This window comes from Salvelinus fontinalis, chromosome 40 (genome assembly GCF_029448725.1).
Source record: "Salvelinus fontinalis isolate EN_2023a chromosome 40, ASM2944872v1, whole genome shotgun sequence".
NCBI classification, from domain to species: Eukaryota; Metazoa; Chordata; class Actinopteri; order Salmoniformes; family Salmonidae; genus Salvelinus; species Salvelinus fontinalis.
Window position 1 is genome coordinate 841,084 of NC_074704.1, and position 68,060 is coordinate 909,143.

General features: G+C 42.4%; 3 protein-coding genes across 3 annotated transcripts in view; all 3 read right to left on the reverse strand.

The window, feature by feature from the left end:
- Positions 1–32,594: 32,594 nt before the first annotated feature.
- Positions 32,595–40,087, reverse strand: LOC129839534 (piggyBac transposable element-derived protein 4-like). Its single transcript, XM_055907049.1, has 4 exons — positions 39,423–40,087; positions 38,728–38,766; positions 37,885–37,999; positions 32,595–37,002 (listed from the first exon to the last, which is right to left on the reverse strand). Exons 1-4 carry the CDS (start codon positions 39,850–39,852, stop codon positions 35,205–35,207), a joined length of 2,382 nt encoding a protein of 793 aa, XP_055763024.1. The 5' UTR covers positions 39,853–40,087; the 3' UTR covers positions 32,595–35,204.
- A 7,368-nt stretch (positions 40,088–47,455) lies between these two features.
- On the reverse strand, positions 47,456–58,787 carry LOC129839542 (zinc finger protein 568-like). Its single transcript, XM_055907058.1, has 2 exons — positions 58,091–58,787; positions 47,456–49,391 (listed from the first exon to the last, which is right to left on the reverse strand). The coding sequence occupies exons 1-2, from the start codon at positions 58,566–58,568 to the stop codon at positions 48,385–48,387; spliced, it is 1,485 nt and encodes a 494-aa protein (XP_055763033.1). The 5' UTR covers positions 58,569–58,787; the 3' UTR covers positions 47,456–48,384.
- Positions 58,788–65,821: 7,034 nt separating this feature from the next.
- Positions 65,822–68,060, reverse strand: part of LOC129839536 (zinc finger protein 883-like) — a 35,566-nt gene continuing 33,327 nt past the window's right edge. Inside the window, exon 2 of the mRNA XM_055907052.1 lies at positions 65,822–68,060. This exon is cut by the window's right edge and continues 1,986 nt beyond it. The gene's annotated coding sequence lies outside the window, so the exon portion shown is untranslated.

Genomic DNA, 68,060 nt, shown 5'->3' on the forward strand with positions numbered 1-68,060 from the left:
GGTTAAGGTTAGGGTTAGGCATTAGGGTTAGCAGTATGGTTAAGGTTAGGGTTAGGCATTAGGGTTAGTAGTATGGTTAAGGTTAGGGTTAGGCATTAGGGTTAGCAGTATGGTTAAGGTAAGGGTTAGGCATTAGGGTTAGCAGTATGGTTAAGGTTAGGGTTAGCATTAGGGTTAGCAGTATGGTTAAGGTTAGGCATTAGGGTTAGCAGTATGGTTAAGGTTAGGGTTAGGCATTAGGGTTAGCAGTATGATTAAGGTTAGGGTTAGCATTAGGGTTAGCAGTATGGTTAAGGTTAGGCATCAGGGTTAACAGTATGGTTAAGGTTAGGGTTAGGCATTAGGGTTAGCAGTATGGTTAAGGTTAGGGTTAGGTATTAGGGTTAGTAGTATGGTTAAGGTTAGGGTTAGGCATTAGGGTTAGCAGTATGGTTAAGGTTAGGGTTAGGCATTAGGGTTAGCAGTATGGTTAAGGTTATGGTTATTCATTGGCCACTCTCTGGATTAAGTGACGGTGTCATCATGGTGGCATGTCCTGCATAGCCAAAAAGAGTGAGAGAATGAGGGAGGAGGCAGGAGTAGGGAAGAAGGTAAGGGAAGTTGGAGGGAGATGGGGAGAGAGAGCGGAGGGATAGCAGTATGGTTAAGGTTAGGGTTAGGCATTAGGGTTAGCAGTATGGTTAAGGTTAGGGTTAGGCATTAGGGTTAGCAGTATGGTTAAGGTAAGGGTTAGGCATTAGTGTTAGCAATATGGTTAAGGTTAGGGTTAGGCATTAGGGTCAGTATGGTTAAGGTAAGGGTTAGGCATTAGGGTTAGCAGTATGGTTAAGGTAAGGGTTAGGTATTAGGGTTAGCAGTATGGTTAAGGTAAGGGTTAGGCATTATGGTTAGGGTTAGGCATTAGGGTTAGCAGTATGGTTAAGGTTAGGGTTAGGCATTAGAGTTAGCAGTATGGTTAAGGTAAGGGTTAGGCATTAGGGTTAGCAGTATGGTTAAGGTTAGGGTTAGGCATTAGGGTTAGCAGTATGGTTAAGGTTAGGGTTGGGCATTAGGGTTAGTAGTATGGTTAAGGTTAGGGTTAGGCATTAGGGTTAGCAGTATGGTTAAGGTAAGGGTTAGGCATTAGGGTTAGCAGTGTGGTAAGGGTTAGGGTTAGGCATTAGGGTTAGTAGTATGGTTAAGGTAGGGGTTAGGCATTAGGGTTAGCAGTATGGTTAAGGTTAGGGTTAGACATTAGGGTTAGCAGTATGGTTATGGTTAGGGTTAGGCAATAGGGTTAGCAGTATGGTTAAGGTTAGGGTTAGGCATTAGGATTAGCAGTATGGTTAAGGTTATGGTTAGGCATTAGGGTTAGCAGTATGGTTAGGGTTAGGCATTAGGGTTAGCAGTATGGTTAAGGTTAGGGTTAGGCATTAGGGTTAGTAGTATGGTTAAGGTTAGGGTTAGCATTAGGGTTAGCAGTGTGGTTAAGGTAAGGGTTAGGCATTAGGGTTAGCAGTGTGGTTAATGCTAGGGTTAGGCATTAGGGTTAGTATTGTGGTTAAAGTAAGGGTTAGCAGTGTAGTTAAGGTTAGGGTTAGGCATTAGGGTTAGCAGTGTGGTTAAATTAAGGGTTAGCAGTATGGTTAAGGTTAGGGTTAGGCATTAGGGTTAGCAGTATGGTTAAGGTTAGGGTTAGGCATTAGGGTTAGCAGTGTGGTTAAGGTTAGGGTTAGGCATTAGGGTAAGCAGTATGGTTAAGGTTAGGGTTAGGCATTAGGGTTAGCAGTGTGGTTAAAGTAAGGGTTAGGCATTAGGGTTAGCAGTATGGTTAAGGTTAGGGTTAGGCATTAGGGTTAGCAGTATGGTTAAGGTTAGGGTTAGGCATTAGGATTAGCAGTGTAGTTAAAGTAAGGGTTAGGCAATTGGGTTAGCAGTATGGTTAAGGTTAGGGTTAGGCATTAGGATTAGCAGTGTAGTTAAAGTAAGGGTTAGGCAATTGGGTTAGCAGTATGGTTAAGGTTAGGGTTAGGCATTAGGGTTAAGGTTAGGGTTAGGCATTAGGGTTAGCAGTATGGTTATGGTTAGGGTTAGGCATTAGGGTTAGCAGTATGATTAAGGTAAGGGTTAGGCATTAGGATTAGCAGTATGGTTAAGGTTAGGGTTAGGCATTAGGGTTAGCAGTATGGTTAAGGTTAGGCATTAGGGTTAGCAGTATGGTTAAGGTTAGGGTTAGGCATTTGGGTTAGTAGTATGGTTAAGGTTAGGGTTAGCATTAGGGTTAGCAGTATGGTTAAGGTTAGGGTTAGGTATTAGGGTTAGTAGTATGGTTAAGGTTAGGGTTAGGCATTAGGGTTAGCAGTATGGTTAAGGTTAGGGTTAGGCATTAGGGTTAGCAGTATGGTTAAGGTTAGGGTTAGGCATTAGGGTTAGCAGTATGGTTAAGGTAAGGGTTAGGCATTAGGGTTAGCAGTATGGTTAAGGTTATGGTTATTCATTGGCCACTCTCTGGATTAAGTGACGGTGTCATCATGGTGGCATGTCCTGCATAGCCAAAAAGAGTGAGAGAATGAGGGAGGAAGCAGGAGTAGGGAAGAAGGTAGGGAAAGTTGGAGGGAGATGGGAGCGAGAGCGGAGGGATAGCAGTATGGTTAAGGTTAGGGTTAGGCATCAGGGTTAGCAGTATGGTTAAGGTTAGGGTTAGGCATTAGGGTTAGCAGTATGGTTAAGGTTAGGGTTAGGCATTAGGGTTAGCAGTATGGTTAAGGTAAGGGTTAGGCATTATTAGGGTTAGCAGTATGGTTAAGGTTAGGGTTAGGCATTAGGGTTAGCAGTATGGTTAATGTTAGGGTTTTTAAGGTTAGGGTTAGTATTAGGGTTAGCAGTGTGGTTAAGGTAAGGGTTAGGCATTAGGGTTAGCAGTATGGTTAAGGTTAGGGTTAGGCATTAGGGTTAGCACTATGGTTAATGTTAGGGTTTTTAAGGTTAGGGTTAGTATTAGGGTTAGCAGTGTGGTTAAGGTAAGGGTTAGGCATTAGGGTTAGCAGTGTGGTTAAGGTAAGGGTTAGGCATTAGGGTTAGCAGTATGGTTAAGGTTACGGTTAGGCATTAGGGTTAGTAGTGTGTTTAAGGTAAGGGTTAGGCATTAGGGTTAGCAGTATGGTTCATTTTAGGGTTAGGCATTAGGGTTAGCAGTATGGTTAAGGTTAGGGTTAGGCATTAGGGTTAGCAGTATGGTTAAGGTAAGGGTTAGGCATTAGGGTTAGCAGTATGGTTAAGGTTAGGGTTAGGCATTAGGGTTAGTAGCATGGTTTGGGTTAGGCATTAGGGTTAGCAGTATGGTTAAGGTTAGGGTTAGGCATTAGGGTCAGTATGGTTAAGGTAAGGGTTAGGCATTAGGGTTAGCAGTATGGTTAAGGTTAGGGTTAGGCATTAGGGTTAGTAGTATGGTTTGGGTTAGGCATTAGGGTTAGCAGTATGGTTAAGGTTAGGGTTAGGCATTAGGGTCAGTATGGTTAAGGTAAGGGTTAGGCATTAGGGTTAGCAGTATGGTTAAGGTAAGGGTTAGGCATTAGGGTTAGCAGTATGGTTATTAGGGTTAGCAGTATGGTTAAGGTAAGGGTTAGGCATTAGGGTTAGCAGTATGGTTAGGGTTAGGCATTAGGGTTAGCAGTATGGTTAAGGTTAGGGTTAGGCATTAGGGTTAGCAGTATGGTTAAGGTTAGGGTTAGGCATTAGGGTTAGCAGTATGGTTAAGGTAAGGGTTAGGCATTAGGGTTAGCAGTATGGTTATGGTTAGGGTTAGGCATTAGGGTTAGCAGTATGGTTAAGGTTAGGGTTAGGCATTAGGATTAGCAGTGTAGTTAAAGTAAGGGTTAGGCAATTGGGTTAGCAGTATGGTTAAGGTTAGGGTTAGGCATTAGGATTAGCAGTGTAGTTAAAGTAAGGGTTAGGCAATTGGGTTAGCAGTATGGTTAAGGTTAGGGTTAGGCATTAGGGTTAAGGTTAGGGTTAGGCATTAGGGTTAGCAGTATGGTTATGGTTAGGGTTAGGCATTAGGGTTAGCAGTATGATTAAGGTAAGGGTTAGGCATTAGGATTAGCAGTATGGTTAAGGTTAGGGTTAGGCATTAGGGTTAGCAGTATGGTTAAGGTTAGGCATTAGGGTTAGCAGTATGGTTAAGGTTAGGGTTAGGCATTTGGGTTAGTAGTATGGTTAAGGTTAGGGTTAGCATTAGGGTTAGCAGTATGGTTAAGGTTAGGGTTAGGTATTAGGGTTAGTAGTATGGTTAAGGTTAGGGTTAGGCATTAGGGTTAGCAGTATGGTTAAGGTTAGGGTTAGGCATTAGGGTTAGCAGTATGGTTAAGGTTAGGGTTAGGCATTAGGGTTAGCAGTATGGTTAAGGTAAGGGTTAGGCATTAGGGTTAGCAGTATGGTTAAGGTTATGGTTATTTATTGGCCACTCTCTGGATTAAGTGACGGTGTCATCATGGTGGCATGTCCTGCATAGCCAAAAAGAGTGAGAGAATGAGGGAGGAGGCAGGAGTAGGGAAGAAGGTAGGGAAAGTTGGAGGGAGATGGGAGCGAGAGCGGAGGGATAGCAGTATGGTTAAGGTTAGGGTTAGGCATCAGGGTTAGCAGTATGGTTAAGGTTAGGGTTAGGCATTAGGGTTAGCAGTATGGTTAAGGTTAGGGTTAGGCATTAGGGTTAGCAGTATGGTTAAGGTAAGGGTTAGGCATTATTAGGGTTAGCAGTATGGTTAAGGTTAGGGTTAGGCATTAGGGTTAGCAGTATGGTTAATGTTAGGGTTTTTAAGGTTAGGGTTAGTATTAGGGTTAGCAGTGTGGTTAAGGTAAGGGTTAGGCATTAGGGTTAGCAGTATGGTTAAGGTTAGGGTTAGGCATTAGGGTTAGCACTATGGTTAATGTTAGGGTTTTTAAGGTTAGGGTTAGTATTAGGGTTAGCAGTGTGGTTAAGGTAAGGGTTAGGCATTAGGGTTAGCAGTGTGGTTAAGGTAAGGGTTAGGCATTAGGGTTAGCAGTATGGTTAAGGTTACGGTTAGGCATTAGGGTTAGTAGTGTGTTTAAGGTAAGGGTTAGGCATTAGGGTTAGCAGTATGGTTCATTTTAGGGTTAGGCATTAGGGTTAGCAGTATGGTTAAGGTTAGGATTAGGCATTAGGGTTAGCAGTATGGTTAAGGTAAGGGTTAGGCATTAGGGTTAGCAGTATGGTTAAGGTTAGGGTTAGGCATTAGGGTTAGTAGCATGGTTTGGGTTAGGCATTAGGGTTAGCAGTATGGTTAAGGTTAGGGTTAGGCATTAGGGTCAGTATGGTTAAGGTAAGGGTTAGGCATTAGGGTTAGCAGTATGGTTAAGGTTAGGGTTAGGCATTAGGGTTAGTAGTATGGTTTGGGTTAGGCATTAGGGTTAGCAGTATGGTTAAGGTTAGGGTTAGGCATTAGGGTCAGTATGGTTAATGTAAGTGTTAGGCATTAGGGTTAGCAGTATGGTTAAGGTAAGGGTTAGGCATTAGGGTTAGCAGTATGGTTATTAGGGTTAGCAGTATGGTTAAGGTAAGGGTTAGGCATTAGGGTTAGCAGTATGGTTAGGGTTAGGCATTAGGGTTAGCAGTATGGTTAAGGTTAGGGTTAGGCATTAGGGTTAGCAGTATGGTTAAGGTTAGGGTTAGGCATTAGGGTTAGCAGTATGGTTAAGGTAAGGGTTAGGCATTAGGGTTAGCAGTATGGTTATGGTTAGGGTTAGGCATTAGGGTTAGCAGTATGATTAAGGTTAGGGTTAGGCATTAGGATTAGCAGTATGGTTAAGGTTAGGGTTAGGCATTAGGGTTAGCAGTATGATTAAGGTTAGGGTTAGGCATTAGGGTTAGCAGTATGGTTAAGGTTAGGGTTAGGCATTAGGGTTAGCAGTATGGTTATGGTTAGGGTTAGGCATTAGGGTTAGCAGTATGATTAAGGTTAGGGTTAGGCATTAGGATTAGCAGTATGGTTAAGGTTAGGGTTAGGCATTAGGGTTAGCAGTATGGTTAAGGTTAGGGTTAGGCATTAGGGTTAGCAGTATGGTTAAGGTAAGGGTTAGGCATTAGGGTTAGTAGTATGGTTAAGGTTAGGGTTAGGCATTAGGGTTAGCAGTATGGTTAAGGTAAGGGTTAGGCATTAGGGTTAGCAGTATGGTTAAGGTTAGGGTTAGGCATTAGGGTTAGTAGCATGGTTTGGGTTAGGCATTAGGGTTAGCAGTATGGTTAAGGTTAGGGTTAGGCATTAGGGTCAGTATGGTTAAGGTAAGGGTTAGGCATTAGGGTTAGCAGTATGGTTAAGGTTAGGGTTAGGCATTAGGGTTAGTAGTATGGTTTGGGTTAGGCATTAGGGTTAGCAGTATGGTTAAGGTTAGGGTTAGGCATTAGGGTCAGTATGGTTAAGGTAAGGGTTAGGCATTAGGGTTAGCAGTATGGTTAAGGTAAGGGTTAGGCATTAGGGTTAGCAGTATGGTTATTAGGGTTAGCAGTATGGTTAAGGTAAGGGTTAGGCATTAGGGTTAGCAGTATGGTTAGGGGTAGGCATTAGGGTTAGCAGTATGGTTAAGGTAAGGGTTAGGCATTAGGGTTAGCAGTATGGTTATGGTTAGGGTTAGGCATTAGGGTTAGCAGTATGATTAAGGTTAGGGTTAGGCATTAGGATTAGCAGTATGGTTAAGGTTAGGGTTAGGCATTAGGGTTAGCAGTATGATTAAGGTTAGGGTTAGGCATTAGGGTTAGCAGTATGGTTAAGGTTAGGGTTAGGCATTAGGGTTAGCAGTATGGTTATGGTTAGGGTTAGGCATTAGGGTTAGCAGTATGATTAAGGTTAGGGTTAGGCATTAGGATTAGCAGTATGGTTAAGGTTAGGGTTAGGCATTAGGGTTAGCAGTATGGTTAAGGTTAGGGTTAGGCATTAGGGTTAGCAGTATGGTTAAGGTAAGGGTTAGGCATTAGGGTTAGCAGTATGGTTAAGGTTAGGGTTAGCATTAGGGTTAGCAGTATGGTTAAGGTTAGGCATTAGGGTTAGCAGTATGGTTAAGGTTAGGGTTAGGCATTAGGGTTAGCAGTATGGTTAAGGTTAGGGTTAGCATTAGGGTTAGCAGTATGGTTAAGGTTAGGCATTAGGGTTAACAGTATGGTTAAGGTTAGGGTTAGGCATTAGGGTTAGCAGTATGGTTAAGGTTAGGGTTAGGTATTAGGGTTAGTAGTATGGTTAAGGTTAGGGTTAGGCATTAGGGTTAGCAGTATGGTTAAGGTTAGGGTTAGGCATTAGGGTTAGCAGTATGGTTAAGGTTATGGTTATTCATTGGCCACTCTCTGGATTAAGTGACGGTGTCATCATGGTGGCATGTCCTGCATAGCCAAAAAGAGTGAGAGAATGAGGGAGGAGGCAGGAGTAGGGAAGAAGTTGGTGGAAGTTGGAGGGAGATGGGAGCGAGAGCGGAGGGATAGCAGTATGGTTAAGGTTAGGGTTAGGCATTAGGGTTAGCAGTATGGTTAAGGTTAGGGTTAGGCATTAGGGTTAGCAGTATGGTTAAGGTAAGGGTTAGGCATTAGTGTTAGCAATATGGTTAAGGTTAGGGTTAGGCATTAGGGTCAGTATGGTTAAGGTAAGGGTTAGGCATTAGGGTTAGCAGTATGGTTAAGGTAAGGGTTAGGTATTAGGGTTAGCAGTATGGTTAAGGTAAGGGTTAGGCATTATGGTTAGGGTTAGGCATTAGGGTTAGCAGTATGGTTAAGGTTAGGGTTAGGCATTAGAGTTAGCAGTATGGTTAAGGTAAGGGTTAGGCATTAGGGTTAGCAGTATGGTTAAGGTTAGGGTTAGGCATTAGGGTTAGCAGTATGGTTAAGGTTAGGGTTGGGCATTAGGGTTAGTAGTATGGTTAAGGTTAGGGTTAGGCATTAGGGTTAGCAGTATGGTTAAGGTAAGGGTTAGGCATTAGGGTTAGCAGTGTGGTAAGGGTTAGGGTTAGGCATTAGGGTTAGTAGTATGGTTAAGGTAAGGGTTAGGCATTAGGGTTAGCAGTATGGTTAAGGTTAGGGTTAGGCATTAGGGTTAGCAGTATGGTTATGGTTAGGGTTAGGCAATAGGGTTAGCAGTATGGTTAAGGTTAGGGTTAGGCATTAGGATTAGCAGTATGGTTAAGGTTATGGTTAGGCATTAGGGTTAGCAGTATGGTTAGGGTTAGGCATTAGGGTTAGCAGTATGGTTAAGGTTAGGGTTAGGCATTAGGGTTAGTAGTATGGTTAAGGTTAGGGTTAGCATTAGGGTTAGCAGTGTGGTTAAGGTAAGGGTTAGGCATTAGGGTTAGCAGTATGGTTAAGGTTAGGGTTACGCAATAGGGTTAGCCGTATGGTTAAGGTTAGGGTTAGGCATTAGGGTTAGCAGTGTGGTTAAGGCTAGGGTTAGGCATTAGGGTTAGTATTGTGGTTAAAGTAAGGGTTAGCAGTGTAGTTAAGGTTAGGGTTAGGCATTAGGGTTAGCATTGTGGTTAAATTAAGGGTTAGCAGTATGGTTAAGGTTAGGTTTAGGCATTAGGGTTAGTAGTGTGGTTAAAGTATGGTCAAATTTTATGACTGTGGTACTAACCTTTGCCTCTTAAGGGGAAAGTAATCTAAAAGTAACTGAAAGTAATCAAATTACATAGCAGAGTTTGGGGGATCCAACAGTTACGTTACTGATGACACTTTTAGACAGGTAACTAGTAACTAACAGATTACATTTAGAAAGTAACCTACCCTGGATACAGTATAAAGGTCTCTCCATGGGTGGGAGATGGACATTTAAGATGATCAACTTTCTCTTTATATTACTGACTTGTTGACTGATTGATCCATTCATCCTTCCATCCCTCCTCAGCCTTCCTCTCCTCTGAAGACCCAGTGAGGGTGGAGCTCAGTCCGAGAGCTGTTGAGGGACTGGTTAGGAAGAACACTTCTACAGCCAGAGAGGTGAGAGAGGTCACACATGGTTTAGATGGTTCATTTTTATGTCCCCTTAGCGGTTCATCACGTCAGCAAAAGGGAATATGTTCCATCATCCATGTTTATTTACATTAGTGCAAATGGTCCACTGATATTGGTGTAATTTCTCACCCCTTTTGTCTGTATGTAAGTTAATTTCCCCTCAGACACACGTTTCTTCTTTGCTTTGAAGGTCATTTGTCTATACTGAACCAAAATATAAATGCAACAATTTCAAAGATTTTACTGAGTTAAAGTTCAAATCAGGAAATCAGTCAATTGAAATAAATAAATTAGGTCCTAATCTATGGATTTCACATGACTGGGAATACAGATATGCATCTGTTGATCATGCTGTTTAATCAGCTTCTTGATATGCCACACATGTCAGGTGGATGGATTATCTTGGTAAGGGAGAAATGCTCACTAACAGGGATGTAAACAAATTTGTGCATGAAATGTGAGGGAAATAAGGTTTTTGTGCGTATGGAACATTTCTGGTATCTTTTATTTCAGCTCATGAAACATGGGACAAACACTTTAAATGTTACGTTTATATTTTTGTTCAGTGTAGAATGTACTTTCCCCACTCATTCACCCAGTCTCTTTACATTTCTTATGCATATTCGGTGGCCTGATTGCATCCAGACTGTCAAATTCCGAACACAATGCCCATCCCGGCAAATCTAAATCTAATGCGAGCACATTGTGACTTTTGTGCATCCAGACCAGCTTGATCCAATGACGGAAGTCACATTTGCTGTCCCCAGTCCACCTGGCCGTGCTGCTGCTCCAGTTTCAACTGTTCTGCCTGCGGCTATGGAACCATGACGTGTTCACCGGACGTCCTACCTGTCCCAGACCTGCTGTTTTCAACTCTCTAGAGACCGCAGGAGCGGTAGAGATACTCTTAATGATCGGCTATGAAAAGCCAACTGACATTTACTCCTGAGGTGCTGACTTGCTGCACCCTCGACGACTACTGTGATTATTATTATTTGACCATGCTGGTCATTTATGAACATTTGAACATCTTGGCCATGTTCTGTTATAATCTCCACCCGGCACAGCCAGAAGAGGACTGGCCACCCCTCATAGCCTGGTTCCTCTCTAGGTTTCTTCCTAGGTTTTGGCCTTTCTAGGGAGTTTTTCCTAGCCACCGTGCATTGCTTGCTGTTTGGGGTTTTAGGCTGGGTTTCTGTACAGCACTTTGAGATATCAACTGATGTAAGAAGGGCTATATAAATACATTTGATTTGATTTAGGTGCCAGGTGTAACTGAGGCCGTAGATGCTCCATATCCATTACTTTGAGTGTTTTATATAATGTGACTAAATGTGTTTCTTTCTGTGTTGCAGGGGCAGTCAAGAAATGGAACAGCATGGCCACAGAATATGACATAAGCAGAGCTGTGGGAGACCACCACAAGCCCCTGGTAGAGCCGGGGGTGGTGTTTACCACTCCACCAGCAGAGCTGTGGGAGACCACCTCAAGCCCATGGTAGAGCCGGGGGTGGTGTTTACCACTCCACCAGCAGAGCTGTGGGAGACCACCACGAGCCCCCGGTAGAGCCGGGGGTGGTGTTTACCACTCCACCAGCAGAGCTGTGGGAGACCACCTCGAGCCCCCGGTAGAGCCGGGGGTGGTGTTTACCACTCCACCATCAGAGCTGTGGGAGACCACCTCGAGCCCCCGGTAGAGCCGGGGGTGGTGTTTACCACTCCACCATCAGAGCTGTGGGAGACCACCTCGAGCCCCCGGTAGAGCCGGGGGTGGTGTTTACCACTCCACCATCAGAGCTGTGGGAGACCACCTCAAGCCCCCGGTAGAGCCGGGGGTGGTGTTTACCACTCCACCACGCCTTCAGCAGGCTGGAAAAGTGGGATTGATCTGTTTGATCCATTTGTTTGTTTCAGTTTTCAGTAGTTGAATCCTTTGACGTATTTTATATATGTTTTTAAATCTTTTTCGACAAAAAATGTACTGGATTGGTTGAAAAAAGATACTAAACTTACATACAATGTACTATTTAGACACAGTGGAAGATATACTGAATATATACTGAGACGGACCAAGATTTGTGTTGCTTTTGCACATATTTCATCATTGGTTTTGATAGAGTCTGTTGATTGGTCGGTCATTGGGTTCATTTGTTTTACAATATGTTCAAATCAAATCAAGCTTTATTTATACAGAACATTTCAGACATGGACGAATAAAAGCAATAACAATAAAACAAATATTTACTACACAACAATCATAATGATAAAAAATAAATAATAACAATAAAACTGTAATATTTATTACACAACAATCATAATGATAAAAACTAAAGAATAACAATAAAACTGTAATATTTATTACACAACAATCATAATGATAAAAACTAAAGAATAACAATAAAACTGTAATATTTATTACACAACAATCATAATGATAAAAAACAAAAGAATAACAATAAAACTAATATTTATTACACAACAATCATAATGATAAAAACTAAAGAATAACAATAAAACTGTAATATTTATTACACAACAATCATAATGATAAAAACTAAAGAATAACAATAAAACTGTAATATTTACTACACAACAATCATAATGATAAAAAACTAAAGAATAACAATAAAACTGTAATATTTACTACACAACAATCATAATGATAAAAACTAAAGAATAACAATAAAACTGAAAAACTACTAGGCATTCTAAGGAAAAGCTTGTTTTATTCCATTCTTTGTAAACAATATAATTTGAACCTCCAAAAAATTGTCCGTTGGTTGCATATATAATTAAGATGACTAAATGTTACATAAAATGCAAATATGATGAAAAATCAAAACAGAATGTTAATATGTATTGGCAATAATTCACTTAATTAATGGTGAGGATTGGAATTATTAAACATTTCTATTTTTTCAGGCTGAATGTTTGAAATATAAATCATATTTATATTATATATTATATTAATAAAATATAGTAGGTGATTTGAGTCATACTTCTTCAGTGCAAAGAAGTCAACTAGAACCTGAATGTTGTAAAGAAATACTGTAGTGATGATGGATTGTTCATAGACCCATTTTTTTTAATACTGCGTCCATGTGTCTAGGCTGCGAGTACGTTTGAATTGAGTTGTTTTCAAGTCGTTGAAACAAGGACCTGAAAAATACATATTTTCAACTTTCAAACAAACCCCAAAAGTAGTTTGGACCTCGGGCATAGTCTTCTTGTCTTGTCAATGTCATGTTGCTAGGTGGGAGGAGCCCAATGTCAAAACAGTTTTCACGTGTCCTAATCAATAACCAATATGCAGAAACAGTTTGTGATATATTGACAACCTAAACATGAAATGTACTATCGACACAAACACAATAGTAACAATAGTAATCATATTACTTATTAAAAAAATGTAAAGGAGCACCTTCTAAACTGCACAAGCACCAAAAACACTGTTTTAACAACTGGCAATAAATCACTGATATCGATTAGGGGGGAAATCAGGTTGTACGTGCTGTTGAAACTAACACAACAACAAAACACATGATATGAGAGATATCTTTTACCTCACTGGTTAGAGGACAACATGCAGAAGACAGTCAGCTACATTTTGGAGTGATGCATTTACATCTAGGGGTCCTCAAACCGAAGAGAAACGTAACACTTACTTGTCATCACTCATAACGATATGAATTAGTTGCGCGAGAGGGGGGAGATGAGATTGGACGTACGGTTAGAATAGTTTTAAGAAACACATGGAATCTGGGAATAACGTGTACATCACTGGTTAGAGGACAATTAGTAGGAAACAGCCAGCTACAGTTTGAAGTGATGCATTTTGATTTAAGTGGGTTGCCAGTGTAAGTGTAACGCAACACTTTATTTGTCAATCACTTTTTGTTAATGACATAAATAGCACTTTTTGTTAATTCGGAGCCTGGATTTTTTCCCTGATGAGGCTAATATCACGCTGAAATCAATAGAAAATGGGGGAAACGTTTAGGATTCAACATTGTGACATTATTAATTAAAATACTCATACTACAATGTTAAACATTCTACATTGTGACATTATTTCATTGAAAACTCCTTCATGTATGAATTTTCTGATGTTTAATCAGAGATCTTTTATCAGAGTATCTCTTGTCACATTGATCACAGCTATGAGGTTTCTCTCCTGTGTGTGTTCTCTGGTGTGATTTTAAACATCCTGATGAAACAAAACTCTTTCCACAGTCAGAGCAGGGATAAGGTTTCTCTCCTGTGTGTGTTCTTTGGTGTATAGTACAACAGCTAGATGTAACAAAACTCTTGTCACATTGATCACAGCTATAAGGCTTCTCTCCTGTGTGTGTTCTCTGGTGTCTTTTCAGGCTGCCAGATGTAACAAAACTGTTCCCACAATGATAACAGCTATAAGGCTTCTCTCCTGTATGTGTTGTCTGGTGTACTTTTAAATGTCCTGTTGAAACAAAACTCTTTCCGCAGTCAGAGCAGTGGTAAGATTTCTCTCCTGTGTGTGTTCTCTGGTGTATATTACGACTATTAGATGTGACAAATCTCTTCCCACATTGATCACAGCTATAAGGCTTCTCTCCTGTATGGATTCTCTGATGTACTATCAGGCCGCCTGAGTGACTAAATCTCTTCCCACATTGATCACACCTATAAGGTTTATCTCCTGTGTGTGTTCTCTGGTGTAATTTTAAATGTCCTAACAAACCAAAACACTTCCCACAGTCAGCACAGCTATAAGGTTTCACTCCTGTATGGATTCTCTGATGTATTTTAAGGGTTGCTAAAGATGTGCATCTCTTCCCACAATGAGTGCAGCTGTGAGATTTCTCTCCAGTGTGTATTCTCAAGTGTGATGTCAGTGTGTTTGAGTGAGCAAAACTTTTCCCACATTGATGACAGCTATACGGCTTCTCTCCTGTGTGTGTTCTCTGGTGTGATTGTAAATATCCTGAGACAGCAAAACTCTTTCCACAGTCAGAGCAATGGTAAGGTTTCTCTCCTGTATGTTTTCTCTGGTGTATAGTCAGCTGGCTAGATGTAGTAAAACTCTTCCCACATTGATAACAGCTATTCGTTTTTTCTCCAGTGTGAATTCTCTGGTGTACTTTAAGTGAATCTGATCTTGAGTAACTCTTCCCACAGTCAGAGCAGTGGTGAGGTTTCTTCCCTATGGGTCTCTGCTGGTGTTTGAGACGTTCTGATGTGGAGAGACTCTTCTCTGCCTCGTCAGCTTCATGATGTTGTTGAGGCTCCCCAGAGGATCCACAATAGTCATGTCTCTCTCCTGTGTGAACAACAAAGTCAGACAGATGGTTAAGTAGAAATCTACTGTTTATTTTAGCTAAAATGTGATGCCCATGATGTTGTACAACAACTTTCAACTGTAATGAATGTTTAAATGGTTTTATAAACTTATTTGAAAATAGTCTTAATAATACAGTCAAGTGAGCAACAATATCCATATTCTGTCTTTTTTTATTTTTTATATTAGTAGTATAGTTTGATGGTTCTACGCTATAAATAAGTTATTAAAGTTGCTGAAACACTAAGCCGTGTGCCAGACGACTCTTGGTCACCAATACAGGCCCCTCCAATATAGGCCCCTCCAATACAGGCCCCTCCAATATAGGCCCCTCCAATACAGGCCCCTCCAATATAGGCCCCTCCAATACAGGCCCCTCAAATACAGGCCCCTCTAATATAGGCCCCTCCAATACAGGCCCCTCCAATATAGGCCCCTCCAATACAGGCCCCTCCAATATAGGCCCCTCCAATACAGGCCCCTCCAATATAGGCCCCTCCAATACAGGCCCCTCAAATACAGGCCCCTCTAATATAGGCCCCTCCAATACAGGCCCCTCCAATACAGACCCCTCCAATACAGGCCCCTCCAATATAGGCCCCTTCAATACAGGCCCCTCCAATATAGGCCCCTCCAATACAGGCCCCTCCAATACAGGCCCCTCCAATATAGGCCCCTCCAATACAGGCCCCTCCAATATAGGTCCCATCCAATACAGGCCCCTCCAATACAGGCCCCTCCAATATGGGCCCCTCCAATACAGGCCCCTCCAATATAGGCCCCTCCAATACAGGCCCTCCAATACAGGCCCCTCCAATACAGGCCCCTCCAATAGAGCCCCCTCCAATATAGGCCCCTCCAATACAGGCCCCTCCAATACAGGCCCCATCCAATACAGGCCCCTTCAATATAGGCCCCTCCAATACAGGCCCCTTTCTTGTGATTACAAAAATTGCAGCATTAAGATCTGTGTGTCTATTCACTAATTCACCCTCATGGGGGAAAACTCAGGGGAGTTCTCATAGGCTGCCAGCAAAAATAGCCTCCATTTACAGGTTGCTTATGATTCCATTTCACACTACTTTTGAATTACAATTGTAAGGCTCATTTTGAAAGTATAATGTTTGTGTCATCGTCGCAAATCAATTGCTTGATACTTAAAAAGCACTTGCTCTTTGGCTAGCTTTGCTACCAGCCTATGTCAATGAGCGTTAGCATTAAAGCTAACAACTGCTGCATCCAGAATACATATTGTGCAACTATCACAACTTCGAAAAGGCACTCGCCTTGATGTTTTTGTTGCAGGTGCCTGGTATTCAATGGAATAACATGAGAGAAAAGAGGAAACATTAGAAAGATACTGAGCAGCTCATGTTATAGACAGAAGCATGCTACATGGCAGACCAATCCGAACTCATCTCTCGGCATGTCCAGCCCATCAATTATCTCAGCCAATCGTGGCTAGAGGGAAGGTTCCTGACTTTTTAAAAATTTTAACAATTTTATTGGGATTTACAGATAGCATACAAGTTTGTTATTAAGGCACATCAAAGTTCACATGTTCCAGAAGGCATTTCTGAAGAAAAAAAATGTTTTAGTTCAAATGCCTCTCCTGTGAAGTGGTGACGTGCGACACACACACAGTTTTATGTAACAGATCACACATTATCTTAGCAACTGTTCAAGCAATAATCAAAAGAACGATTGTGAAATCATGAGAACCCTAAAAAGCGTTTCTATTTAGAAGTAATAACCTGGTAAATCTAGGCTGTTGAATGGTCCCAGATGGTGAACAGTTTATTTAGAAGTAATATCCTGGTAAATCTACGCTGTTGAATGGTCCCAGATGGTGACCAGCAGTTTATTTAGAAGTATTAGCTTCGCCCTCCATTTGGTAAATCCGACCACAACTCTATCCTCCTGATTCCTGCTTACAAGCAAAAATTAAAGCAGGAAGCACCAGTGATTCAGTCTATAAAAAAGTGGTCAGATGAAGCAGATGCTAAACTACAGAACTGTTTTGCTAGCACAGACTGGAACATGACCTGGGATTCTTCCGATGGCATTGAGGAGTACATCACATCAGTCATTGGCTTCATCAATACATGGGTGAACAGTTGATTTAGAAGTAATAACCTGGTAAATCTAGACTGTTGAATGGTCCCAGATGGTGAACAGTTTATTTAGAAGTAATAACCTGGTAAATCTAGACTGTTGAATGGTCCCAGATGGTGAACAGTAGTTTATTTAGAAGTAATAACCTGGTAAATCTAGACTGTTGAATGGTCCCAGATGGTGAACAGTTTATTTAGAAGTAATAACCTGGTAAATCTAGACTGTTGAATGGTCCCAGATGGTGAACAGTTTATTTAGAAGTAATAACCTGGTAAATCTAGACTGTTGAATGGTCCGAGATGGTGAACAGTTTATTTAGAAGTAATAACCTGGTAAATCTATAATGTTGAATGGTCCCAGACTTCATAACAAACTTCCTTTTAGATTCGTTTTTTACTATCTGTTATTCCATGTAGAGATCTGTTATTCGATGTAGAGATCTGTTATTCAATGTAGGGAGCTGTTATTCCATGTAGGGATCTGTTATTCCATGTAGGGATCTGTTATTCCATGTAGGGATCTGTTATTCCATGTAGGGATCTGTTATTCCATGTATTGATCTGTTATTCCATGTTTGGATCTGTTATTTCATGTATGGATCTGTTATTTCATGTACGGATCTGTTATTCAATGTTTGGATCTGTTATTCCATGTAGAGATCTGTTATTCCATGTAGGGATCTGTTATTCCATGTAGGGATCTGTTATTCCATGTAGGGATATGTTATTCCATGTATTGATCTGTTATTCCATGTACGGATCTGTTATTCCATGTACGGATCTGTTATTCCATGTACGGATCTGTTATTCCATGTACGGATCTGTTATTCCATGTACGGATCTGTTATCCCATGTACGGATCTGTTATTCCATGTAGGGATCTGTTATTCCATGTACGGATCTGTTATTCCATGTACGGATCTGTTATTCCATGTACGGATCTGTTATTCCATGTTTGGATCTGTTATTCCATGTAGGGATCTGTTATTCCATGTAGGGATCTGTTATTCCATGTAGGGATCTGTTATTCCATGTAGGGATCTGTTATTCCATGTAGAGATCTGTTATTTCATGTAGGGATCTTTTATTCCATGTTTGGATCTTTTATTCCATGTTTGGATCTGTTATTCCATGTAGGGATCTGTTATTACATGTATGATCTGTTATTCCATGTATGGATCTGTTATTCCATGTATGGATCTGTTATTCCATGTAGGGATCTGTTATTCCATGTAGGGATCTGTTATTCCATGTAGAGATCTGTTATTCCATGTATGATCTGTTATTCCATGTAGGGATCTGTTATTCCATGTAGGGATCTGTTATTCGATGTAGGGAGCTGTTATTCCATGTAGGGATCTGTTATTCCATGTAGAGATCTGTTCTTCCATGTATGATCTGTTATTCCATGTAGGGATCTGTTATTCCATGTAGGGATCTGTTATTCCATGTAGGGATCTGTTATTCCATGTAGGGATCTGTTATTCCATGTATGATCTGTTATTCCATGTAGGGATCTGTTATTCCATGTAGGGATCTGTCATTCCATGTAGGGATCTGTTATTCCATGTATGATCTGTTATTCCATGTATGATCTGTTATTCCATGTATGATCTGTTATTCCATGTAGGGATCTGTTATTCCATGTACGGATCTGTTATTCCATGTACGGATCTGTTATTCCATGTACGGATCTGTTATTCCATGTAGGGATCTGTTATTCCATGTAGGGATCTGTTATTCCATGTATGATCTGTTATTCCATGTAGGGATCTGTTATTCCATGTATGATCTGTTATTCCATGTATGATCTGTTATTCCATGTAGGGATCTGTTATTCCATGTACGGATCTGTTATTCCATGTACGGATCTGTTATTCCATGTACGGATCTGTTATTCCATGTAGGGATCTGTTATTCCATGTAGAGATCTGTTATTCCATGTAGAGATCTGTTATTCCATGTATGATCTGTTATTCCATGTATGGATCTGTTATTCCATGTAGTGATCTGTTATTCCATGTAGAGATCTGTTATTCCATGTATGATCTGTTATTCCATGTATGGATCTGTTATTCCATGTAGGGATCTGTTATTCCATGTACGGATCTGTTATTCCATGTACGGATCTGTTATTCCATGTGTGGATCTTTTATTCCATGTTTGTATCTGTTTTTTCCATGTATGGATATGTTATTCCATGTATGGATCGGTTATTCAATGCATTTCTATGGGCTAATAGCAGTGAGGCAAAATTCAATGTTTCATCAAATACATTTTTTATATATATATATATATATATATATATATATATATATATATATATATATATATATATATATATTGAAACCTAAAAGGGGTCCTAAAATTCGAAATAGCTAAATGCTCCACCTTAAAACAATTCCATGTGTTAGCTTAGTAACACCCCCAACGTTGCTGGGTTTTCACGATCAACAGTTTCCCAGGGTGTATCAAGAATGGTCCACCACCCAAAGGACATCCAGTAAACTTGACACAGCTGTGGGAAGCATTGGAGTCAACATGGGCCAGCCTCCATGTGGAACGCTTTCGACACCTTGTAGAATCCATGCCCCGACGAATTGAGGCTGTTCAACTCAATATAATGAGGGTGTTCCTAATGTTTAACATAGGCCTAGGACCCATAATTTCACCTAACAATAACATAGACCTACTGTGGGACCTAATAATAATCATCTAATAATAACAATGACCTACTGTAGGACCCAATAATAGTTTGTGAATAATCCCACTAGGCTACTCTGTAATGTGATGTCATTCTAAATGTCCTGAATCAAGGAAAATAGCTCTGTGTGTTGTACAACAGCCTATCCATCAAGGAACAGTTCTCTACACATTATGTGGAAATTATCTCTGTGTCCAAACTGACACAGAGAAACACATAAAACCTCACATCACATTACCTTGATGCTTTCTGTTAGATCTAATGAGACCCTACTGTAAATCAATCATACTCTACTGTAAATCAATCAGCCTAGATCTACTGTAAATCAATCAGACTAGAACCTAATGTAAATCAATCAGACCCTACTGTAAATCAATCAGACTAGACCCTACTGTAAATCAATCAGACCCTACTGTAAATCAATCAGACTCTGCTGTAAATCAATCAGACTAGACCTACTGTAAATCAAATCAGACTCTGCTGTAAATCAATCAGACTAGAACCTACTGTAAATCAAATCAGACTAGACCCTACTGTAAATCAATCAGACCCTACTGTAAATCAATCAGACAAGACCCTACTGTAAATCAGACTCTGCTGTAAATCAATCAGACTAGACCCTACTGTAAATCAATCAGACTCTACTGTAAATCAATCAGACTAGATCTACTGTAAATCAAATCAGACTAGACCCTACTGTAAATCAATCAGACCCTACTGTAAATCAATCAGACAAGACCCTACTGTAAATCAGACTCTGCTGTAAATCAATCAGACTAGACCCTACTGTAAATCAATCAGACTCTACTGTAAATCAATCAGACTAGATCTACTGTAAATCAATCAGACTAGAACCTACTGTAAATCAGACTCTACTGTAAATCAATCAGACTAGAACCTACTGTAAATCAATCAGACCCTACTGTAAATCAATCAGACTCTGCTGTAAATCAATCAGACTAGACCTACTGTAAATCAATCAGAATAGACCCTACTGTAAATCGATCAGACCCTACTGTAAATTAATCAGACTCTACTGTAAATCAATCAGACTAGAACCTACTGTAAATCAATCAGACCCTACTGTAAATCAATCAGACTCTGCTGTAAATCAATCAGACTAGAACCTACTGTAAATCAATCAGACCCTACTGTAAATCAATCAGACTAGAACCTACTGTAAATCAATCAGACTCTGCTGTAAATCAATCAGACTAAACCTAATGTAAATCAATCAGACTAGACTCTACTGTAAAATCAATCAGACCCTACTGTAAATCAATCAGGCTAGACCTACTGTAAATAAATCAGACCTACTGTAAATCAATCAGACTAGACCTACTGTAAATCAATCAGACTCTGCTGTAAATAAATCAGACTAGACCCTACTGTAAATCAATCAGACTCTGCTGTAAATAAATCAGACAAGACCCTACTGTAAATCAGACTCTGCTGTAAATCAATCAGACTAGACCCTACTGTAAATCAATCAGACTCTACTGTAAATCAATCAGACTAGATCTACTGTAAATCAATCAGACTAGAACCTACTGTAAATCAGACTCTACTGTAAATCAATCAGACTAGAACCTACTGTAAATCAATCAGACCCTACTGTAAATCAATCAGACTCTGCTGTAAATCAATCAGACTAGACCTACTGTAAATCAATCAGAATAGACCCTACTGTAAATCGATCAGACCCTACTGTAAATTAATCAGACTCTACTGTAAATCAATCAGACTAGAACCTACTGTAAATCAATCAGACCCTACTGTAAATCAATCAGACTCTGCTGTAAATCAATCAGACTAGAACCTACTGTAAATCAATCAGACCCTACTGTAAATCAATCAGACTAGAACCTACTGTAAATCAATCAGACTCTGCTGTAAATCAATCAGACTAAACCTAATGTAAATCAATCAGACTAGACTCTACTGTAAAATCAATCAGACCCTACTGTAAATCAATCAGGCTAGACCTACTGTAAATAAATCAGACCTACTGTAAATCAATCAGACTAGACCTACTGTAAATCAATCAGACTCTGCTGTAAATAAATCAGACTAGACCCTACTGTAAATCAATCAGACTCTGCTGTAAATCAATCAGACTAGACCCTAATGTAAATCAATCAGACTAGAACCTACTGTAAATCAATCAGACAAGACCCTACTGTAAATCAATCAGACTCTCCTGTAAATCAATCAGACCCTACTGTAAATCAATCCGACTAGAAGCTACTGTAAATCAATCAGACTAGACCTAATGTAAATCAATCAGACTAGACCCTACTGTAAATCAATCAGACTAGACCTACTGTAAATCAAATCAGACTCTACTGTAAATCAATCAGACTCTACTGTAAATCAATCAGACTAGAACCTACTGTAAATCAATCAGACTCTACTGTAAATCAATCAGACTACTGTAAATCTTATGAACATACATTTGTTCGGGATATTGGATCCAATGTGGAGAACAGTACTGTTCCCTGATAGATATTCCAGACATTCCTTCTGAACAATGTTTTTCCCCGCACTTTGGCTGTTGAATCGCATGCAGTTTGTCATTTGCAGTGGTGTAAAGTATTTAAATAAAAATACTTTAAAGCACTACTTAAGTAGGTTTTTGAGGTATCTGTACTTTACTATTTATATTTTTGCCAACTTCTACTTTTACTTCACTATATTCCTAAAGAAAATGATGTACTTTTTACTCCATACATTTTCCCTGACACCCAAAAGTACTTGTTAAATTTTGAAATGAAAATGGTCCATTTCACACTTATTAACATAATCGTTTGGTGTGCTTTCGCCGTAATTCCTTTTTGAAATCAGACATGTTGGCTGGATTCACAACAAGTGTAGCTTTATTTTGGTGTCTTTCATGTGTGATTTCATGAACGTTTGATTTTTATAGTAATATATTTGAATTTGGCGCTCTGCATTTTTACTGGCTTTTGGCCAAGTGGGACGTTAGCGTCCCACATATCCTAGATAAGTTTTAAGCGCATAATACATCATATGACAAGCGTAACATGATGACTATAACTACTGTTCCCTGAAGGAGTGAAACGAGGTACAACATACTATTAAATCTGCGACTGGCTGGCTGTCCAGCCTTCCACCGGTGGTAAGTGTGAGGCTCGGATTCATTCCTTCAATTAAATATCACTCTTGATTGAGCCCAGAAACAGGCGGTGCGAGGCCAAACAGGTGTTGTTCCTCGTTTCCCACCTTCAGGGAACAGTCGTTAAAGTCATGACATTACGTTCCGTTTCAGTCAGTCAACATCGGTACAACATACTATGGGGGAATAGAATCCCATCCCAAGCCAACCCCAACGGACACTAAATGAAACGGCCCCGCAAGATGCGACGGTGTGGGTATTGCGCACATGGCGCGCTGCCTAGTGACTTTCCCCTTTCCCAGCTGTAAGCACGGCTAAGTAATACAACCTCACACGAATGGGTTGTGATGCCCAACTCACCGCAGCACGAATATCTCCTACAGTCAAACCTTATTGCCCAAGACGCTGCCACATCTCTGGTGGAGTCGTGGGCGCAATGGCAGACCAGGGGGTTTGGTCAAGACGCTGCCATATCTCTGGTGGAGTAGTGGGCGCAGTGGCAGACCAGGGGGTTTGGTCAAGACGCTGCTACATCTCCGGTGGAGTAGTGGGCGCAGTGGCAGACCAGGGGGTTTGGTCAAGACGCTGCCACATCTCTGGTGGAGTAGTGGGCGCAGTGGCAGACCAGGGGGTTTGGTCAAGACGCTGCCACATCTCTGGTGGAGTAGTGGGCGCAGTGGCAGACCAGGGGGTTTGGTCAAGACGCTGCCACATCTCTGGGGTAGTGGGGGCAGTGGCAGACCAGGGGGGTTTGGTCAAGACGCTACCACATCTCTGGTGGAGTAGTGGGCGCAGTGGCAGACCAGGGGGTTTGGTCAAGACATTTACACAGATCAGACATGGACAGAGTATGATTAGCGCGGTTTCAAGGGTGTTTATTAAATAACAAATCAAAAGAAAAGGATAGGTCTCCCCCATGAGACCCTCTCCGGGATACCGTCTTCTGGGCTTCGGTTCTTGCTGTATCCTGTCGGGCACACAAACTCAACTCCCTCGTCTTAGCTCGGGTAACCGTCTCCAACTACACAGAAGTCACCTCACTTCCCCCAGTCCTCTGTGTGCTGCCCTTCTGGCATCTTTATGGGGCTTGTACAGCTGGTGAGCAATCAGCCCTTGATTACTCAGCACCTCCCCAATTAGTCCTGGCCGGAGCACCCGTCGAGACCTGACACGTCCAGCAGATGGAGCCATCGCCACAACTGAGCTGCTGTACGCCACAGCGCGTACACCACTAGGTAATGTAGCCCCTTGCTGCTATATGCCAGTGGGAGAGACGCTGTAAGAAAGCTAGTTACATAACCGGATATCGCGGGTTCGAAAAGCTCTGATCGGACACAGAGCATGTAACCTCTGTTGCGCTTCAGAAGCCCCCCAAAAATATTTTATAACATTTTAAAAAGAGGCAAATAGGGAATTTGTTCAAAAGCTAAGGACAGAATCAAATGCCGACCGTATTATCTGCCGAGAGAATTTCATTTGTTATAGCCACGGCCGTGTATATCCCCCCTCAAGCTGATACCGCGACGGCCCTCAAACTGATACCGCGACGGCCCTCAAACTGATACCGCGACGGCCCTCAAACTGATACCGCGACGGCCCTCAAACTGATACCGCGACGGCCCTCAAGCTGATACCGCGACGGCCCTCAAGCTGATACCACGACGGCCCTCAAGCTGATACCACGACGGCCCTCAAACTGATACCACGGCGGCCCTCAAACTGATACCACGGCGGCCCTCAAGCTGATACCACGACGGCCCTCAAGCTGATACCACGACGGCCCTCAAGCTGATACCACGACGGCCCTCAAGCTGATACCACGACGGCCCTCAAGCTGATACCACGACGGCCCTCAAGCTGATACCACGACGGCCCTCAAGCTGATACCACGACGGCCCTCAAGCTGATACCACGACGGCCCTCAAGCTGATACCACGACGGCCCTCAAGCTGATACCACGACGGCCCTCAAGCTGATACCACGACGGCCCTCAAGCTGATACCACGACGGCCCTCAAACTGATACCACTGGAAAAACTGGAAACCACATATCCCGAGGCTGCATTTATTGTAGCTGGGGATTTTAACAAAGGAAATTTGAGAAAAGGAATGATGAAGTTCTATCAACACATTGACTGTAGTACTAGCGCTGCCAAAACACTCAACCACTGTTACTCCAACTTCCGCGATGCCTATAAGGCCCTCCCCCGCCCTCCTCCGCCCTCCTTTCGGCAAATCTGACCATGACTCCATTTCGCTCTTCCCTTGCTATAGGCAGAAACTAAGGACTATTCAACGCTGGTCTGACCAATCGGAATACACATTTCAGGATGGTTTTGATCACGTGGACTGTTCCAGGTAGCTTCCGAGAATAACATTGACGAATACACTGATTCTGTGACAGAGTTTATCAGGAAGTGTATAGATGATGTTGTACCCTCTGTGACTATTAAAACCTACCCTAACCAGAAACTGTGAATAGATGGCAGCATTCGCGCAAAACATCGCATTTAACCATCCCAAGTTGACTGGGAATATGGCCGAATACAAACAGTGTAGCTATTCCCTCCACAAGGCAATCAAACAGGCAAAACGTCAGTATAGAGACAAAGTGGAGTTGCAATTCAACGGATCAGACACGAGACGTACGTGGCGGGGTCTACAGACAATCACGGACTACAAAAGGAAAACCAGCCATGTCGCGGATACCGACGTCTTTCTTCCAGACAAGCTAAACCTTCTCTGCTTTGAGGATAACACAGAGCCACCGAAGCAGCCCGCTACCAAGCACTGTGGGCTTTCCTTGTGATGCGAGTAAGACATTTAAGCGTGTTAACCCTTGCAAGGCACCCGGCCCAGTAGGCATCCCTAGCTGCGTCCTCAGAGCATGAGCAGACCAGCTGGCTGATGTGTTTACAGACATTGCCAATCTCTCCCTACGCTAAATGACTACCGCCCTATAGCACTCACTTCTGTCATCATGAAGTGCTTTGAGAGGCTAGTTATGGATCATATCACCTCCACCTTACCTGTCACCCTAGACCCACTTCAATTGATACCGAGGGTACCGAGGGTAGTGCGGTCTGCCAAATGCATCACCGGGGGCAAACTACCTGCCCTCCAGGACACCTACAGCACCCGATGTCACAGGAAGGATAATAAGATCATCAAGGACAACAACCACCCGAGCCACTGCCTGTTCACCTCGCTATCATCCAGAAGGTGAGGTCAGTACAGGTGCATCAAAGCGGGGACCGAGAGACTGAAAAACAGCTTAAAAAACAGCTGAAAAAATAGCTTCTTTCTCAAGGCCATCAGACTGTTAAACAGCCATCAATAACACAGAGAGGCGGCTGTCTACATACAGACTTGAAATCATTGGCCTCTTTAATAAATGGGACACTAGTCACTTTAATAATGTTTATATATCTTGCATTACTCACATATGTATATACTGTATTCTATCCTATTCTACTGTACCTTATTCTATGTATTACTCATCTCATATGTATATACTGTATTCTGTCCTATTCTACTGTATCTTATTCTATGTATTACTCATCTCATATGTATATACTGTATTCTGTCCTTTTCTACTGTAACTTATTCTATGTATTACTCATCTCATATGTATATACTGTATTCTATCCTACTGTATCAGTCTATGTATTACTCATCTCATATGTATATACTGTATTCTGTCCTATTCTACTGTATCTTATTCTATGCCTCTCTGACATTGCTCGTCCATATATTTTTTATATTCTTAATTCCATTTCTTTACTAGATGAGTGTATTGGGTATATGTTGTGTAATTTTTAGATATTACTGGACTGTTGGAACTAGAAGCACAAGCATTTCGCGACACCCGCAATAACATCTACTAAACACGGGTAAGTGACCAATAAAATATTTGATTTGATTTAGCCTTGACTTTCGTGGGCAAACGCCGCATTTGGACGAAAATGTCACCTTAAGAGACGCCCGAGGCGAACTGAGTACAGGAAGGGTGAATGTATAACACGTGGAGGTCCCCAGCACATTGACCCGAGGACAAAGCCACAAGCAAGGAGATTTTATAGGAGAGGATCTTCAGATCCACAGACTCCAGAGAGGTTCAAAAGACGGCCTCAAACAGAGCATTCTGAACCAAATCCCAAGTCGGGCTGGGAAAAATGGCCAAAATATCATAGCACCGTAGAAAACAAAATTATGGTTTTTCAATAATAAAAATCCTAAATGTTCTTTATGAGTAGTATTGTGACCCTGGGGTGACAACACACACATTCTAAATTCTAAATGTTCTTTTTGAGTAGTATTGTGACCCTGGGGTGACAACACACACATTCTAAATGTTCTTTGTGAGTAGTTTTGTGACCCTGGGGTGACAACACATACATTCAAAATGTTCTTTATGAGTAGTATTGTGACCCTGGGGTGACAACACCTACATTCTAAATGTTCTTTATGAGTAGTATTGTGACCCTGGGGTGACAACACATACATTCTAAATGTTCTTTATGAGTAGTATTGTGACCCTGGGGTGACAACACCTACATTCTAAATGTTCTTTATGAGTAGTATTGTGACCCTGGGGTGACAACACCTACATTCTAAATGTTCTTCATGAGTAGTATTGTGACCCTGGGGTGACAACACATACATTCTAAATTCTAAATGTTCTTTATGAGTAGTATTGTGACCCTGGGGTGACAACACATACATTCTAAATGTTCTTTATGAGTAGTATTGTGACCCTGGGGTGACAACACACACATTCTACATTCTAAATGTTCTTTATGAGTAGTATTGTGACCCTGGGGTGACAACACACACATTCTAAATGTTCTTTATGAGTAGTATTGTGACACTGGGGTGACAACACATACATTCTAAATGTTCTTTATGAGTAGTATTGTGACACTGGGGTGACAACACACACATTCTAAATGTTCTTTATGAGTAGTATTGTGACACTGGGGTGACAACACATACATTCTAAATGTTCTTTATGCGTAGTATTGTGACCCTGGGGTGACAACACATACATTCTAAATTCTAAATGTTCTTTATGAGTAGTATTGTGACCCTGGGGTGACAACACATACATTCTAAATTCTAAATGTTCTTTATGAGTAGTATTGTGACCCTGGGGTGACAACACATACATTCTAAATTCTAAATGTTCTTTATGAGTAGTATTGTGACCCTGGGGTGACAACACATACATTCTAAATTCTAAATGTTCTTTATGAGTAGTATTGTGACCCTGGGGTGACAACACATACATTCTAAATTCTAAATGTTCTTTATGAGTAGTATTGTGACACTGGGGTGACAACACACACATTCTAAATGTTCTTTATGAGTAGTATTGTGACCCTGGGGTGACAACACATACATTCTAAATTCTAAATGTTCTTTATGAGTAGTATTGTGACCCTGGGGTGACAACACATACATTCTAAATTCTAAATGTTCTTTATGAGTAGTATTGTGACCCTGGGGTGACAACACACACATTCTAAATGTTCTTTATGAGTAGTATTGTGACCCTGGGGTGACAACACACACATTCTAAATGTTCTTTATGAGTAGTATTGTGACCCTGGGGTGACAACACACACATTCTACATTCTAAATGTTCTTTATGAGTAGTATTGTGACCCTGGGGTGACAACACACACATTCTACATTCTAAATGTTCTTGATGAGTAGTATTGTGACCCTGGGGTGACAACACATACATTCTAAATGTTCTTTATGAGTAGTATTGTGACCCTGGGGTGACAACACACACATTCTACATTCTAAATGTTCTTGATGAGTAGTATTGTGACCCTGGGGTGACAACACATACATTCTAAATGTTCTTTGTGAGTAGTATTGTGACACTGGGGTGACAACACACACATTCTAAATGTTCTTTATGAGTAGTATTGTGACACTGGGGTGACAACACATACATTCTAAATGTTCTTTGTGAGTAGTATTGTGACACTGGGGTGACAACACACACATTCTACATTCTAAATGTTCTTGATGAGTAGTATTGTGACCCTGGGGTGACAACACATACATTCTAAATGTTCTTTGTGAGTAGTATTGTGACACTGGGGTGACAACACACACATACTAAATGTTCTTTATGAGTAGTATTGTGACCCTGGGGTGACAACACATACATTCTAAATGTTCTTTGTGAGTAGTATTGTGACACTGGGGTGACAACACACACATTCTACATGTTCTTTATGAGTAGTATTGTGACCCTGGGGTGACAACACACACATTCTACATTCTAAATGTTCTTGATGAGTAGTATTGTGACCCTGGGGTGACAACACATACATTCTAAATGTTCTTTGTGAGTAGTATTGTGACACTGGGGTGACAACACACACATTCTAAATGTTCTTTATGAGTAGTATTGTGACACTGGGGTGACAACACACACATTCTAAATGTTCTTTATGAGTAGTATTGTGACACTGGGGTGACAACACATACATTCTAAATGTTCTTTATGAGTAGTATTGTGACCCTGGGGTGACAACACACACATTCTACATTCTAAATGTTCTTGATGAGTAGTATTGTGACCCTGGGGTGACAACACATACATTCTACATGTTCTTTATGAGTAGTATTGTGACCCTGGGGTGACAACACATACATTCTACATTCTAAATGTTCTTTATGAGTAGTATTGTGACCCTGGGGTGACAACACACACATTCTACATTCTAAATGTTCTTGATGAGTAGTATTGTGACCCTGGGGTGACAACACATACATTCTAAATGTTCTTTGTGAGTAGTATTGTGACCCTGGGGTGACAACACACACATTCTACATTCTAAATGTTCTTGATGAGTAGTATTGTGACCCTGGGGTGACAACACATACATTCTAAATGTTCTTTATGAGTAGTATTGTGACCCTGGGGTGACAACACATACATTCTAAATGTTCTTTGTGAGTAGTATTGTGACACTGGGGTGACAACACACACATTCTACATGTTCTTTATGAGTAGTATTGTGACCCTGGGGTGACAACACACACATTCTACATTCTAAATGTTCTTGATGAGTAGTATTGTGACCCTGGGGTGACAACACATACATTCTAAATGTTCTTTGTGAGTAGTATTGTGACACTGGGGTGACAACACACACATTCTAAATGTTCTTTATGAGTAGTATTGTGACACTGGGGTGACAACACATACATTCTACATTCTAAATGTTCTTGATGAGTAGTATTGTGACCCTGGGGTGACAACACACACATTCTACATTCTAAATGTTCTTGATGAGTAGTATTGTGACCCTGGGGTGACAACACATACATTCTAAATGTTCTTTGTGAGTAGTATTGTGACCCTGGGGTGACAACACATACATTCTACATTCTAAATGTTCTTGATGAGTAGTATTGTGACCCTGGGGTGACAACACACACATTCTACCTTCTAAATGTTCTTGATGAGTAGTATTGTGACCCTGGGGTGACAACACATACATTCTAAATGTTCTTTATGAGTAGTATTGTGACCCTGGGGTGACAACACACACATTCTACATTCAAAATGTTCTTGATGAGTAGTATTGTGACCCTGGGGTGACAACACACACATTCTACATTCTAAATGTTCTTGATGAGTAGTATTGTGACCCTGGGGTGACAACACACACATTCTACATTCTAAATGTTCTTGATGAGTAGTATTGTGACCCTGGGGTGACAACACACACATTCTACATTCTAAATGTTCTTGATGAGTAGTATTGTGACCCTGGGGTGACAACACATACATTCTAAATGTTCTTTGTGAGTAGTATTGTGACACTGGGGTGACAACACACACATTCTAAATGTTCTTTATGAGTAGTATTGTGACACTGGGGTGACAACACATACATTCTAAATGTTCTTTATGCGTAGTATTGTGACCCTGGGGTGACAACACATACATTCTAAATTCTAAATGTTCTTTATGAGTAGTATTGTGACCCTGGGGTGACAACACATACATTCTAAATTCTAAATGTTCTTTATGAGTAGTATTGTGACCCTGGGGTGACAACACATACATTCTAAATTCTAAATGTTCTTTATGAGTAGTATTGTGACCCTGGGGTGACAACACATACATTCTAAATTCTAAATGTTCTTTATGAGTAGTATTGTGACCCTGGGGTGACAACACATACATTCTAAATTCTAAATGTTCTTTATGAGTAGTATTGTGACACTGGGGTGACAACACACACATTCTAAATGTTCTTTATGAGTAGTATTGTGACCCTGGGGTGACAACACACACATTCTAAATTCTAAATGTTCTTTATGAGTAGTATTTTGACCCTGGGGTGACAACACATACATTCTAAATTCTAAATGTTCTTTATGAGTAGTATTGTGACCCTGGGGTGACAACACACACATTCTAAATGTTCTTTATGAGTAGTATTGTGACCCTGGGGTGACAACACACACATTCTAAATGTTCTTTATGAGTAGTATTGTGACCCTGGGGTGACAACACATACATTCTAAATGTTCTTTGTGAGTAGTATTGTGACCCTGGGGTGACAACACACACATTCTAAATTCTAAATGTTCTTTGTGAGTAGTATTGTGACCCTGGGGTGACAACACACACATTCTAAATGTTCTTTATGAGTAGTATTGTGACCCTGGGGTGACAACACACACATTCTAAATTCTAAATGTTCTTTATGAGTAGTATTGTGACCCTGGGGTGAAAACACACACATTCTACATTCTAAATGTTCTTTGTGAGTAGTATTGTGACACTGGGGTGACAACACATACATTCTACATTCTAAATGTTCTTTATGAGTAGTATTGTGACCCTGGGGTGACAACACATACATTCTAAATGTTCTTTATGAGTAGTATTGTGACACTGGGGTGACAACACATACATTCTACATTCTAAATGTTCTTTATGAGTAGTATTGTGACCCTGGGGTGACAACACATACATTCTAAATGTTCTTTGTGAGTAGTATTGTGACCCTGGGGTGACAACACACACATTCTAAATTCTAAATGTTCTTGATGAGTAGTATTGTGACCCTGGGGTGACAACACATACATTCTAAATGTTCTTTGTGAGTAGTATTGTGACCCTGGGGTGACAACACACACATTCTACATTCTAAATGTTCTTGATGAGTAGTATTGTGACCCTGGGGTGACAACACATACATTCTAAATGTTCTTTGTGAGTAGTATTGTGACCCTGGGGTGACAACACACACATTCTAAATTCTAAATGTTCTTTATGAGTAGTATTGTGACCCTGGGGTGACAACACACACATTCTACATTCTAAATGTTCTTTATGAGTAGTATTGTGACACTGGGGTGACAACACCTGAAACCCCACCTCTTCAAGGAATACCTAGGATAAAGCAATCCTTCTGCCCCCCCCCCCCCCCCCCCTTAAAAGATCTGATGCACTATTGTAAAGTGGCTGTTCCACCGGATGCCATAAGGTGAATGCACCAATTTGTAAGTCGCTCTGGATAAGAGCGTCTGCTAAATGACTTAAATGTAAATGTAACACATACATTCTACATTCTAAATGTTCTTTATGAGTAGTATTGTGACCCTGGGGTGACAACACATACATTCTAAATGTTCTTTGTGAGTAGTATTGTGACCCTGGGGTGACACACACATTCTAAATGCTAAATGTTCTTGATGAGTAGTATTGTGACCCTGGGGTGACAACACATACATCCTAAATGTTCTTTATGAGTAGTATTGTGACACTGGGGTGACAACACATACATCCTAAATGTTATTTATGAGTAGTATTGTGACCCTGGGGTGACAACACACACATTCGAAATTCTAAATGTTCTTTATGAGTAGTATTGTGACCCTGGGATGACAACACACACATTCTAAATTCTAAATGGTCTTCATGAGTAGTATTGTGACCCTGGGGTGACAACACACACATTCTAAATTCTAAATGTTCTTTATGAGTAGTATTGTGACCCCGGGGTGACAACACATACATTCTAAATTCTAAATGTTCTTTATGAGTAGTGTGTGACCCTGGGATGACAACACATTCTAAATTCTAAATGGTCTTCATGAGTAGTATTGTGACCCTGGGGTGACAACACATACATTCTAAATTCTAAATGTTCTTTATGAGTAGTGTGTGACCCTGGGATGACAACACACACATTCTAAATTCTAAATGGTCTTCATGAGTAGTTTTGTGACCCTGGGGTGACAACACATACATTCTAAATGTTCTTTATTAGTATTGTGTGACCCTGGGGTGAAAACACATACATTCTAAGAGATTTCAATGGGTCTTTCTCCATTCTGATTGTTTTATACTGTTCAACTCAACTTCAACCTAAGATAATGTTCTGCATTATCATCAACTTCTGCATTTCCTGGTGGTGATCCTAACTGTCCTAAGACAGGGAATTTTACTAGGATTAAATGTCAGGAATTGTGAAAAACAGAGTTTAAATGTATTTGGCTAAGGTGAATGTAAACCTCCGACTTCCAACTGTATTCTGAAAGGGTAGGAACCAAAGTGTTGATAAGGGTTTCCTAAAGCACCGTTTAATCTTTGGCTACATATTTTCTCTTAGCTACTTCCTGTAGTTAACATATTCTTGCTTCTCGTATTCCTCTTTGATTTAGAAGATACTGTTGCACAAACAACATGCTGATTTAGGTGTACACCATTACTGGTATTATCAGGCTGGATAGCTAAATCTAATCAAAGTTTATTTGTTAAATGCGCCGAATACAAACAACAGGTGTAGACCTTACTGTGAAATGCTTACTTACAAACAATTACCCAACAATGCAGTTTTAAGAAAATAGAGTTAAGAAAATATTTACGAAATAAACTAAAGTAAAAAATGAAATACACAAAAAAACAAAGAAAAATATTTGCTCTGACGGTACATTTATTAGCTATGGAATGCTGGCCTTCTAGGCAGAGTTCCTTTGTCCAGTGTCTGTGTTCTTTTGCCCGTCTTAATCTTTAATTTTTATTGGCCAGACTGAGATATGGCTTTTTCTTTGCAACTCTGGCTAGATGGCCAGCATCCCGTAGATGCCTCTTCACTGTTGACATTGAGACTTGTGTTTTGGCGGGTACTATTTAACTTCTTATGGCTGCAGGGGGCGTATTGAAAAACTGGAAAATATGTGCCCATTTTCAAATGGCCTCTTAATCAATTTTTGCTCTTACAATATGCATATTATTACTACTATTGGATTGAAAACAGTCTATAGTTTCTAAAAACGTTTGAATTATTTCTCTAAGTGGAACAGAACTATTTTTACAGCCCATTTCCTATCCGGAAGTGAGATTTCCAAAATCGATGTCTCTCTTCAAGACCTTGTCTATAAAAGGGCATGTCACTTGGGACCATATAAACACGTCATACGTCTTCCCCTGGGTGTCATGCGGAAGTGAGAGCAGAAAGGACTTGAATATCTCGTTCAGGGCTTGAATACAGCCTCTTGGAGTGAGAGGACCGCCATAATTTTTTTTCTCCCAGGCGCGAAGTTGGACTTTGTATTGCCTCCTGGAAAACTGTCGTTATACGTGAATATAGTCTCCGGCTTCGATTTGACTTGATACATGTCACAATATCATCCTAAAGTATGTTTTTTCAATCTAGTTTAATTATATTATTGAAATTTATTTGGGACTTTAGACGTGATGCTTTGGAAGAATTGTTGAAGAAGGAGAGGTTAGCGCCGCACGGCCAGTGTGCTTGCTAATTCAAGAGGGAAATAGTTCGTTCTGGATCCCAAACAAAGACTGTACTGGACAATGGACCCCTTTACAACATTCTGATGGAAGATCAACAAAGATAAGGACCCAATTTGGGATGCTATTTAATATATCTGTCGAGCTGTGCTATCGCTACCGATTACTTGGAATCAATGTTGTTGTGTGTTAGCCATTGCAGTAAGCTAATAACGATATATTGTGTTTTCGCTGTAAAACACTTTAAAAAATCGGAAATATTGTCTGTATTCACAAGATCTTTGTCTTTCATTTTGCTATACAACATATATTTTTCTGAAATGTTTTATGATGAGTAATTAGGTAGTTGACGTTGGTGTCTGTATTTACTCTGGCTACTCCTGTGCGATTTCTGACTAGCTATGATGGTAGCACTAATGTAAAACTGATTTATAGCTAAAATATGCACATTTTTTTAACAAAACATAGATTTATTGTGTAACATGTTATAGGACTGTCATCTGAGGTAGTTTTTTCTAGGTTATTTACGTTGGTTCTAGGTTAGTTAGGTTGGCTTGTGCATGCTACTTGCATCCTACTTGTGCTGTGAAAAATGTCTGTCCTCTTTTTTATTTGGTGGTGAGCTAACATAAATATATGTGGTGTTTTCTCTGTAAAACATTTTTAAAAATCGGACATGTTGGCTGGATTGACAAGATTTTTATCTTTCAAATGCTGTATTGGACTTGTTAATGTGTGAAAGTTAAATATTTAAAAAAAATAGATTTTGAATTTCGCGCCCTGCAATAGAGCTGGATGTTGTCATAAGTGTACCGACGTCGGGACAGCCCGCCTAACAGGATAATGAAGCTGCCAATTGAGGACTTTTGTGAGGCAAACCACACACAAAGTGATTTATTTATTTACAATTAGAGGATTTAGAACACCCACAGTCCTCTACACCAGATTGTGCTGCTGATGCCAAGTCCCATAGCAGTCTCTCTCTGCTGTCAAGCAGAGGGTAACACCTCTACACCAGATTGTGCTGCTGATGCCAAGGCCCATAGCAGTCTCTCTCCGCTGTGAAGCAGAGGGTAACACCTCTACACCAGATTGTGCTGCTGATGCCAAGTCCCATAGCAGTCTCTCTCCGCTGTGAAGCAGAGGGTAACACCTCTACACCAGATTGTGCTGCTGATGCCAAGGCCCATAGCAGTCTCTCTCTGCTGTCAAGCAGAGGGTAACAGAACAAGTAGAGCAGGTGATGGGAGATTTCTTGTGGCACAGAACACAACGACGCCTCCCTGCTGTGCTCTTTTTACCCAGAGGCACATTCAGGTCTGCAGTGATGTATTTTGGCAGGTGAACACCACTGGCGACAGGAGTAGAGGGGACAGATGTAGAGCGGACAGAAGGTGCTGCAGTGGACTTTGTGCCGTAGCCAGCAAGCTCCTGGATGAGCAGCTCTCTGAAGGCTAGCTGTGTCATGGGGGTCTGTCCACAGCTCTTAGCCATTTCCTTATGAAGGACGAATGCATTCACCACAGCAATGTCGATGAAGTGATAGAACAATGTCCTGTACCAATTCATTGTCTTGTGGAGAACATTGTTGTAGCCTATCAGAGCGTCTGACAGGTCCACACCTCCCATGCTCTTGTTGTAGTCCTTCACAGCAGCAGGAATGGGGACATTTTTAGTGGTCTGTTCCCCATTAGCGTCCTTCACACGCCTGCCGACGTGATTGCCACTGTACGATTTGTGGATACTGGAGCACATGACCACCTCTCTGGTATCCATCCACTTCACAAAGAGCAGGTCATCTTTACAAATCCATCGCATGGTACCCCTATCAGCCCTCTTAGGCATGTCGTTGACTTTTGTTTTGGGAAAACCCACTCTGTTGGGACAAATGGTGCCACAAGCCCACACATTCAGCTTCCTCAGGTCTGTGAACAGGGTAGGGCTTGTGTAGAAGTTGTCCACAAACAGTTTGTAGCCCGTCCCCAGCAGTTGAAAATCCAATAATTCCATAACGGAATCATAACTAAGTCCCTTACCGGTGTCTGGGATGGATTTCCCCTCATAAACAAAAAAATTCCAAGTGTAGGCACACACAGAATCGGCCAAAACAAACAGCTTGTAAGCCCATTTTGTTGGCTTGTTACGCATATAATGTTTCCGGCCAATTCCAGCCTTTGAGGCTACCATCCTCTCATCTATGTACAGGTTCTGGTTGGGCTGAAAATGGGTCTTGCAGGCCTCAACCATGCTGGGGTAGAGAGGTTTGATTTTGCAGAGCCTATCAAAGCTTGCTGTGCCTCTCTTCTTGTCATTGTCTTCGTCAACTTGTGGGTCACTGATATGAAGTGCCCGTGAGATAGTCAGAAACCTGTTAGAAGACATGACAGTGGTGGGGAAAGGCAGTTGGTAGAGTGTTGAGCTTCTCCAGTAGTCCTTCAGGTTATTCAACTTCACCAGCCCCATGTAGATGACCAGTGAGATGTAACAGTACAGGTCTTGGATGGAAACGGGCTTCCATGCCTCTTTCTTGCCTACTTGTTTCTTAGCCCCATACTTGTTGGTGTTAGACACCAGCGAATCAAGAACTGACAAGGAGAAAAACATCTGGAAAAGATGAAGGGGGCTGTACTTTGCAGTCATGTCCAGCTGAGGTCCTGGCTGCCTTTTCGGTCTAAATGTTGGTGGAAGTGGCTCCACGTCATCCTCTAGCACAGTGTGCCAGCGGTCCTCTGCCTCGGTGGTAGTTGCCGCTGGTTCACTGGCCCTCTTCCGCTTCTGGGCTGACTTCTTCACAACTCTAGATGGCCGGGCCGGGGTGGGTGTGGAGCCAGAGGCAGCAGCAGCAGGGGTCATACTGGAGGAACCAGTTCCTACGTTTGAATGAGTAGGGGATGGAGGACTGTGGTCTCTTTGGAGTGGCACCCAGAGGTCATCAGAGTCAGAGTCTCTACCACTATTGAGGATTAAAACACATTCAGTTAGATCTCAAGTTTACTGTCATTTTATTTTGACCTTTATTTTAGTAGAGGTGAGCCCTGCATCAATACATTACGGGTGAGCCCTGCATCAATACATTACGGGTGAGCCCTGCATCAATACATTACGGGTGAGACCTGCATCAATACATTACGGGTGAGCCCTGCATCAATACATTACGGGTGAGCCCTGCATCAATACATTACGGGTGAGCCCTGCATCAATACATTACGGGTGAGCTCTGCATCAATACATTATGGGTGAGCCCTGCATCAATACATTACGGGTGAGCCCTGCATCAATACATCAAATACACATATCTATAAACATATATATTATATAGAGTATAAGGAACACAATCACTATAATGAAATATGGGGATCAATAAGACAGTCAAAAAGCCACAGCATGTCACAGCCAACATAACATACAATGTATTAGCATAGCCTATGTGTATACCTCAACAAGGTTGAACAAGGTACACCTGTTAATTGAAATGCATTCCATGAAGCTGGTTGAGAGAATGTCAAGAGTGTGCAAAGCTCTCATCCAATCAAATAGGTGGCTACTTTGAAGAATCTCAAATATGAAATTTATTTTGTTTTGTTTAACACTTTTTTGGGGTTTGCTACATACTTCCATATGTGTTATTTCATAGTATTGATGTCGTCACAATTTTTCTACAATGTAGAAAATAGTACAAATACAGAAAAACCCTTGAATGAGTAGGTGTGTCCAAACTTTTGACTGGTACTCTGTGTATATAAATATATATAAATCAAATAAAAATATCTGAAATGAATATGCAACCATTTAAACAACTGCATTAGCATGAGAAGCAAAAACCTATTTTACTTACTGATCTAAAAGTGGATCTTTTCCTTCCAAAAACATTTCTTCCGCGCTGGAATCATAACTGTGGTCACTCACAGAGTCCTCATCCATTCCTTCTGTGTCACTCTCCCGGTCAATTTCTGCAATAATATCATCAAAATGTGTATACTTGGACTTCCATTTCGTTTTTCCACTCTTAGTAGCCATGTTTAACTTTTTCAGATTTGCAAAGTTTGTAGAAGAGAAGGAACTGCTGTGAAACGTAAACTACAGTGTGTCCTGTTTCCTTTCACCAGAGAATGAACTCTGTTGTGCACAGCTCCAGCATGATGGCTGTTTGTCCTACAAACGGCATTCACATACTGCTGGAAAGCCCAGCTCATTGGCTATCTAGCTAGGTTTCAAAACGATAGGTGGTCATTGGACCAAGACACTGTCAATCAAGTGAACACTGCTCGTGTCATTGGTGCGTAATGATGGCTGACCTTCATGGGATAATTGACGTGTTGCGTAGCCAATACGTAATGTAGAATGATGAAACAAGTTTGGTTGTCTTCTAGAGTGTCTGAGGATTAGAACCGAACTTGACCGGGTTAAACAACTTGATGCAGATTAGATTTCATATATTGTTTTGTTCAAATAGTTGGAATTCATGCAAAACGCTGTATACAACATGGAACGGTCAGGATATAAACATGGATTTGATCAAACGCTGTATACAAGATGGAACGGTTAGGATATACACATGGATTTGATCAAACGCTGTATACAACATGGAACGGTTAGGATATACACATGGATTTGATCAAACAAAACAAGACCCTCAGGATGACAAATCAAGATGACTGAATGTAAGTACATTATTTACCGTCAGAGCAGCAACTGTCCATATTTAGAGACACTGATCCTGTAGAAGTAAACAAAAAGCCACAATCAATCAACCAACCAATCTGCAGTTCAAACAATAACAAATCTGTCATTCCACCACTGTTTAGGTAATACCATGATGGATGGGGCTGGAGAAATGTAACTTCTGTCAAATTCATAGACAAACCTACGGATGCAAGGACTGACCATCCATGATATCAACATTATGGTGTTAACCATGTTGAGGCTATACATTGTTGATTTACATTGTTTCTAAACATTGGACAAAAAAAATGCCTATTTGGGGTTCTGATGGGTTACGACAGTTGAACTAAGCTCATGAGACATGTGTTATAAGCATGTGTTATATTTAAGCAATAAGGTACGAGGGTGTGTGGTATATTGGCCATTTACAACAAACCCCCGAGGTGCCTTATTGCTATTATAAACTGGTTACCAACATAATTAGAACAGTAAAAACTAATGTTTTGCCATACCCATGTTGTATACGGTCTGATATACCATGGCTATCAGCATTCAGAACCACACAGTTTATAATCTTCAAGATCCAATGGTTATATATAAATCATTTAAAAGTCAAATGATGGATGTAGCAAATGCAGATTCCCCCTTTAACACCACACATCAGTTCAACAACTGCAGAGTTTGTTCCTCTGTTTTTAAGACAGTACTTACGAGTGTTAATCAGGGCCTTGTTTCTCAAAAGCACCTTATGGCTGAGTTCATCATTAGAACCATTGGATGCCTTAAGATGCCTTTGGGAAACCAGGCCCAGATATCCAGTTTCCTCTTCTTCTTCCTCCTCCATTTTCGATGTGACAGTCATCTCCGCCTCCTCCTCTTTCATTCCAAAAACTGCATCCTCCTCTTCTTTTACTGTAACATCCTCTTCCTCTTTCACTCTAAACGAGTCTTCCTCTTCTTTCACTGTAACGTCTATCTCTTCTTCTTTCACGGTAACAGCCTCGCCCTCTACTTGTTTTTGTGTTGTAACATCCTCCTCTTCCTTCTCCTCTTTTACGGCAATGTTCAGCCACAGACCTTCTTTCTCCGTCCAGCAGACCTCCTCTTCTTTGGCAGGAGGAGAGTAGCTTAGTGAACTCATGGTCGGGGATTTTCGCTAGCTAGGCTAATGCTAACTTAGCCAGCCAGCTAGCTGACTAATAACAGCAACAACGCAAATATGAAAGTAAGTGGGATAACTAACAAGACGACAGAGATGTGTTTAGAACACAGTTCCTACTATACACGAAAGCGTCTAAAGAGCTTTATTGGTTCAGCTATATTGGCTAGCAAGCTATCGAGGTGGCTGACTGACTGTTGCTGCTGTTGAAAGAAGCGTTCCGTCCACTAGATTATACGTCACAGTAGCAGCATTGCCTTAAAGCCCCAGACCGCCATTTGTTGACTGGAGTAGGTAACGCAGTTGAGTAAAATGTACATTTTATTTTCAGTTAAAGGATAACGTTAGGATGCATGAGTTTTTACTCACCAGTGTAACAGCACAGTGTGGTTAAAGACTTAGTAACTGAGCTGTAGTCACGATCTGGTTACCTATAAGTACAAACAGTTGTTTTTGCGTTATTAAATATGTATTAACTTATTTCTTCTAAACTACCCACAATGCAATATTTCGCAACGTCATATTTTTTATTTATTTTTTATTTGGTAGTGATGTTTTTTATTTATATATATTTTTTTCTCACCTTTATTTAACCAGGTAGGCCAGTTGAGAACAAGTTCTCATTTACAACTGCGACCTGGCCAAGATAAAGCAAATCAGTACGACAAAAACAACAACACAGAGTTACACATGGGATAAACAAACCTACAGTCAATAACACAATAGAAAAATCTATGTACAGTGTGTGCAAATGTAGTAAGATTAGGGAGGTTAGGCAATAAATAGGCAAAATAATAATAATTACAATTTAGCATTAACACTGGAGTGATAGATGTGATAGATGTGCAGATGATGATATGCAAGTAGAGTTACTGGGGTGCAAAGGAGCAAAGGAGCAAAATATAAATAACAGTATGGGGATGAGGTAGTTGGTGGGCTATTTACAGATGGGCTGTGTACAGGTACAGTGATCAGTAAGCTGCTCTGATGCTTACAGTTAGAGAGGGAGATATAAGTCTCCAGCTTCAGTGATTTTTGCAATTCATTCCAGTCACTGGCAGCAGAGAACTGGGACGTTCACCGGACGTGCTACCTGTCCCAGACCTGCTGTTTTCAACTCTCTAGAGACAGCAGGAACAGTAGAGATACTCTGAATGATTGGCTATGAAAAGCCAACTGACATTTACTCCTGAGGTGCTGATCTGTTGCACCCTCAACAACCACTGTGATTATTATTATTTGACCCTGCTGGACATCTATGAACATTTGGACATCTTGGCCATGTTCTGTTATAATCTCCACCCGGCACAGCCAGAAGAGGACTGGCCACCCCTCATAGCCTGGTTCCTCTCTAGGTTTCTTCCTAGGTTCTGGCCTTCCTGTTGAGTTTTTCCAAGCCACCGTGCTTCTACACCTGCATTACTTGCTGTTTGGGGTTTTAGGCTGGGTTTCTGTACAGCACTTTGATATATCAGCTGATGTAAGAAGGGCTTTATAAATACATTTGATTGATTGATTGAACTGGAAGGAAAGGCGGCAAAAGGAGGTGTTGGCTTTGGGGATGACCAGTGAAATATACCTGCTGGAGCACGTACAACGGGTGGGTGTTGCTATGGTGACCAGTGAGCTGAGATAAGGCAGGGATTTACCTAGCAAAGACTTATAGATGACCTGGAGCCAGTGGGTTTGGCAACAATTATTAAGCGAGGGCCAGCCAACGAAATCATACAGGTCGCAGTGGGTAGTATATGGGCCTTTGGTGACAAAACGGGTGGCACTGTGATAGACTACATCCAGTTTGCTGAGTAGAGTGTCGGAGGCTATTTTGTAAATGACATCGCTGAAGTCAAGGATCAGTAGGATAGTCAGTGTTACGATGGTATGTTTGGCAGCATGAGTGAAGGAGGCTTTGTTGTGAAATAGGAAGCCGATTCTAGATTTAATTTTGCTTAATGTGAGTCTGGAAGGAGAGTTTACAGTCTAACCAGACACCTAGGTATTTGCAGTATTTGCCGTCCAGAGTAGTGATGCTAGTCGGGCGGGCGGTTGCGGGCAGCAATCGGTTGAAGAGCATGTATTTAGTTTTACGAGCATTTAAAAGCAGTTGGAGGCCACGGAAGAAGTGTTGTACGGCATTGAAGCTCGTTTGGAGGTTTGTTAACACAGTGTCCAAAGAAGGGCCAGATGTATACTGAATGGTGTCGTCTGCGTAGAGGTGGATCAGAGAATCACCAGCAGCAAGAGCGACATCATTGATATATACAGAGAAAAGAGTCGGCCCGAGAATTGAACCCTGTGGCACCTCCATAGAGACTGCCAGAGGTCCAGGGAACAGGCTCTCCCCGATTTGACACACTGAACTCTATCTGAGAAGTAGTTGGTGAACCAGGCGAGGCAGTCATTTGAGAAACCAAGGCTATTGAGTCTGCCGATAAGAATGTGGTGATTGACAGAGTCGAAAGCCTTGGCCAGGTCGATGAAGACGGCTGCACAGTACTGTCTTTTATCGATGGCGGTTATGATATCGTTTAGTAGCTTGAGCGTGGCTGAGGTGCACCCATGACCAGCTCGGAAACCAGATTGCATAGTGGAGAAGGTACGGCGGAATTCAAAATGGTCGGTGATCTGTTTTTAACTTGGCTTTCGAAGATTTTAGAAAGGCAGGGCAGGATGGATATAGGTCTATAACAGTTTGGGTCTAGAGTGTCTCCCCTTTGAAGAGGGGGATGACCGCTGCAGCTTTCCAATCTTTGGGGATCTCAGACGATACGAAAAAGAGGTTGAACAGGCTAAACTGTTAAACAGTTAAGCCAGTACTGAATTTAAGTCATTATCAAGCTTTGTTTATTTGAATCGGCTGTGTAATGAAGTAAAAAAAAGAAAATCGCCCATTGGGGTCTCCAGATCCGAGTTTCAGAAGCGCCGACCTAAAGAATAAGGTAAGCTGTCAGTAGTGTGGTTTCAGGGGTTTATCTCATTGTGTAAAGCAGCCTTTCTTAAAGTATGGGTCGTGACCCAAAGTGGGTCGCGGAAATGTTAATGGTTGGTCGCAACGTGTCAGAGTACATTTATAATTATTTAATTGATTACTGGAATTGATTTGGCCAAATGCATCTGCACTCTATGCTTAGCAGCGGTCTCTGCTCAGTTTGGCAGCTTCGCGAGAGGAAAATGCCCGTGTACTTCGCAGTTAACCTGATCTTTTTTTCTGCTGTTTTCTTGAAGAACCCTCTGCGACCCACACGCTGCAGCGCTGTCTTTCAGCAGCAGATGATGCACTTTCAGCCACTGACTTGTCATTCCCACTCGCCGCTGTATCAAATGGTGTCAAGCTAGCCACAAGTTCTGACTGAGCTCAATCATCATGAAATGCAAATACAGCGATGAGTTTCTCTCTCTTGGTTTCACACAAACTTTGAGAAATAATGGGGAGCGCCCACAATGTGTTTTGTGAGGGGGAAGTGCTTAGTAATGAGTCTCTCAAAACGAACAAATTAATATAATGACATGTTCTGACCAAACATCCAGAGCATGACGGTGAACCCAGGGAGTTCTTTCAGAACAGGGCAGAATGCTTCAGGAAACAGTGCTTCAGGAAACAGGCCTTCAGGAAACAGGGATTCAGGAAACATTGCTTCAGGAAACAGGGATTCATGAAACAGGGCTTCAGGAAACAGGGGTTCAGGAAACAGGGCTTCAGGAAACAGGGCTTCAACAGTGGAAAAGTAAGTCAGCTAGCAAGGCATTGCTGTCATTTTATAACAGGTGATAATCAGAAATAAGGGAGTATTATCTCTCATAGCAGTAGATGTGAGTTTCTCTTTCAAACAATCCCCTGGCCTTGTACACAGCTAATAACTAACGTTAGCAAAAGCAAGCTAGCTAGCTACTGATAGTGCAACCGTAGTAACAGTACAGATGAAGATGAAAAATGATCAGAACTGTACATCTTACTGTTGGAAACAAACCTAGATTGGAACTGTTGCTTTTAAAATAAAAGTAATACTTTTTATTCTAAACTGGAATAAACTGATTGAAGCCAGATGCTTTTTGATGCAAACACACTCTCATAGTTCCGGGTTGTCAAAACCGGAGTCCAGAATAGACATGCTTGATGAAAACTTCAACCTGTGTGGTTTGATCAGTTTATTCCAGTTCAGAATAATACAAATAGTTGTTGTATTTTAACAGAAACGGTTCCAACGTAGACTTTTATTCAACAATAGTTTCTACGGTAAGATTTACAGCAGGCCTGATCATTTCTACAGTAAGATGTAGAGCAGGCCTGATCATTTCTACAGTTAGATGTAAAGCAGGCCTGATCATTTCTACAGTGAGATGTACAGTAGGCCTGATCATTTCTACAGTAAGATATACAGCAGGCCTGATCATTTCTACAGTAAGATGTAGAGCAGGCCTGATCATTTCTACAGTTAGATGTACAGCAGGCCTGATCATTTCTACACTAAGATATACAGCAGGCCTGATCATTTCTACAGTAAGATTTACAGCAGGCCTGATCATTTCTACAGTAAGATGTACAGCAGGCCTGATCATTTCTACAGTGAGATGTACAGTAGGCCTGATCATTTCTACAGTAAGATATACAGCAGGCCTGATCATTTCTACAGTAAGATGTAGAGCAGGCCTGATCATTTCTACAGTTAGATGTACAGCAGGCCTGATCATTTCTACACTAAGATATAGAGCAGGCCTGATCATTTCTACAGTAAGATTTACAGCAGGCCTGATCATTTCTACAGTAAGATGTACAGCAGGCCTGATCATTTCTACAGTAAGATGTACAGCAGGCCTGATCATTTCTACGGTAAGATGTACAGCAGGCCTGATCATTTCTAGGGTAAGATGTACAACAGGCCTGATCATTTCTACAGTAAGATGTACAGCAGGCCTGATCATTTCTACGGGAAGATGTACAGCAGGCCTGATCATTTCTACGGTAAGATGTACAGCAGGCCTGATCATTTCTACAGTAAGATGTACAGCAGGCCTGATCATTTCTACAGTGAGATGTACAGCAGGCCTGATCATTTCTACACTAAGATGTACAGCAGGCCTGATCATTTCTACAGTAAGATGTACAGCAGGCCTGATCATTTCTACAGTAAGATGTACAGCAGGCCTGATCATTCCTACAGTAAGATGTACAGCAGGCCTGATCATTTATACAGTAAGATGTACAGCAGGCCTGATCATTTCTACAGTAAGATGTACAGCAGGCCTGATCATTTCTACAGTAAGATATAGAGCAGGCCTGATCATTTCTACAGTAAGATATACAGCAGGCCTGATCATTTCTACAGTAAGATGTACAGCAGGCCTGATCATTTCTACAGTAAGATGTACAGTAGGCCTGATCATTTCTTCAGTAAGATGTACAGCAGGCCTGATCATTTCTACAGTAAGATGTACAGCAGGCCTGATCATTTCTACAGTAAGATTTACAGCAGGCCTGATCATTTCTACAGTAAGATGTACAGCAGGCCTGATCATTTCTACAGTAAGATATACAGCAGGCCTGATCATTTCTACAGTAAGATATACAGCAGGCCTGATCATTTCTACAGTAAGATGTACAGCAGGCCTGATCATTTCTACAGTAAGATTTACAGCAGGCCTGATCATTTCTACAGCAGGCCTGATCATTTCTACAGCGGGCCTGATCATTTCTACAGTAAGATGTACAGCAGGCCTGATCATTTCTACAGTAAGATGTACAGCAGGCCTGATCATTTCTACAGTAAGATGTACAGCAGGCCTGATCATTTCTACAGTAAGATATACAGCAGGCCTGATCATTTCTACAGTAAGATGTACAGCAGGCCTGATCATTTCTACAGTAAGATGTACAGTAGGCCTGATCATTTCTTCAGTAAGATGTACAGCAGGCCTGATCATTTCTACAGTAAGATGTACAGCAGGCCTGATCATTTCTACAGTAAGATTTACAGCAGGCCTGATCATTTCTACAGTAAGATGTACAGCAGGCCTGATCATTTCTACAGTAAGATGTACAGCAGGCCTGATCATTTCTACAGTAAGATGTAGAGCAGGCCTGATCATTTCTACAGTAAGATGTACAGCAGGCCTGATCATTTCTACAGTAAGATATACAGCAGGCCTGATCATTTCTACAGTAAGATGTACAGCAGGCCTGATCATTTCTACAGTAAGATGTACAGCAGGCCTGATCATTTCTACAGTAAGATATACAGCAGGCCTGATCATTTATACAGCAGGCCTGATCATTTCTACAGCGGGCCTGATCATTTCTACAGTAAGATGTACAGCAGGCCTGATCATTTCTACAGTAAGATGTACAGTAGGCCTGATCATTTCTTCAGTAAGATGTACAGCAGGCCTGATCATTTCTACAGTAAGATGTACAGTAGGCCTGATCATTTCTTCAGTAAGATGTACAGCAGGCCTGATCATTTCTACAGTAAGATATACAGCAGGCCTGATCATTTCTACAGTAAGATATACAGCAGGCCTGATCATTTCTACAGTTAGATGTACAGCAGGCCTGATCATTTCTACAGTAAGATTTACAGCAGGCCTAATCATTTCTACAGCAGGCCTGATCATTTCTACAGCGGGCCTGATCATTTCTACAGTAAGATGTACAGCAGGCCTGATCATTTCTACAGTAAGATATACAGCAGGCCTGATCATTTATACAGCAGGCCTGATCATTTCTACAGCGGGCCTGATCATTTCTACAGTAAGATGTACAGCAGGCCTGATCATTTCTACAGTAAGATGTACAGTAGGCCTGATCATTTCTTCAGTAAGATGTACAGCAGGCCTGATCATTTCTACAGTAAGATGTACAGTAGGCCTGATCATTTCTTCAGTAAGATGTACAGCAGGCCTGATCATTTCTACAGTAAGATATACAGCAGGCCTGATCATTTCTACAGTAAGATGTACAGCAGGCCTGATCATTTCTACAGTAAGATGTACAGCAGGCCTGATCATTTCTACAGTAAGATGTACAGTAGGCCTGATCATTTCTTCAGTAAGATGTACAGCAGGCCTGATCATTTCTACAGTAAGATGTACAGTAGGCCTGATCATTTCTTCAGTAAGATGTACAGCAGGCCTGATCATTTCTTCAGTAAGATGTACAGCAGGCCTGATCATTTCTACAGTAAGATGTACAGTAGGCCTGATCATTTCTACAATAAGATGTACAGCAGGCCTGATCATTTCTACAATAAGATGTACAGCAGGCCTGATCATTTCTACAATAAGATGTACAGTAGGCCTGATCATTTCTACAGTAAGATGTACAGCAGGCCTGATCATTTCTACAGTAAGATGTACAGTAGGCCTGATCATTTCTACAGTGAGATTTACAGCAGGCCTGATCATGTTTAATCTGTACTGTTACTTAGGGTTACACTGTCAAAAACTGAGCCTGTGCGTGTGTTCTGTTCTACATCTGTGTGATCTGATCAGTTTATTCCAGTTCAGAATGAAAAGTATTTATTGTATTTTAACAGCAACAGGTCCAACCTAGACAGCTATGTAAGAGTGTTTTTGTTTAAATAAACATGAATAGGCTTTATATGGGTATTTAATTTCATTGTTGTATGTTTTTTGTTTATATTGCATTTGTTTTAGGCATAAGGGCAATGAAATGAACCAACATTTACACACATATTTACACATAGTTGCATATTTTTTACAAGCTTGGGGTCCCAGGAAAACACCGAATTTTTAATTAGGGTCCCAGGCTGAAAAAGGTTGAAGAACCCCTGGTGTAAAGGGCACAGTCAGACAGGATGGACTTCCCTCTGTCCAGACCTGGTACAAACACTTCTTTAACCTTACAGCCCTTTGAATACAGGGAAGAGGAGGAGGTAGGCTAGTCTGATCTGGAACTGCTATCATTGTCCTTGGTTGTCATAACATGGCGATGATGGTAATGTGAGGTTAATGGTGGTGAAGACTTTGCCGATGATGATTTTGGTCATCATATTTATGTTTCGTCACCATCTAAACAAATAATTGTCTGCTTGGACTGGCCGACCAAGAGGTCAAGAGAGCTGGCCCTGGACCAAGGTAAGGCTGCCGTCTCCCCGGGAATTCAACACCTAGGTCCATGAACTGATCTCTCACATCAATGCATACATTCATTCAGGTTACAGACCATGTAACTAGGCTTAGGACCCCTAGACAAAGCGAGTGCAATAACATCCGTGGGTTAGATACTGGGTTGGTAACACTTGATGAAGTTCTGGATCCATACGTGTTAAGAGACGAGATAGAACTGGGATCGGAACCGGAACCAAAAGCTCCACCCTCTCCAAGTTACAGCCAAGTCTATGGGCCAAATGTCCGAAATTGTAAATATGCGGAAATCATAGCCCTGGAACTAAAATGTCTTTACACAATGAGAGCAGTGGAAAGGCTTCTCTCCTAAATGTTTTATTTCATGTGATTTCAGATGCTTAACTGGTTAAAACTCTTTCCACATTGAGAACATTAGTAAGGATTTTCTCCTGTGTGTGTCCTCTCATGTTTTTTCTGGTTCCCTAACCCCCTAAAACTCTTTCCACAGTAGGAGCATTGGTAGGGCTTTTCTCCTGTGTGTATTCTCTTATGCTCTTTTAGGCTCTCTAACACAGTAAAGCTCTTTCCACACTGGGAACATTGGAAAGGCTTTTCTCCTGAGTGTGTCCTCTCATGAACTTTTAGGTTACCTAACTGGGTAAAACCCTTTCCACACTGGGAACATTGGAAAGGCTTCTCTCCTGTGTGTATTCTCTCATGTTGCTTTAAGGTCCCTAACCACCTAAAACTCCTTCCACAGTGGGAACAGGGGTATGGCTTATCTCCAGAGTGTATTCTCTCATGTTTCTTCAGGTTCCCTAAATGGGTAAAATTATTTCCACACAGAGAGCAGTGGAAAGGCTTTTCTCCTGTGTGTTTCGTCTTATGCTCTTTAAGGTTTCGTGACGTGGTAAAAGCCTTTCCGCACTGAGAGCAATAGTGGGGTTTCTCCCCTGTATGTGTCCTTTCATGTTCCTTCAGGTTCTCTAACTGAGTAAAATTCTTTCCACAATAGGAACACTGGTAAGGCTTCACTCCAGAGTGTATTCGCTCATGCTTTTTCAGATTCCCTAAACGGTTAAAACTCTTTCCACACTGGGAGCAGTGGTGAGGCTTCTTTCCTGTGTGTATTATTGTATGTTCTTTCAGGTTCCCTAACCGGTTAAAACCCTTTCCACACTGGGAGCATTGGAAGGGCTTTTCTCCTGTGTGTGTCCTCTCATGCTTTTTAAAATCCTGTGAACATGAAAATCTTTTTTCACACTGAAAGCATTGAAAAGGCTTTTCTCCTTTGTGTGTCCTCTCATGCTGTTTTAGGTTCTGTAACTTGGTAAAATGCTTTCCAGACTGGGAGCAGTGGGGTCGTCTGGCTGGATTTGGCATCTCTGGGTCTGGTTCCCCTGATGGACTCTTCCCGTTGTGAGAGTGTGGTCTTTCTCCTGTCAAAGACAACATATTATTTAGTTAAATACTAAACAGAGACCTGAATGAAACCTCCACATGATAAAACTGTCTTCCTATGAGGTTTAATCCAGACTAGATCCCCCCCCCCCCAATAACCTGAGGTCAGTTTTCAGAAAATTGCCATCATTTTCAAAAACACTTATGAGGAGGCAGTTGTGTGGAACCATTAAACATCCTCGCTTTAGTACATAAGCGATTCCACACCAGCGTAAGTGAAAAAATAGTTTTGGTATCTCAGATGGGAAATTCTCACATGTAAACTGAATTACAATGAAGGGTACTTTAGAAAGAGATATTTATAATAATAATGTTTATTTATAATCTTATTTAATCTTAATATTTAATCTTTATATTAATCGAATCAATAAATGAATGAGAAAAAAAGGTGTATTTCAGAATATAGAAATACTCCATATAGAAATACTCCACATAGAAATACCCCATATAGAAATACTCCATATAGAAATACTCCATATTCCATATAGAAATACCCCATTTAGAAATACTCCATATAGAAATACTCCATACCCCATATAGAAATACCCCATATAGAAATACCCCATATAGAAATACTCCATATAGAAATACTCCATATAGAAATACTCCACATAGAAATACCCCATATAGAAATACTCCATATAGAAATACTCCATATAGAAATACCCCATATAGAAATACTCCATATAGAAATACTCCATATTTTAGAGCTATAAGGAGCATAACGACATCATGTCTGTATCATCTAAACTGACGTTTTATAATAGTATTTAAAAAAAAAAAATATTAAATGGCATAGACAAAACTATTGGAACCCTGGAGCTAGTATTTGGTTTCACAGCCTTTGGCCAAGATAACCGATAACCCAACCGTCTACCCAGAGAGACCGTTACACTGCAGTAGCATCCAGGGGAACACACACAGGTCCCATCCAACAGAACTACATCCAGAGATCCAGAACAGTCAGCTGAGAGAATCCCAGGAGGTCACCCAGAGAGCTATGTTACGCTGCAGTAGCATCCAGGGGAACACACACAGGTCCCATCCAACAGAACTACATCCAGAGAACCAGAACAGTCAGCAGAGAGAATCCCAGGAGGTCACCCAGAGAGCTATGTTACGCTGCAGTAGCATCCAGGGGAACACACACAGGTCCCATCCAACAGAACTACATCCAGAGAACCAGAACAGTCAGCAGAGAGAATCCCAGGAGGTCACCCAGAGAGCTATGTTACGCTGCAGTAGCATCCAGGGGAACACACACAGGTCCCCAGAGAGCTATGCTGAGATATAACACGCAAGGCCTGTAAACCCTGCAGCATCAGCACTTAATCAGACACATCGTCTGGAATCGAGTGAATCATTTAGTTGGATTCATTTAGTTGTCAATAACATCTGCTAACCATGTGTATGTGACCAATAACATCTGCTAACGACGTGTATGTGACCAATAACATCTGTTAACCGTGTGTGTGTGACCATTAACATCCGCTAACCATGTGTATGTGACCATTAACATCTGCTAACCATGTGTATGTGACCTATAACATCTGCTAACCATGTGTATGTGACCAATAACATCTGCTAACCATGTGTATGTGACCTATAACATCTGTTAACCGTGTGTATGTGACCAATAACATCTGCTAACCATGTGTATGTGACCAATACCATCTGCTAACCATGTGTATGTGACCAATAACACCTGCTAACCCTGTGTATGTGACCAATAACACCTGCTAACCCTGTGTATGTGACCAATAACATCTGCTAACCATGTGTATGTGACCATTAACATCTGCTAACCATGTGTATGTGACCTATAACATCTGTTAACCATGTGTATGTGACCTATAACATCTGCTAACCATGTGTATGTGACCAATAACATCTGCTAACCATGTGTATGTGACCAATAACACCTGCTAACCCTGTGTATGTGACCAATAACATCTGCTAACCATGTGTATGTGACCATTAACATCTGCTAACCATGTGTATGTGACCTATAACATCTGTTAACCATGTGTATGTGACCTATAACATCTGCTAACCATGTGTATGTGACCAATAACATCTGCTAACCATGTGTATGTGACCTATAACATCTGTTAACCATGTGTATGTGACCTATAACATCTGCTAACCATGTGTATGTGACCAATAACATCTGCTAACCATGTGTATGTGACCAATAACATCTGCTAACCATGTGTATGTGACCAATAACATCTGCTAACCATGTGTATGTGACCAATAACATCTGCTAACCATGTGTATGTGACCTATAACATCTGCTAACCATGTGTATGTGACCAATAACATCTGCTAACCATGTGTATGTGACCTATAACATCTGTTAACCATGTGTATGTGACCTATAACATCTGCTAACCATGTGTATGTGACCTATAACATCTGTTAACCATGTGTATGTGACCTATAACATCTGCTAACCATGTGTAAGTGACCAATAACATCTGCTAACCATGTGTATGTGACCAATAACATCTGCTAACCATGTGTATGTGACCAATAACATCTGCTAACCATGTGTATGTGACCTATAACATCTGTTAACCATGAGTATGTGACCTATAACATCTGCTAACCATGTGTATGTGACCTATAACATCTGCTAACCATGTGTATGTGACCTATAACATCTGCTAACCATGTGTATGTGACCAATAACATCTGCTAACCATGTGTATGTGACCAATAACATCTGCTAACCATGTGTATGTGACCAATAACATCTGCTAACCCTGTGTATGTGACCAATAACATCTGCTAACCACGTGTATGTGACCAATAACATCTGCTAACCACGTGTATGTGACCATTAACATCTGCTAACCATGTGTATGTGACCAATAACATCTGCATGTGACCAATAACATCTGCTAACCATGTGTATGTGACCAATACAATTGGATTTGATTATAATGCATGCCATCCTTGTAACTGTGGATCTTAAACCTTGATATTGTAAATGATGTGAAGGGAACAATTTGGACTCACTGCCGTGTCGTTTGCTTCTATGACATCAAAGCGGGTATTTCTTATAATCCTCAACATCTCATCTTCCAGACAACATCAACTCCTCTTGATTTACAGCATTCCACTCAGACAACCACTAATGTGCAGCAGTAGCCCCCCCATTAGACCCTAACCCTAATGTGCAGCAGTAGCCCCCCCCATTAGACCCTAACCCTAATGTGCAGCAGTAGCCCCCCCCATTAGACCCTAACCCTAATGTGCAGCAGTAGCCCCCCCATTAGACCCTAACCCTAATGTGCAGCAGTAGCCCCCCCATTAGACCCTAACCCTAATGTGCAGCAGTAGCCCCCCTATTAGACCCTAACCCTAATGTGCAGCAGTAGCCCCCCCCCATTAGACCCTAACCCTAACCCTAATGTGCAGCAGTAGCCCCCCCCCCCCCATTAGACCCTAACCCTAATGTGCAGCAGTAGCCCCCCTATTAGACCCTAACCCTAATGTGCAGCAGTAGCCCCCCCATTAGGCCCTAACCCTAATGTGCAGCAGTAGCCCCCCCATTAGACCCTAACCCTAATGTGCAGCAGTAGCCCCCCCATTAGTCCCTAACCCTAATGTGCAGCAGTAGCCCCCCCATTAGTCCCTAACCCTAATGTGCAGCAGTAGCCCCCCCATTAGTCCCTAACCCTAATGTGCAGCAGTAGCCCCCCCCCCTATTAGACCCTAACCACTAATGTGCAGCAGTAGCCCCCCCATTAGACCCTAACCCTAATGTGCAGCAGTAGCCCCCCCCTATTAGACCCTAACCCTAATGTGCAGCAGTAGCCCCCCCATTAGACCCTAACCCTAATGTGCAGCAGTAGCCCCCCCATTAGACCCTAACCCTAATGTGCAGCAGTAGCCCCCCCCATTAGACCCTAACCCTAATGTGCAGCAGTAGCCCCCCCATTAGTCCCTAACCCTAATGTGCAGCAGTAGCCCCCCCCCCCATTAGACCCTAACCCTAATGTGCAGCAGAAGCCCCCCCATTAGACCCTAACCCTAATGTGCAGCAGTAGCCCTCCCATTAGACCCTAACCCTAACCCTAATGTGCAGCAGTAGCCCCCCCATTAGACCCTAACCCTAATGTGCAGCAGTAGCCCCCCCATTAGTCCCTAACCCTAATGTGCAGCAGTAGCCCCCCCCCCCCCAATTAGACCCTAACCACTAATGTGCAGCAGTAGCCCCCCCATTAAACCCTAACCCTAATGTGCAGCAGTAACCCCCCCCATTAGACCCTAACCCTAATGTGCAGCAGTAGCCCCCCCATTAGACCCTAACCCTAATGTGCAGCAGTAACCCCCCCCATTAGACCCTAACCCTAATGTGCAGCAGTAGCCCCCCCATTAGACCCTAACCCTAACCCTAATGTGCAGCAGTAGCCTTCCCATTAGACCCTAACCCTAACCCTAATGTGCAGCAGTAGCCCCCCCCATTAGACCCTAACCCTAACCCTAATGTGCAGCAGTAGCCCCCCCATTAGACCCTAACCCTAATGTGCAGCAGTAGCCCCCCCATTAGACCCTAACCCTAATGTGCAGCAGTAGCCCCCCCATTAGACCCTAACCCTAATGTGCAGCAGTAGCCCCCCCATTAGACCCTAACCCTAATGTGCAGCAGTACGCCCCCATTAGACCCTAACCCTAATGTGCAGCAGTAGCCCCCCCATTAGACCCTAACCCTAACCCTAATGTGCAGCAGTAGCCCCCCCCCCCATTAGACCCTAACCCTAATGTGCAGCAGTAGCCCCCCCATTAGACCCTAACCCTAACCCTAATGTGCAGCAGTAGCCCCCCCATTAGACCCTAACCCTAACCCTAATGTGCAGCAGTAGCCCCCCCATTAGACCCTAACCCCAACCCTAATGTGCAGCAGTAGCCCCCCCATTAGACCCTAACCCTAATGTGCAGCAGTAGCCCCCCCATTAGACCCTAACCCTAACCCTAATGTGCAGCAGTAGCCCCCCTATTAGACCCTAACCACTAATGTGCAGCAGTAGCCCCCCCATTAGACCCTAACCCTAACGTGCAGCAGTAGCCCCCCCATTAGACCCTAACCCTAACCCTAATGTGCAGCAGTAGCCCCCCCCATTAGACCCTAACCCTAATGTGCAGCAGTAGCCCCCCCATTAGACCCTAACCCTAATGTGCAGCAGTAGTCCCCCCCCCCATTAGACCCTAACCCTAATGTGCAGCAGTAGCCCCCCCCCCCATTAGACCCTAACCCTAACCCTAATGTGCAGCAGTAGCCCCCCCCCCCCATTAGACCCTAACCCTAATGTGCAGCAGTATCCCCCCCATTAGACCCTAACCCTAATGTGCAGCAGTAGCCCCCCCCATTAGACCCTAACCCTAACCCTAATGTGCAGCAGTAGCTCCCCCATTAGACCCTAACCCTAATGTGCAGCAGTAGCCCCCCCATTAGACCCTAACCCTAACCCTAATGTGCAGCAGTAGCCCCCCCCATTAGACCCTAACCCTAATGTGCAGCAGTAGCCCCCCTATTAGACCCTAACCCTAATGTGCAGCAGTAGCCCCCCCCCCCATTAGACCCTAACCCTAATGTGCAGCAGTAGCCTCCCCATTAGACCCTAACCACTAATGTGCAGCAGTAGCCCCCCCATTAGACCCTAACCCTAATGTGCAGCAGTAGCCCCCCCCCCATTAGACCCTAACCCTAATGTGCAGCAGTAGCCCCCCCATTAGACCCTAACCTTAATGTGCAGCAGTAGCCTCCCCATTAGACCCTAACCCTAATGTGCAGCAGTAGCCCCCCCCCATTAGACCCTAACCACTAATGTGCAGCAGTAGCCCCCCCATTAGACCCTAACCCTAATGTGCAGCAGTAGCCCCCCCCATTAGACCCTAACCCTAACGTACAGCAGTAGCCCCCCCCCCCCTATTAGACCCTAACCACTAATGTGCAGCAGTAGCCCCCCCATTAGACCCTAACCCTAATGTGCAGCAGTAGCCTCCCCATTAGACCCTAACCCTAATGTGCAGCAGTAGCCCCCCTATTAGACCCTAACCCTAATGTGCAGCAGTAGCCCCCCCATTAGACCCTAAACCTAATGTGCAGCAGTAGCCCCCCCCATTAGACCCTAACCCTAATGTGCAGCAGTAGCCCCCCCATTAGACCCTAACCCTAACCCTAATGTGCAGCAGTAGCCCCCCCATTAGACCCTAACCCTAATGTGCAGCAGTAGCCCCCCATTAGACCCTAACCCTAACCCTAATGTGCAGCAGTAGCCCCCCCATTAGACCCTAACCCTAATGTGCAGCAGTAGCCCCCCCATTAGACCCTAACCCTAACCCTAATGTGCAGCAGTAGCCCCCCCCATTAGACCCTAACCCTAATGTGCAGCAGTAGCCCCCCCATTAGACCCTAACCCTAATGTGCAGCAGTAGCCCCCCCATTAGACCCTAACCCTAACCCTAATGTGCAGCAGTAGCCCCCCCATTAGACCCTAACCCTAATGTGCAGCAGTAGCCCCCCCATTAGACCCTAACCCTAACCCTAATGTGCAGCAGTAGCCCCCCCATTAGACCCTAACCCTAATGTGCAGCAGTAGCCCCCCCATTAGACCCTAACCACTAATGTGCAGCAGTAGCCCCCCCATTAGACCCTAACCCTAACCCTAATGTGCAGCAGTAGCCCCCCCATTAGACCCTAACCCTAACCCTAATGTGCAGCAGTAGCCCCCCCCCCCCATTAGACCCTAACCCTAACCCTAATGTGCAGCAGTAGCCCCCCCATTAGACCCTAACCCTAACCCTAATGTGCAGCAGTAGCCCCCCCCCCCCATTAGACCCTAACCCTAATCCTAATGTGCAGCAGTATCCCCCCCATTAGACCCTAACCCTAATGTGCAGCAGTAGCCCCCCCATTAGACCCTAACCCTAATGTGCAGCAGTAGCCCCCCCATTAGACCCTAACCCTAATGTGCAGCAGTAGCCCCCCCCCCCCCATTAGACCCTAACCCTAACCACTAATGTGCAGCAGTAGCCCCCCCATTAGACCCTAACCCTAATGTGCAGCAGTAGCCCCCCCATAAGACCCTAACCCTAATGTGCAGCAGTAGCCCCCCCATTAGACCCTAACCCTAATGTGCAACAGTAGCCCCCCCATTAGACCCTAACCCTAATGTGCAGCAGTAGCCCCCCCATTAGCGGGAGGGAGGGGGGCATCTTCTTGTTGCGCGCCACGCTCCAGTTTATAACGGCCGTCAGTCGAAACCCACACGGCGCTGTGAAGCAGAGAACGTGGGCTCTGACGTCATGTATAGCGTGTTACTGTACAGTCACTGATCTCTGACGTCATGTATAGCGTGTTACTGTACAGCCACTGAGCTCTGACGTCATGTATAGCGTGTTACTGTACAGTCACTGAGCTCTGTTGTCATGTATAGCGTGTTACTGTACAGTCACTGAGCTCTGACGTCATGTATAGCGTGTTACTGTACAGTCACTGATCTCTGACGTCATGTATAGCGTGTTACTGTACAGCCACTGAGCTCTGACGTCATGTATAGCGTGTTACTGTACAGTCACTGATCTCTGACGTCATGTATAGCGTGTTACTGTACAGCCACTGAGCTCTGACGTCATATATAGCGTGTTACTGTACAGTCACTGAGCTCTGACGTCATGTATAACGTGTTACAGTACAGCCACTGAGCTCTGACGTCATATATAGCGTGTTACTGTACAGTCACTGAGCTCTGACGTCATATATAGCGTGTTACTGTACAGTCACTGAGCTCTGACGTCATGTATAACGTGTTACAGTACAGCCACTGAGCTCTGACGTCATATATAGCGTGTTACTGTACAGTCACTGAGCTCTGACATCATGTATAACGTGTTACAGTACAGCCACTGAGCTCTGACGTCATATATAGCGTGTTACTGTACAGTCACTGAGCTCTGACGTCATGTATAGCGTGTTACTGTACAGCCACTGAGCTCTGACGTCATATATAGCGTGTTACTGTACAGTCACTGAGCTCTGACATCATGTATAGCGTGTTACTGTACAGCCACTGAGCTCTGACGTCATGTATAGCGTGTTACTGTACAGCCACTGAGCTCTGACGTCATGTATAGCGTGTTACTGTACAGCCACTGAGCTCTGACGTCATGTATAGCGTGTTACTGTACAGAAGAAGAAGAGACTGTTACAAGAGAAGTAGAGGGTGAGGCTGTTACTGTGAAAGAAGAAGAGATAGAAGTTAGAGAGAATGAAGACAAAGGACAGTTCTGAGTGAAAGAGGAGGGGATGTTACCAAAGATGTTTATATCTGTGATGTAAAAGAAAGAGGAGGAAGATGCCGTTTGATTTGATCATTTCTAATCAACACTTTACTTTTGATGCAAATCAAAGATGATAAAAATAGGCCAGATGTTTTTAGAATAATTCATATTTTCAGCTTGACGTTTCTTTAACAATACATGAAAAAAGTTATTGCAGATCAGAGTTTAAAATGCTTTTTTTATGTCTTTATGTGTTCCTATCAAATCAACACTTCAATGCAAATCAAAGGTTGTAAAAGTAGGCCAGGCTTGTTTTGAATAATTCAATATAATGGGAACATGTTTTAATGTTGGATATAAAAACATCTGTACTTCGGTTACTTACTGGTGTTAATCAGATCTCCTGCCTCCTCCTCTTCTTCTTCTTCTTCTTTCAATGTGACAGTTATCTCTCCCTCCACTCCAAAAACTGCATCCTCCTCCTCTCCCTCCTCTTCTTTTACATCACAGATATACAAACCTTTGGTAACATCCCCCTCCTCTTTCACTCTAACGTCCATCTCTTCTTCTTTCACAGTAACAGCCTCACCCTCTACTTCTCTTTTAACAGTCTCTTCTTCGTTCACAGTAACAGCATCACCCTCTACTTCTATTTTAACAGTCTCTTCTTCTTTCACAGTAACAGCCTCACCCTCTACTTCTCTTTTAACAGTTTCTTCTTCTTTCACAGTAACAGCCTCACCCTCTACTTCTCTTTTAACTGCGACATCATCTTCTTCCTTCTCCTCTTTCACGAGAGTTTGTTTCTCCATCCACCAGATCGCCTCTTCTTTAGTATGGGGGCAGTATCTTTGTGTGCTCATGGTCGAGGAAGTTAGCTAGCTAATTAGCTAGTTAGCATTAGCGATTAGACTAGTGATAGGCTAATTTAACCAGCCAGCTAGCTAACAACGTACATTTGAAATTCAATTGGGTAACTGGTAGACGTGTGTTTAACACACAATGGCTAATATACACCGAAACATTATAAAGACCTTGAACATCTCGGCGAGGTGGCTAACTGTTGTTGTTGAAGTGTCCCGTCTCCGTCCACTAGATTATACGTCACGCTAGTAGTATCGCGAGAAAAACGAACATCGCCAACTGCTGACTAGAGTGGGTAACGCAGTTAAGGAAAATATTTGATTTTCAGACAAAAAGTTTATTGTATAAGTCAATATTATATGGAAACGTACAAAGAGAAGCATGTTTTGATTCATTAGTGCAGATTTTTATTGGGTGAGAATTTAAATACTCTACTACTGCACATCTGCATTTAAGATAATCTCATATTAATTCACCTAAACATATATTACAATTAACAACTATGTCTATACTGTTCCTACATGGTGTAACAATACATCATGTAGATGTATATAATGAACAGACTAGGTCTATACTGCTCCTACATGGTGTAACAATACATCATGTAGATGTATATAATGAACAGACTAGGTCTATACTGCTCCTACACGGTGTAACAATACATCATGTAGATGTATATAATGAACAGACTAGGTCTATACTGCTCCTACACGGTGTAACAATACATCATGTAGATGTACACTACCAGTCAGTAGTTTGGACACACCTAATCATTCCAGGGTTTATCTTTCTTTTGACTATTTTCTACATTGTATAAAAATAGTGAAGACATCAAAACAATGAAATAACACATTTGGAATCATGTAGTAACCAAACAAAGTGTTAAACAAATCAAAATATATTTTATATTGGAGATTCTTCAAAATAGCCACCCTTTGCCTTGATGACAGATTATAATTAATACACTGCTATGACACCTCTTCAACCTGAAAGGGAGTGGGGCTAGCCCTTTAAATGCCCCCACCTAAAGTCATCAGACCTCTCTCAACCCAACCAGCATGGAACCCTAGAGATGTGTTATTGACTGTGAGTATGGACCAGCATGGGACCCTAGAGATGTGTTATTGACTGAGTATGGACCAGCATGGAACCCTAGAGACGTGTTATTGACTGAGTATAGACCAGCATGGAACCCTAGAGATGTGTTATTGACTGAGAGTATGGGCCAGCATGGAACCCTAGAGATGTGTTATTGACTGAGTATGGACCAGCATGGAACCCTAGAGATGTGTTACTGACTGAGTATGGACCAGCATGGAACCCTAGAGATGTGTTATTGACTGAGTATGGACCAGCATGGAACCCTAGAGATGTGTTATTGACTGAGTATGGACCAGCATGGAACCCTAGAGATGTATTATTGACTGAGTATGGACCAGCATGGAACCCTAGAGATGTGTTACTGACTGAGTATGGACCAGCATGGAACCCTAGAGATGTGTTATTGACTGAGTATAGACCAGCATGGAACCCTAGAGATGTGTTATTGACTGTGAGTATAGACCAGCATGGAACCCTAGAGATGTGTTACTGACTGACTATGGACCAGCATAGAACCCTAGTGATGTGTTATTGACTGTGACTATGGACCAGCATGGAACCCTAGAGATGTGTTATTGACTGAGAGTATAGACCAGCATGGAACCCTAGAGATGTGTTATTGACTGAGTATAGACCAGCATGGAACCCTAGAGATGTGTTATTGACTGACTATGGACCAGCATAGAACCCTAGTGATGTGTTATTGACTGTGACTATGGACCAGCATGGAAACCTAGAGATGTATTATTGACTGAGTGTGGACCAGCATGGAACCCTAGAGATGTATTATTGACTAAGTATGGACCAGCATGGAACCCTAGAGATGTATTATTGACTGTGACTATGGAACAGCATGGAACCGTAGAGATGTGTTATTGACGGAGTATGGACCAGCATGGAACCCTAGAGATGTATTATTGACTAAGTATGGACCAGCATGGAACCCTAGAGATGTATTATTGACTAAGTATGGACCAGCATGGAACCCTAGAGATGTGTTATTGACTGTGACTATGGAACAGCATGGAACCCTAGAGATGTGTTATTGACTGAGTATGGACCAGCATGGAACCCTAGAGATGTGTTATTGACTGTGAGTATGGACCAGCATGGAACCCTAGAAATGTGTTATTGGCTGAGTATGGACCAGCATGGAACCCTAGAGATGTGTTATTGACTGTGACTATGGACCAGCATAGAACCCTAGAGATGTGTTAATGACTGAGTATAGACCCGCATGGAACCCTAGAGATGTGTTATTGACTGAGTATGGACCAGCATGGAACCCTAGAGATGTGTTATTGACTGTGACTATGGACCAGCATGGAACCCTAGTGATGTGTTATTGACTGTGACTATGTACCAGCATGGAACCCTAGTGATGTGTTTTTGACTGTGACTATGGACCAGCATGGAACCCTGGTGATGTGTTTTTGACTGTGACTATGGACCAGCATGGAACCCTAGTGATGTGTTATTTATTGTAACTATGGACCAGCATGGAACCCTAGAGATGTGTTATTGACTGAGTATAGACCAGCATGGAACCCTAGAGATGTGTTATTGACTGTGAGTATGGACCAGCATGGAACCCTAGAGATGTGTTATTGACTGTGAGTATGGACCAGCATGGAACCCTAGAGATGTGTTATTGACTGAGTATGGACCAGCACGGAACCCTAGAGATGTGTTATTGACTGAGTATGGACCAGCACGGAACCCTAGAGATGTGTTATTGACTGAGTATGGACCAGCATGGAACCCTAGAGATGTGTTATTGACTGTGAGTATGGACCAGCAGGGAACCCTAGAGATGTTTTATTGACTGAGTATGGACCAGCATGGAACCCTAGAGATGTGTTATTGACTAAGTATGGACCAGCATGGAACCCTAGAGATGTGTTATTGACTAAGTATGGACCAGCATGGAACCCTAGAGATGTGTTATTGACTGAGTATAGACCAGCATGGAACCCTAGAGATGTGTTATTGACTGTGAGTATGGACCAGCATGGAACCCTAGAGATGTGTTATTGACTGTGAGTATGGACCAGCATGGAACCCTAGAGATGTGTTATTGACTGAGTATGGACCAGCACGGAACCCTAGAGATGTGTTATTGACTGAGTATGGACCAGCATGGAACCCTAGAGATGTGTTATTGACTGAGTATGGACCAGCACGGAACCCTAGAGATGTGTTATTGACTGAGTATAGACCAGCATGGAACCCTAGAGATGTGTTATTGACTGTGAGTATGGACCAGCATGGAAACCTAGTGATGTGTTATTGACTGACTATGGCTAAGTATGGACCAGCATGGAACCCTAGAGATGTGTTACTGACTGAGTATGGACCATTATGGAACCCTAGAGATGTGTTATTGACTGAGTATGGACCAGCATGGAACCCTAGAGATGTGCTATTGACTAAGTATGGACCAGCATGGAACCCTAGAGATGTGTTATTGACTAAGTATGGACCAGCATGGAACCCTAGAGATGTGTTATTGACTAAGTATTGACCAGCATGGAACCCTAGAGATGTGTTACTGACTGAGTATGGACCAGCATGGAACCCTAGTGATGTGTTATTGACTGTGAGTATGGACCAGCATGGAACCCTAGAGATGTGTTATTGACTGAGTATGGACCAGCATGGACCCCTAGAGATGTGTTATTGACTGAGAGGATGGACCAGCATGGAACCCTAGAGATGTGTTATTGACTGTGACTATGGACCAGCATGGAACCCTAGAGATGTGTTATTGACTGTGAGTATGGACCATTATGGAACCCTAGAGATGTGTTATTGAATGAGTATGGACCAGCATGGAACCCTAGAGATGTGCTATTGACTAAGTATGGACCAGCATGGAACCCTAGAGATGTGTTATTGACTAAGTATGGACCAGCATGGAACCCTAGAGATGTGTTATTGACTAAGTATGGACCAGCATGGAACCCTAGAGATGTGTTACTGACTGAGTATGGACCAGCATGGAACCCTAGTGATGTGTTATTGACTGTGAGTATGGACCAGCATGGAACCCTAGAGATGTGTTATTGACTGAGTATGGACCAGCATGGAACCCTAGAGATGTGTTATTGACTGAGTATGGACCAGCATGGAACCCTAGAGATGTGTTATTGACTGAGAGTATGGACCAGCATGGAACCCTAGAGATGTGTTATTGACTGAGTATGGATCAGCATGGAACCCTAGAGATGTGTTATTGACTGTGAGTATGGACCAGCATGGAACCCTAGAGATGTGTTATTGACTGAGTATGGACCAGCATGGAACCCTAGAGATGTGTTATTGACTGAGAGGATGGACCAGCATGGAACCCTAGAGATGTGTTATTGACTGTGACTATGGACCAGCATGGAACCCTAGAGATGTGTTATTGACTGTGAGTATGGACCATTATGGAACCCAAGAGATGTGTTATTGACTGAGTATGGACCAGCATGGAACCCTAGAGATGTGCTATTGACTAAGTATGGACCAGCATGGAACCCTAGAGATGTGTTATTGACTAAGTATGGACCAGCATGGAACCCTAGAGATGTGTTATTGACTAAGTATTGACCAGCATGGAACCCTAGAGATGTGTTACTGACTGAGTATGGACCAGCATGGAACCCTAGTGATGTGTTATTGACTGTGAGTATGGACCAGCATGGAACCCTAGAGATGTGTTATTGACTGAGTATGGACCAGCATGGAACCCTAGAGATGTGTTATTGACTGAGAGGATGGACCAGCATGGAACCCTAGAGATGTGTTATTGACTGTGACTATGGACCAGCATGGAACCCTAGAGATGTGTTATTGACTGTGAGTATGGACCATTATGGAACCCTAGAGATGTGTTATTGACTGAGTATGGACCAGCATGGAACCCTAGAGATGTGCTATTGACTAAGTATGGACCAGCATGGAACCCTAGAGATGTGTTATTGACTAAGTATGGACCAGCATGGAACCCTAGAGATGTGTTATTGACTAAGTATGGACCAGCATGGAACCCTAGAGATGTGTTACTGACTGAGTATGGACCAGCATGGAACCCTAGTGATGTGTTATTTACTGTGAGTATGGACCAGCATGGAACCCTAGAGATGTGTTATTGACTGAGTATGGACCAGCATGGAACCCTAGAGATGTGTTATTGACTGAGTATGGACCAGCATGGAACCCTAGAGATGTGTTATTGACTGAGAGTATGGACCAGCATGGAACCCTAGAGATGTGTTATTGACTGAGTATGGACCAGCATGGAACCCTAGAGATGTGTTATTGACTGTGAGTATGGACCAGCATGGAACCCTAGAGATGTGTTATTGACTGAGTATAGACCAGCATGGAACCCTAGAGATGTGTTATTGACTGTGAGTATGGACCAGCATGGAACCCTAGAGATGTGTTATTGACTGAGTATAGACCAGCATGGAACCCTAGAGATGTGTTATTGACTGAGTATAGACCAGCATGGAACTCTTGAGATGTGTTATTGACTGTGAGTATCACATGAGTGTGGTTGCCAAGGTACACTATATACACTGCTCAAAAAAATAAAGGGAACACTAAAATAACACATCCTAGATCTGAATGAATGAACTATTCTTATTAAATACTTTTTTCTTTACATAGTTGAATGTGCTGACAACAAAATCACACAAAAAATATCAATGGAAATCAAATGTATCAACCCATGGAGGTCTGGATTTGGAGTCACACTCAAAATTAAAGTGGAAAACCACACTACAGGCTGATCCAACTTTGATGTAATGTCCTTAAAACAAGTCAAAATGAGGCTCAGTAGTGTGTGTGGCCTCCAATGCCTATATGACCTCCCTACAACGCCTGGGCATGCTCCTGATGAGGTGGCGGATGGTCTCCTGAGGGATCTCCTCCCAGACCTGGACTAAAGCATCCGCCAACTCCTGGACAGTCTGTGGTGCAACGTGGCGTTGGTGGATGGAGCGAGACACGATGTCCCAGATGTGCTCAATTGGATTCAGGTCTGGGGAACGGGCGGGCCAGTCCATAGCATCAATGCCTTCCTCTTGCAGGAACTGCTGACACACTCCAGCCACATGAGGTCTAGCATTGTCTTGCATTAGGAGGAACCCAGGGCCAATCGCACCAGCATATGGTCTCACAAGGGGTCTGAGGATCTCATCTCGGTACCTAATGGCAGTCAGGCTACCTCTGGCGAGCACATGGAGGGCTGTGCGGCCCCAAAAAGAAAGGCCACCCCACACCATGACTGACCCACCGCCAAACCGGTCATGCTGGAGGATGTTGCAGGCAGCAGAACGTTCTCCACGGCGTCTCCAGACTCTGTCACGTCTGTCACATGTGCTCAGTGTGAACCTGCTTTCATCTGTGAAGAGCACAGGGCGCCAGTGGCGAATTTGCCAATCTTGGTGTTCTCTGGCAAATGCCAAACGTCCTGCACGGTGTTGGGCTGTAAGCACAACCCCCACCTGTGTACGTCGGGCCCTCATTACCACCCTCATGGAGTCTGTTTCTGACCGTTTGAGCAGACACATTTACATTTGTGGCCTGCTGGAGGTCATTTTGCAGGGCTCTGGCAGTGCTCCTCCTACTCCTCCTTGCATAAATGCTAAGGTAGCCCTCCTACGGCCTCCTCCATGTCTCCCGATGTACTGGCCTGTCTCCTGGTAGCGCCTCCATGCTCTGGACACTACGCTGACAGACACAGCAAACCTTCTTGCCACAGCTCGCATTGATGTGCCATCCTGGATGAGCTGCACTACCTGAGCCACTTGTGTGGGTTGTAGACTCCGTCTCATGCTACCACTAGAGTGAAAGCACCGCCAGCATTCAAAAGTGACCAAAACATCAGCCAGGAAGCATAGGAACTGAGAAGTGGTCTGTGGTCACCACCTGCAGAACCACTCCTTTATTGGGGGTGTCTTGCTAATTGCCTATAATTTACACATTTTGTCTATTCCATTTCCACAACAGCATGTGAAATTTATTGTCAATCAGTGTTGCTTCCTAAGTGGACAGTTTGATTTTACAGAAGTGTGATTGACTTGGAGTTACATTGTGTTGTTTAAGTGTTCCCTTCATTTTGTTGAGCAGTGTATTTAAAAAAGTATGTGGACACACCTTCAAATTAGTGGATTTGTTTATTTCAGCCACACCCATTGTTGACAGGTGTATAAAATCAAGAACACAGCCTTGCAATCTCCATAGCCAAACATAGGCCCTTACTGTAGAGCACAGTGACTTTCAATGTGTCACCGTCATAGGATGCCACCTTTCCATCAAGTCAGTTTGTCAAATTTCTCCCCCGGTCAACCGGCTGTTATTGTGAAGTGGAAACATCTTGTAGCAACAACGGCTCAGCCGCGAAGTAGTATTAGAGTACTGAAGCACGTAGCGCGTAAAAATCCTCTGTCCTCGGTTGCAACACTCACTACCGAGTTCTAAACTGCCTCCGGGAAGCAGCGAGATCGGTGTGGGAAAACTTGACTGGCCTGCACAGAGCCCTGACCTCAACCCCATCGAACACTGTTGGGATAAATTGAAAACGCCGACTGCGAGCCAAGTCCCATTCGACCAACATCAGTGTCCGACCTCACTAATGTTCTTGTGAAGTCCCTGCAGCAATGTTCAAACATCTAGTGGAAAGCCTTACCAGAAGAGTAGAGGCTGTTATAGCAGCAAAAGGGGGGTAACCAACTCCATATTAATGCCCATGATTTTGAAATTAGATATTTGACAACAGGTGTCCACATACTTTTGGTCATGTAGTGGAACTCTTTAGTATTGTTATTATCACCTCTGATTAAGAGTTCTACATAATATTCAAAGCCTGTCTACTGCTAGAAACCTTACCAAGTGTTGATTCATATTGTGTATATAGATTTGGAACTTTGTTGAAGTGTATTTAACTTACTGCCCATGTAGATATGCCTTGTTTGGCACTGATTCAGTTTCCTTTCGATAATCTAGAAAAGCATCCTTACATCTACAGTCCTCTATCCAACCTAGTGAAACCATCCTTACATCTAGTCATCTATCCACCCTAGTGAAACCATCCTTACATCTAGTCATCTATCCATCCTAGTGAAACCATCCTTACATCTACAGTCCTCTATCCATCCTAGTGAAACCATCCTTACATCTACAGTCCTCTATCCACCCTAGTGAAACCATCCTTACATCTACAGTCCTCTATCCATCCTAGTGAAACCATCCTTACATCTACAGTCCTCTATCCACCCTAGTGAAACCATCCTTACATCTAGTCATCTATCCATCCTAGTGAAAACCATCCTTACATCTACAGTCCTCTATCCATCCTAGTGAAACCATCCTTACATCTACAGTCCTCTATCCACCCTAGAGAAAACCATCCTTACATCTAGTCATCTATCCACCCTAGTGAAACCATCCTTACATCTAGTCATCTATCCACCCTAGTGAAAACCATCCTTACATCTACAGTCCTCTATCCACCCTAGGGAAACCATCCTTACATCTACAGTCCTCTATCTGTCATCTATCCATCCTTACATCTACAGTCATCTATCCACCCTAGTGAAACCATCCTTACAGTCCTCTATCCACCCTAGTGAAACCATCCTTACATCTACAGTCATCTATCTGTCATCTATCCATCCTAGTGAAACCATCCTTCCATCTACAGTCATCTATCCACCCTAGTGAAACCATCCTTACATCTACAGTCCTCTATCCACCCTAGTGAAACCATCCTTACATCTACAGTCCTCTATCCACCCTAGTGAAACCATCCTTACATCTACAGTCATCTATCCACCCTAGTGAAACCATCCTTACATCTACAGTCCTCTATCCATCCTAGTGAAACCATCCTTACATCTACAGTCATCTATCCACCCTAGTGAAACCATCCTTCCATCTACAGTCAACTATCCACCCTAGTGAAACCATCCTTACATCTACAGTCCTCTATCCACCCTAGTGAAACCATCCTTACATCTACAGTCATCTATCCATCCTAGTGAAACCATCCTTCCATCTACAGTCATCTATCCACCCTAGTGAAACCATCCTTACATCTACAGTCCTCTATCCATCCTAGTGAAACCATCCTTACATCTACAGTCATCTATCCACCCTAGTGAAACCATCCTTCCATCTACGGTCAACTATCCACCCTAGTGAAACCATCCTTACATCTACAGTCATCTATCCACCCTAGTAAAATCATCCTTCCATCTACAGTCATCTATCCACCCTAGTGAAACCATCCTTCCATCTACAGTCATCTATCCATCCTAGTGAAACCATCCTTACATCTACAGTCCTCTATCCACCCTAGTGAAACCATCCTTACATCTACAGTCCTCTATCCATCC

Excerpts from the sequence above, each read along its gene's own strand:
- LOC129839534 (XM_055907049.1), bottom strand. The coding sequence starts at position 39,852 with ATGAGTTCACTAAGCTACTCTCCTCCTGCCAAAGAAGAGGAGGTCTGC. Across the intron at positions 38,767-39,422 it reads CAAGGCCCTGATTAACACTC|GATCAGTGTCTCTAAATATG; the intron begins GTAAGTACTGTC and ends TTACTTCTACAG. Across the intron at positions 38,000-38,727 it reads GGACAGTTGCTGCTCTGACG|AAATTGACCGGGAGAGTGAC; the intron begins GTAAATAATGTA and ends ATATTATTGCAG.
- LOC129839542 (XM_055907058.1), bottom strand. The coding sequence starts at position 58,568 with ATGAGCACACAAAGATACTGCCCCCATACTAAAGAAGAGGCGATCTGG. Across the intron at positions 49,392-58,090 it reads AGGAGATCTGATTAACACCA|GAGAAAGACCACACTCTCAC; the intron begins GTAAGTAACCGA and ends TGTCTTTGACAG.